At 44.2% G+C, this 72,089-nt stretch overlaps 1 protein-coding gene across 1 annotated transcript; it reads right to left on the reverse strand.

The window, feature by feature from the left end:
- Nucleotides 1–28,536: 28,536 nt before the first annotated feature.
- LOC137420933 (uncharacterized) lies at nt 28,537–54,238 on the reverse strand. Its single transcript, XM_068106462.2, has 2 exons — nt 53,893–54,238; nt 28,537–30,670 (listed from the first exon to the last, which is right to left on the reverse strand). The coding sequence occupies exon 2, from the start codon at nt 30,638–30,640 to the stop codon at nt 29,123–29,125; it is 1,518 nt and encodes a 505-aa protein (XP_067962563.2). The 5' UTR covers nt 30,641–30,670; nt 53,893–54,238; the 3' UTR covers nt 28,537–29,122.
- Between the last annotated feature and the right edge of the window lie 17,851 nt (nt 54,239–72,089).

Below are 72,089 nucleotides of genomic sequence, written 5' to 3' on the forward strand. Positions count from 1 at the left end.
CCTCAATTTTCAACCGATTGACTTGAACTTTCAAGAGGATTTTCATGTCAGCAAACTGAATTCAACCACCAACTATTTTTGAGATTAGCATAGGCCAAAAGGTCAAGATAGGCCAAAGGTGAACAACAATTTCAATTTTATAAAATCCTCAAATTTCATCCGATTGACTTGAAATTTGAATAGGATTTTCATATAAGCGAACTGAAACCAACCACCAACTATTTTTGAGATAAACATAAGTCACAAGATCAACAAAGGCCAAAGGTCAACAACTGTTTTTTCAAATTACTAAAATCCTCAATTTTCATCCGATTGATTTGAAATCTGAATAGGATTTGCATATCAGCTTACTGAAACCAACCACCAACTACTTTTGAGGTCAACATAGGCTAAAAGGTCAACATAGGCAAAATTTCTAAAATTGTCAATTTTTATCCGATTAACTTAATTTGAAGACGATTTGCATATCAGGTCACTGATTTCAACCACAAATTATTTGTGAGGTCAAAAGGATGCTCTACTGAGTGCCATTCTACTTTGTTCTGTTTTGACAAGTGTCGTTCTATGAGTGATTTTTCATTTGTCTGTTTGTTTGTGTGTTTGTCCGCACAGAATAAATGTGATTTTCTCTGCAACCGTTGGTCCGATTGACAGGAAATTTTCACGAAAGGTGCAGCTCCACCTGTAGAATTTTAAAATAATACTGATGACGTCATAGGTCACGTAGTTTGGCCGCCATCTTTGAAAAACTGAAAAACTTTGCACCACTATATCTCCGAAAGCGCTGAATAGAAAAAATTGAGACATGGCTCATTGTAAATAACTCTCCATGGGGAATAAAATATGTTAATGATGATGTTATAGGTGCCTCCATTATGACGTCATAATTTGGCAAGTACAAAACGTCATCCAATCAAGATGAAATTTCTTGAGCATAATCGAGGAATAAATTAGTGGAGAAAAAAATAATAATGATGACGTCATCGGTCTCGTGGTTCGGCCGCCATATTTGTTTTAACACAAAAGCCTTAAAAACCACTGAAAATACATCCTGGCTAGGGTTTGCAATCTCTGATTGCTCTTTTTCTTGTTTGTTTTAAAATGTGTAAACTTCCTTATTCCGTGTTGTATTCTCTCTTCTATTACAACTCACTCTTTCATTTTCCAAATTCTATTTCAATCACTCCGATTCAAAAAATTCAATCTCTTACAAGTCGTCCTTTCTCCAAACTCGAAACACCTTTATATCACCATCCTCTAACGTTTCAAGGTATCTGACGTGAAAATCTCAAGAACCCCAGTTTGCATTTGATGTTCGTATTTCATTAATCGTTCCTTTTGTACATCTTCATTGTCAAACCCTTCCCTGTCTGTACCCTTCTTTACTTGTACTTGCCCCTATCCTACCAAACCTTCCCTTATCAACGTCCCACTCCATGTACCCTCCCACTACTACCTCCTACCCCCATTCCATCAGTACCTTCCCCCTACCCATCCCCTTCAAAACTCTATATTTGAAACTCTTAAAACTCAATAATACCAATCTCTCTATATTTCCATTCCAAACAACATCATTCCAATCACAAATTAATACTGTTACGTTTGTAGGGGGTAGACAATGATTACCTTAGAACCAGGTAGAATGCATAAGTAGTGTGCTCCGACTGCCGTGAAGAAGAAGAAACCTTAATGTATCATAAGTAGGAAATTTGTGTAGACCAGATGTCGTGTAAGTGTATCTTCAGCCCCATGAACGGGGTGGGGTTTGTTAATTAGCGAGGGATTATGGGTAATTGATCCCCTGTATGTAATTGCCTCTGTAATCTTTTCCTGTGTTCCTTATGACAACTCACCACAGACACCGAGTAAGAAATCGGCCATTAACCACGCTAATTAAAAACCAATCGGAAACCAGGCATCAAGCACTATCGCTGATAACACCGACTTGGTGAGCGCACAGGCACAGGCAGGTTCATGATGCCATGCCTCGAAGAGCAGTGATTGGTCCAGGATTTGATTGACACAAGGACTGGTACGATGAGGCTCGCTGACAGGAACGGACACAGAGACGTCATGGGATGACGTCAGAGCCTCACCGACAAAACAATTGGAGCGACGGACATTTTGTCTCTTGGGTCCGGACTTTGTTGGTGAACGGTTGCTGAAAAGCTCTCTCTCAGCATCGACATTTTATCTCTCTCAGCATCGACGTCCTCTTGGTTCTTCTCATTCTGGACCCCATAGCGAAGTCGCACTTTGCTCTCTTGCGCAAAGAGAGTTCATCGCGGGCGGTCGTGTTCCGAGATCTTGATAGTGGTCGTGAGGAGGCGGAACTGCGGACCGAGAACTGCGGTTTCCCAGGCCGAGAACGATGAGTGGACAGGCGCTGCCTGCTCGCTCGCTTTGCGCGTGAAGCCAGGAGAGAGTGGGTCGCGTGGGAAGCCTACTTCGTGCCAACGAGCGCGTTTTCACGTGCAAATACGCCAAAGATTCAGACGATCTTGACGATTCCTGACAAGATATACCAGCCGCTTTGAGCTAAGTGCCACAAACAACGCATATTTATTTTCCAGTTATTTTATCCTTTGTCCGTATTCGGGTCTGTATGGGAGCGCTCCAATTAGAAATATAGTCTTATCGTGTTTTCTTTGTTACCGGCATTTTCTTTAATAAATCCGGTATTTTTGTATATTTTAATTCTGTGTCAGTTCGAGTTGATTTATTGCAGGGTCGAGGACGTCGGGCGAACTCGTGAAGGTAAGCTCTTCGGGCTCCCCCCTCCCTACTCCCCCGCCCTCCCCACGCGTATTCTCCACTATATTTTGACTGAACGCCTCGGAGTGTTAAGCTCGTTTGGTCCTCCGTGTCATCCTGCGGTGTTCACCAGAGGGTGGTCACACGACAATACTATACCATTAATATAACAAAATGCAATGTTACTAACACTCGTGAAGTAAATGAATATAGACGCCATTCTCCTCTGACAAGGTCGGAGACAGGGTACATTAAAATGAGCTCCGTTCGCCGACTAACCATCCATCCGTGTACTTTGGTGTGCACGATATTTCAAAAACCGTTGAACATTTAGCTTTCATATTGCAGATATATATTCCTCATGCCATTATCCCAACTTTATTAGAGCACGGCTGTGATTGGCCAAATTATGTTGCCACGGACACCATCTCGGTAACTTGCCCATTTTACACCGATCTATTCCTCAAACCAACCAACACGGGGTACCAAGAATATCAGCTCCTTGTTCACCTTTATTAGTTTTTGAATTCGTTTTCTCCGCAACCGCTTCAGTAATTGACACAAAAAAACTTTCAGAATACATGAGCACCTGCCCACGGAGAATTATTTTTTGACAAAGTTAATGATGATTGGATGGAAATGCAGGCAGTGTTCCAAAAAAAATCCATTTTCTGTAGGTATGGGTTGCAGGGTGTTTGTTTCACGTACCAGGAACAAACGAATACTTCGAGAACTAGAACGCCACTCAGTAGAGCGCATACTCCCGCCGTGGGTTTAGTTGGAATAATACGTTTTGTTTAACATCCCCTCTCCCCAAAACAATAAATGAAAAAGAAAGTAAGCCCTAACTGTCAGAGAATTTATTTTGATATATCTCGGAATTAGAGTAGAAAAACATCATTTAAGAATAAGAATAAAAGCTTTAATGCAGTAAAACAGAAAAAATCTTTCCAAAAAAATTCCTGGATCCAGAATAATATCCTGAGCTTCACCAAAAACTAATCAATTCTTCCTTATCCCAAGGGCAATCATCCCACCAACTTTCATCCAAATCCATTCAGAACTTTTCCAGATATCTTGTTCACAAACACACGAACACACACACACACACACACACACACACACACACACACACGGACGGACACGATCGAATGCGTTACTCCCTGGCGGGAGTAATAAACCTGAAAATCGCAGAGCCAGAACCAGAATTATTTATTTGGTCTGGGAGGCCCATGCGAGGTTTCTTCTTCTTCAGCCTCTCACAACCCTGGGTGAATATGCGATCTTTCAAAAAAAAGTTGGAATTTTGCCAAATCTGTTTTATTAGTTTGTTAATATACCTCAGCCATTGAAAAATCTGGAACTAAGTCTTTATAGGTTCATCAAATACTGACACCGCGAATGACATTCGCTGAGCTAAATGTTGATATCTCTTCTGAGGTAAAAAATAAATAAATAAATAAAACAATTTTAAAGCATTATAGGTATCAAACGATACATTTTATGAAACGGGGGAACCTAATACACACTTTGGTGGTTTTAAAATGACAGAATATGTCTTTATTAGAAGGAAAAAAATGAACATTGAAGACGACGCTGCTAAAAAAAATACACCGCTCTAACGCATAACCACGAGTTTAAACTACATTTACAACAAATATGAAAACTATTTTCATATCACAATGTTAAATATAGAATTTATAGAAGATAATGTTAAAAAAAAAAATGAGCCCTATCTTCCAATGGTAAAACAATCCTTCAAAAAATTCCTGGATCCGGAATAATATCCTGAGCTTCACCAAAAACTAATCAATTCTTCCTTATCCCAAGGGCAATCATCCCACCAACTTTCATCCAAATCCATTCAGAACTTTTCCAGATATCTTGTTCACAAACACACGAACACGAGTGAACGCATTACTCCCTGGCGGGAGTAATAAATGGTACAACACCACGTCGCTTCATGCAGCCTCGTCTGAATTAAATTCTGCTCAGACTATCACCAACTTGCACATGGCTGGCGGGGCAAGTATGCCAACACCACCAACATGAGTTAAGGGGGGTAAATCCTGCAAACAGGCTGATGATGACATATAAACAAGTAAGTCGACACTCTTTAACGATGACCCTCTTCGACATCGACCGATAGGCCTCCACCCACATTATTACATCATTATAATACTTTACCAAGTTTGATTTAAATCCCGTCAGCTGGTCTTAAGTATCACATTTGTACCTGACATGATCTCTGACACCGAAATCGAATCAGTTCATCTTTACATCATAATACATACTTGTACTTTGGTCAAAATCCCATCACTTGTTCACAAGTTAGCGCAGTAACAGGATTTTTACCAAACATGACCTCTGACCTCTTGACCCCAAAATCGAATCTATTCTTCTTTACATCATAGAATTACATTACATCAACTTTACATCTTGATCTACCAACGAAAACCTATCACGGACGCACAGACAACTGAACGGACAACCCAAAAACATAATTCCTCCGGTGACTTCGTCTGCAGAGGCATAAAAATGCACAGGTTCGGACACACCCTGGTGGGCAGGTTGGGTGAGAACAAGGACGAATTGATTAGATTTTGCTGAAGATCCCGATAATAGAATTTTATTAGTCCCCTACCCTTGTACACCGGAGGGGACTATAGGTTTGCACGCCCTCCCTCCGTCCGTCAGTCCATCAGCCCGTCACGCAAAGAACAGTTTTCCGGACTTTCTTTTCGAAACGCTTAATGCTAATGATTTAAAACTTGGCACATGGTTTCCTCATGATAAGTTACAGATGGAGTTCGAACTTCACGACGTTTCGATCATTTTTGACAAAGTTACGGCACTTTGAACTTTGGGAATTCTGATAATTCTGATGCTCCTTAACTCAGTGCCATTTTAAGTTTTTATTTCCTTTAAAAACCAATTTCTCTGCAATAATTTGACCGATTGAGATCAAATTTTCACCATAGGAGGGACTCGGTCTATAGAATATTTTAATGGTAATTATGACGTCACAGGTCACGTGGTTCGGCCGCCATATTGTTTTTCGTGAAAACATGAAAACCCCTTTTTCTCTACAACAGCTGAACAGATCTAGGCCAAACTTTGCAGGCAGAATCGCATACCCATGCCGAACAAAAAAGTCAGCGAGCATGACGTCATATGTCACATGGTTTCAGAGTTATGACGTTTTGAAGCATGAACCTTTAAAACCGAGCTCCTCCCTCATTTTTGATCCAATCGAGGGAAAACTTCACAGATCTGTTCAGCATGTCAGTCTACTAAAATGTCCTTTTGGAATTTGCGATGGGGCACGTGGTTTGGCAGATATCGTTAATTAAACGAAAATATTTTTTAAAAATGGATATCTCTTGAATCGCTAGTACCTCAGACCGTGAGTTGGTAATAATTTATATAATTCACACAGTGCAATACGTGCAGGCCGCTCCACGGAGCGACCTTGCGGGCTTATCAACGAGGCGAGGTGTGACACACGTGTCTCAGCATACCTCAGATCAAGTTTGAAAACCAGCATCGATCGTGCATAAATTTGCATATTCGATCATTTTTGACAAAGTTATGGCACTTTGAACTTTGGTAGGGGACATGTATTGCAGCGCAATACTCAGAATGATTGTTTTTCAAGTGATTCTTCCACATTGAGAGATGGTGCCAAAATTATATGGAGCACAATATTTCTGAAAGAATGGATTATGAGAAAACTAGGTGGATAACTTGGGTAGGGGACAAGAACAAGCCGGTTCGATTTTGGTTCAGGTCCGAATCCAGGTCCAGCCTATCAGTGTGATACAAAAGATAAACTCTTCAGCCTGGCAGAGGTATGCGCGCTACCGAGTGATGTTCTAGATTTACTCTAATTTAGTTTTCTCCCAACCGCTTGAACGATTTACACGAAACTTTCAACATTGAAGTGCCTACCATGGATATGCAAGTGTGTATATATATATACTACATGGCAAAAAGTATGTGGACACCCAAACATCGAACATCTCATTTCAAAATCATGGGCATTAATATGGAGTTGGTCCCCCCCTTTGTTGCTATAACAGCCTCCACTCTTCTGGGAAGGCTTTCCACTAGATGTTGAAACATTGCTGTGGGGATTTGCTTCCATTCGGCCACAACAGCATTGGTGAGGTCGGGCACTGATGTTGGGCAATTAGGCCTGGCTCGCAGTCGGCGTTCCAATTCATCCCAAAGGTGTTCGATGGGGTTGAGGTCAGGGCTCTGTGCAGGCCAGTCAAGTTCTTCCACACCGATCTCGCCAAACCATTTCTGTATGTATTCATTTTGTGCACGAGGGAATTGTCATGCTGAAACAGGAAAGGGCCTTCCCCAAACTGATGCCACCAAGTTGGAAGCACACAATCATCTAGAATGTCATTGGATGCTGTAGCATTAAGATTTCCCTTCACTGGAACTAAGTGACCTGGCCCGAACCGTGAAAAACAGCCCCAGACAATTATTCCTCCTCCACCAAACTTTACTTTTGGCACTATGCATTCGGGCAGATAGCGTTCTCCTGGCATCCACCAAACCCAGATTCGTCCATCTGACTGCCAGATGTTGGAGCGTGATTCATCACTTCAGAGAACGCATTTCCACTGTTCCAGAGTCCAATGGCGGCGAGCTTTACACCACTCCGGCCGACGCTTGGCATTGCGCATGGTGATCTTAGGCTTGTGTGCGGCTGCTCGGCCATGGAAACTCATTTCATTAAGCTCCCGACGAACAGTTGTTGTGCTGACGTTGACTCCAGAGGCAGTTTGGAACTCGGTAGTGAGTGTTGCAACTGAGGACAGACGATTTTTAAGCACTGCATGCTTCAGCACTCGGCGATCACGTTCTATGAGCTTGTGTAGCCAACCACTTCGCAGCTGAGCTGTTGTTGCTCCTAGACGTTTCCACTTCACAATAACAGCACTTGCAGTTGACCGGGCAGCTCTAGCAGGGCAGAAATTTGATGAACTGACTTGTTGAAAAGGTGGCATCCCATGATGGTGCCATGTTGAAAGTCACTGAGCTCTTCAGGGCGGCCCATTCTACTTCCAATGTTTGTGTATGGAGATTGCATGGCGGTGTGCTTGATTATATATATATATATATGTCAGCAATGGGTGTGGCTGAAACAGCTAAATCCACTAATTAGAAGGGGGTGTGCGCATAATTTTGGTCATGTAGTGCACATATATATATATATATATATAAATATATATATATATATATATATATAATTTTTATTATTATTATTATGAAACAAAGTTACATGCTGATTGGATGGAAATTTCAGCCGGCATTCTAAAAAGTGTTTTCTGTGGGCATGGGTTGTAGGGTATTTCACGTATCAGGAATAAATCGGCCTCAACCTCACATTGCCCGGCCTCCTTAAGTAGCCATGCTTACCCGCGTGATGGTTTGAATCATAGACAGCATGTTGTTCTTCACAAATGTATTGCATGTCTATCTGTAAAGTTTGGTGGAGGAGGAATAATGGTCTGGGGCTGTTTTTCATGGTTCGGGTCAGGTCACTTAGTTCCAGTGAACGGAAATCTTAATGCTACAGCATCCAATGACAGGCTAACCCCCGCTCTTGCAGGGAAAATGGCCTTAAAATGCATGTTGTTGTTGTTGTGTTGTCTTTCTGTTAATCTTAATTAGAATGTAAAAAAAGTAGAGGCAATACCCCTGGCGCTCACCTGGTAGAACAAACAGTATGCTGCTCTGACTAAAGGTATTTTAAACCAATTTCAAGGATTTCTGACAGAAGCATGGAGAATCATACGAGCATAAAACTTTAAACAAACAATAAAAATACCTATTTTGGGGGCAACCCCCCTTCCCCAACCCAGTATACCTCCTTAGACCACAATTTTTCTAATGCCGTGAACAATCTTCGGTACATCACGGGTGGTGAAGGTTGTGGTGAAGTTTCATCAAAATCGTGTGTGTAGTTTCAGAGGAAAAAGCAAAATCCTATTTTGGGGGTCAAACCTGGATCCACTTAGACCCCGTTGTTTTTAATACCATGAACAAACTTTAGTCACAACACAACAAATATAATTTGTGCCAAGTTTGGTCACACTCCCTTCAGCGGTTTCGGAGAAGAAGTTGCAAGTATTTACGGACTGACGGATGACGCGACATCGCATAAGCTTCCCTGAACTTCGTCAGGTGAGCTAACTAGCAATGTTTAATCACTTTATTCCATTCAATCCAAACTTCTTTCTGAAGAACCTTTATACATTCTGCAGACATCTTAAATCCTTTTTTTATGTCCTCATTCAGAGTTCAAGTGGGTCTTGGAAATGCTGGAGTCTTGAAATTTGATGAATCGATTTTCCAGGCCTGGAAAGTCATGGAATTTTATATTCACTCATGGAAATTTACAGAATATTTGAAAATATAATCCTGTAATTTTAAGAACCGTTACAATGAACTGATTTTTTTTTTTCATTTTCACAGGTACACATGATTGAGTACGAAATATAGTGTTGCACATGTTTTAATTTAGCTTTTTTAATGTTAATCGTATGCATGCTGAAAAATAACTTGCCCTTTTATTTTTGGAATAAGATGTACTCTCTTAGCCATATTTTGCAGAGGTCGTGAAAAATCAGGCAAAAGTCAAGGAAAAAGTAATGGGACATCATCTAATTTCAGATGGTCAAAAGGGTAATGACGTCTCCTCAGCTTCAAGTACAAATCCACTTATAAAAGTTGCAGGTAGCATTACCTACAAACCCGCTCATCTAGTAGGGTAACATGATGATCATGCACAGCAACGATCAGCCAGGTAAACTGTAAGGAATGTAAATGTTTCATGCAATGGAAGAAGAACCGCAATAAACAGACATCAATAAGCTCTTGACTTTACAAAGGAAAATGCTCAAAGCAAAAAGAACAAGAGAAAGATAAGAAATAGTTGTTTGGAACGCTTAGGCTGAACACTTCCTCATTACGTACGACTCAACTTCCTGGTGTATTCAGGTGGACGTCTGGTGTGGCTTTATTCAAAGAAACTGAGGAGACGACTTAGACAATCTGGGTTTTGAACCTCTAAGCCTCACCGTTGGGAATGAGTCTCTGGGTCAACACAACCACATAGCAAAGCTGGTCTCCAAAGCCAGCCGCATACCGAGTCTCCTCCACAACCACATAGCAAAGCTGGTCTCCAAAGTCATCCGCAGACTGAGCATCCTCCACAACCACATAGCAAAGCTGGTCTCCAAAGCCAGCCGCAGACTGAGCATCCCCCACAACCACATAGCATAGCTGGTCTCCAAAGCCAGCCGCATACAGAGTATCGTCCACAACCACATAGCAAAGCTGGTCTCCAAAACCAGCCGCAGAATGAGTATCCTCCACATCCACATAGCAAAGCTGGTCTCCAAAGTCAGCCGCAGACTGAGCATCCTCCACAACCACATAGCATAGCTGGTCTCCAAAGCCAGCCGCATACCGAGCATCCTCCACAACCACATAGCAAAGCTGGTCTCCAAAGTCATCCGCATACCGAGTATCCTCCACAACCACATAGCATAGCTGGTCTCCAAAGCCAGCCGCATACAAAGTATCGTCCACAACCACACAGCAAACCTGGTCTCCAAAGCCAGCCGCAGACTGAGCATCCTCCACAACCACACAGCAAACCTGGTCTCCAAAGCCAGCCGCAGACTGAGCATCCTCCACAACCACATAGCAAAGCTGGTCTCCAAAGCCAGCCACAGACTGAGCATCCTCCACAATCACATAGCAAAGCTGGTCTCCAAAGCCAGCCGCATACCGAGTATCCTCCACAACCACATAGCAAAGCTGGTCTCCAAAGCCAGCCGCAGACCGAGCATCCTCCATCAATCAGAGTCCTTCCTTAGATATCTGAGCTATTCACAGCTGAAAAGGGCCTTCGACTATCTCAATCGAGTTTTCCTTCCCCCCTAAGGGCTAGCAACCCAGTATCGCATCTATCTCTCTTGGAATATATGGCACCTGAAGCTCTCAACAGGATTGGAATCTCCTGCAATGAGGCCGAAGCACAAGGTCTGTTTCTTTCACATCGCAGGCATGTCTGTGGTGTTTTTAACCGTCTCTTCTCCGATATTTCTCCCTCTGCTCTCAATCCTCCCAACGCTCCCCATCTACTCCAGGATTCAAGCATTCTTTTAATACTCCACTTTGGTTAAACGCCCAAATTCCAGGTTGACCGCACACTTCAACTCCTTTGTTCCTCGCTTCTCCCATCTATGAAACCACCTTCCAGAGGCTGCTCTGTCTCACTCTTCTCTCCAGGGCGTCAAACATGCAGTACACCACCATCTCGTCATCCCCCATTCTGACTCCTGATCTTTATTATCATCATTAACCCTTCTTAGCCCAACCCTCTTACTTGCTAGTTTCAGGGTTGTTTTTCTTTTAAATACAGGGGCTCATAATGGAGCTGCCACTCACACAAACATGGGCATAATGACGAGACAAACACTTAACACAGTCACTGAGCTTGGGGGATGTTCCGTCACTTCCAGAGATACTCTGGGAACCAGCGACATCACAACAATGGTGCCACTTTTCTCACCGCACTTAGTGGGGCATTTCCTCTTCCCCATGAGGATTGTCGATACACTATCCTTTTAAAATGCTGAACACCAAACAAGGAAGTAGCACGTACTATTTTTTTGAAGTCTTTGGTACGAATCTGCTAGGGTTTGAACAGCAGACCTCCCAGACTTGGAGCAGATGTTATAACCATTACACCAGTGAGTATGGTTGTTTTTTTTCCTGCTCTTTTTTTTTTTTTTTTTTTTGCATACAAGATCGAGGCTCGTGTAAGAGCTAATATTAATCACAAAAAAAAAATGGACACACAAAACATACAATAAAGGGAGCGGGAGACAAGATGGGGAGAGGGAGGGAAGCACACAAGTACAACAGCAGAGAACAGGGACATCGGAAGATCTGTGGGAGGGAGAGGGCTTGGGGGTAGGAGGCATGGGAAAGGGGGGAGATGGGGGGGGGGGGGGGTGGGAGAGGTATAAAACACATGGACACTGCTAGGACTTCCAGGAAAGAAGTTGGTATTTTAAAAAAGTGGATCTGGGGTGACTTAACAGGGGTAGAAAAGATCAAGCTTTTGGATGGGGAAAGATCAAGATAAGACATGGTGGTGAACAGCTGTTTTAAAGACCTGGAGGGAGGAGTGGGATTGAAGAGAGTGAGGGAGTTTGTTGCAGAGGCGGGACAAAAGAGGAATGAAAGAGTGAAGGTGAGCAGAGAGTCTTGATTTTGGCAGTTTCACAAGAAGAGGGTTGCTGGCAGATCTTGTGCGTCCTGCAGGAATATTTGGGGGACAGAGCATAGATAGAGCTGGGGGAGCTAGGCCGGATAGGAGTCGGTAGAAGAGAGAAAAACCACCAACCTGCTTGCGGTGAGTGAGTGAAAGGCCCTCGGAGTTAGCTTCATCGCAGGAGATTCCAATGATTCTGAAAGCTTTGGCTTCAACAGCATGAAGCTGAGCTAGGTGTGAGGCAGGAGCACCAGCCCAGAGGGGAGAGCAGTATTCCATTGAGCTGCGAATGAAAGCCTTGTATGTGGTGAGGAGCTCAGGTGTGCCAAGGAAGGACTTTGCACAACGGATGATGCCCAGTCGGCGACTGGTTTTCGATGCCAGCTTGGAAATGTGGTTTTCCCAAGAAAGATCATGGCAGATAGTGAGACCCAAACGCTTGAGTGACAGAACTTCTTGGAGAGGATTATTGGAAAGTTGATGGAAGGGTTGTCCAGTCGGTCTTTTCAGAGAGACATAGTAAGAGTGAGATTTGTCAGGATTGAAAGACATGTTCCACTTGTTTGACGAGTCTGTGATTTTGTCCAGGTCTGCAGAGAGTGAGGAGGCTGCAGACTGCCAATCTGAGGGATGAGGAATGGAGCGGCAGAGAGTGGAGTCATCAGCAAAGAGATAGAGAGGATTTTCAAGAGAGTCAGAGAGATCATTGAAGAAGACCAGAAAAAGCACAGGGTCCAGAACACTGCAATGGGGAACTCCAGCCTGAACAAGAAGGCGAGATGAGAGAAATCCATTCAGGGCCACACGTTGACTACGACCAGAGAGGAAATCGTTGACAACAACCAGCAAACCATGCGTGGAGATTTCCATGCATATCATAGGAGGAGAGTTTGGTGAGCAGAGCGGGGTGCCAGACCGTATCGAAGGCATGTGATATGTCAAGGGAGACAGCTCTGAATTCCTGTTTGGCATTGAGGAGCTCCATCCATTGTTGAGACAGTGGAAGCATCATGTCCAGAGTAGAGCGACCTGGTCTGAAACCAAATTGATGATCAGAGATCAAGCCATTGGAGAAGAGGAAGGATTTGATATCCGAAGCAATGATGGATTCCATGACTTTGCTGATAATTGGGAGCAGGCTGATTGGTCTGTAGTTGCAAGGATCTGTTGTTGCACCTTTTTTGTGTAAAGCGGTAATGTTGGCTGATTTCCAAGCAGATGGCAGATGACCTTGAGCAAAAGAGAAGGTGAGGAGAATAGAGAGAGGGTGTGAAAGAGCGGCAGAGCAGGATTTTAGGACCCATGGGCTGATGCCGTCTGGTACAGTTGCAGAATCAGTCGAGGTTTGACAGAAACTTCTCCACCTTGTCAGGAGAGAAGGACACAGAGTCCAGGAGTAGTTGGGTTCTACTGGGTAAGGTGGGAACAGAGAGAGATGGGTTTGGGACACAATATTTTGAGGCAAACACAGAGCTGAGGCATTCGGCTTTGTCACGTGCGGTGTCAACTGTGTAGCCATTTGAGGTAAGGGAGGGGATGGAGGAGGAACAAACACCAGAAACAGATTTGACCAGATGCCACCAGGATTTGGAGGAAGGAGACAGGTTTGAGAGTTCAGTCTTGAGAGTAGAGAGATAGTGCTTCCTGGCCCTCCTGAGGGTCGACACACACTTGTTCCGAGCTTTGTGAAAGGAACTGAGATCGCCTTCAGTTGGATTTGCCTTCCATGAGGTGAAGGCAAGTTGTTTCAGGGTAACTTCCTCACCACAAGATTCAGTGTACCATGGACAGGAGGAAGGGTATGACAACTAAAGACGAGATGGGATAAATCTGTGCATGAGATAGAGCATTTTACTTTGGAAGAATTCCCAGGAAGAGTTGATGTCAGAGGCAGTAGAGATGGGAGACCAGTCCAGATGATTGATGGCTGCTTGATCTCTTAATGGCCAGATGATCTTAATCTCTTTCTCTTTTGCTCTCTCTCTCTTTCCACTGCTGATTGTGCCCAATTGTTGCCACAATATCCAACTGTCAATTTAAACTTGCTCTTCCATGATCTTCGCTCTTGAAGAATAAAAAAGGGGGGTCACAGCTGGAAGTAAGACAAAGAGTAAGACAAACAGTCATGGGACTCAAAACCATCATCAAAATGGCAAGTCAGAAACACCTACAATGGACACCAATACATGAAGAATGGCCAAAATACAAATGGAGAATGAAGGAAGAAACTGTTTGAACTTTGCAGCTCCAAGAGGAAACGATATGAAAGAAGCATAACAGATTGGGAGAATGTTAGTGGCCTGCACACCTCCGCCACTGCAGTTGCCTCCGAGCTTACCTGCTCCTTACCCTAACCTACCTGGGGAAGGCCCTCTGGCGCTCTCACCCCACTACCGCCCTCTCTGGCGTCGGGCTACCCGGGTCCGTCCTCCGGATCCTCGGGCCCCATTGAACAACTCTACTGGCTCCCAGAGCCTACCTGCGGCCTCACCTGGCCGACATCCTAACAGTGGCAGAGTGCTCAACCAATCACACTCACTAACAGGCCACACGCCCAGCCAATTGACTCCACTAACGCACCCATCCAAACACCATTCTACCACACGCACCACAGATGCCAATATCCACCACAATTTACCTATACCCTCTACCTACTCTTTAACTACCCTCCCCGGGTATTCGTGAAAGGGGTCCATCTTCCCCATCCACTCCTTTCACACCAACCACTCCACTCCACGTATTCCACACTACTCACTCCACACCATCCATTCCATACTCCATTCACTCCATGCTCCATTCACTCCATGCTCCATTCACTCCAGACCATCTATTCCATACTAGCTATTCCACTCAACCATTCTCCATACACCTGTGCTTCACCTGCACACCTGTGCCCACACACCTGGTGTCACCTGTACACCTGGTGGCACTTGCACCCGTCTCTCCTCGAGGACCATTCATTCAATACAACTCACAATCACACCTTTCACCATACTCTGCTCAATGCACAATCATGCCAATCATCATACTCACCACAAAGAACTTCCTGCACACACACTGCATCATCTAAGCTGACTACTCCCTTCTGAAACTCGCGCTCCCCAGTCTTCCCTTATACTAAGCGCTCCCACGTCATTATAATCCACTAATCTGCTACGTCCCCTCTACAGGTACATGTCGCTACTTAACTCTACAGTTACCTATGGTCATTTTCTAAATTCTATCATTTTATCCTAACCCTCCCAGGCTAGTTTACACAGCCAAAACCCCATAAACTATTGCTCATGTGCCCTGGAGGATGGGAGGGATGGCAGAGTTGCCATGTCTCCACATGGGGCATCTCCCATTATCAATTTTGCCCATCCAAATGTTTTGCCAATCAAATTTGCCCATCAAATTTGCCAATCATCTTCGCCAATCAAATTTACCAATCCAATTTGCCCATCCAATTTTTTTGCCCATCAAATTTGCCAATCATCTTCGCCAATCAAATTTACCAATCCAATTTGCCCATCAAATTCACTATCCCTACCATCGTCCATCAAACTTCGAGCCTCGGTGTGGGAAATTACATTCTCAAAGCGCGGCTTCGCAAAGCCGAGCAATGAATGCGGGTGGTTCGTCTACTGCGGTTGGGTCCGTCCGGCACTCGATGCAGGGGAGGAGGTTTAATCGGGCCGAGATTCCGAGGTCCACCGCGGCGCGGAGCCTTTCGGTCTCCTGCCCGATGGCCCAATCTTGCCCGGCCGGAACCACAAGGGGGCGCCGTTCCGACCCCTCCTACCTTCCCGCGAACTGGGCCGGTCGCCTTGCCCGGCAAAGCGCAGACGCGACCGTGCAGGGCGGGGCCCGGCACGGATCGCGCACGGCGGTTCTTTTGAAACCGCCGTGATTACGACCCTCGCCAGTTCCCGCAGTACACAAAGCCCGGCACGGACCGAGGACTCGCGTCGACTATCCGTCAGCCTAAACGCTGCTCCGGTCAACGTCGATGCTCCCCGTACATGCTCACTCCCACACGTGACTCTTCCCATACTCACACATCCAGGTGTCTCCATACACTTTGTTATTGCACCTTCTCTTACACACCACCCAGGTACACTCATTTCGATCACAGACTTCGTTACACACCTGACCACCGCACACCTCCTCGCACACTTCATCAACACACCTCCTCGCGCCCACTCGTCGGTCACATCCTCTGTGACAATGGGTGTGCACTCTTTTGCACACCGAATCACACGCTTCACCGCCAACTCAGGTGTGCATTCCCGCACACGCTCAACCATTCCATGTGTGCATTCTTTCTCACTTGCCACAACCAACTCGCACTCCGTGTCACCCTCACCACCACACACTGCCGTGCATTCATTCTCACTCTCGACAGCACACTCTGTTATCATGCACTCCTCTGTTACACACCTTTCTCGCACACCTTCTTGCGCACCCTCTCCCGGTACATACTCTGCACCACTCATGGGGGTGCATTCTTGCACACACCCAATCACCACTGCACACCCTGGCTCACCAATACCTTTTGCACTCCCCATAGTCGGACCTCCTCGCACACATCCTCTTTCCACGCACTCTGCACCAGTCGCACACCTCACCAGCGGCCTCTCACGAATGCCCGGGTCTAGACCAACACCCAAGCTCGCTGAATCTCCCATCTCCCCTCACACCATATACATTTCCGAGCATATCGCCACTCACCTCGGCGCCTCTTCTCCTTCGCTCCTCCTCAGCCACCTGCAAACTCTTTATTTGGTCAGTAAGCACATCATCACACTGAGAGCACAGACCTTGCACCAATTCCATCACCTCCTCCTTTATCTCTTTCTTAGTCTCCTTCCATCTCTTCTTAATTTCACTTACCCCCCTCTCCCACTTCCTCTAACTTCAGTTTCACCTCCTTTATTTCCCGGTGCGCCCCTTCAATTTCTTCCTCTAAGGCCACCTTGGTCGTTTCTATGTGCGTCCTGACTTCCCATTCTTTCGTCTCCATTGCCTCTACCACCTCCTCTAACCTCTTCGTCAGTCCCTCATGTACCGTCTGACATTCCTTCTTTGTCACTATTAGTTCTTTCTTTATCTCTTTTTGCGTCACTTTCAACCCCCCTATTACCGCCGTGTTCTTTTCCACCTGCTCCCCTAACTCCTTTTGTTCCACTGTCAGCTGCTCTACTCCCCGCGTCAGGTCTTCTATGCCCCCCGTAACCTAGCCGTGCTGTTCCTCACCTCTTTCGCCATGCGCTCCTCACCCCGCTTTACCTCCTCGCGTACCCCCGTGACCTCTTCGCTCACTCCGCGCCTTATATCCTCCCCCATCTCTCCTATTTCCTTGGTAGATGCCGCCCTCATCTGCTCCAAATCCCCCTTGTGGGTGTCCAATTTGGTTTCTAGCCCGATTTTTACCTCTTCTATCTGCTCCCCCATTTGTTTGATTTCCCGGGCGGATTGCTCCCCTATTTCCCTTAATTTGCCTTCCATATTGTGTTCTAACCCCGTTACCCCATTCTTCACCCCTTCCATTTGGTTCTCCTGGGCAGCCATTCTATTGTCCAACCCCGTTAACCCTTCGTTCATTTGGCTACTCACGTCCTCCAATTGGGCCCCTAATTGTCCCAATTTACCTTCTAGCCCCCAAAATTTACTGTCTAATGACTCTAATCCCTCAAATTTACTATCTAGCCCTTCAAACTTACTGTCTAACCCCTCAAATTTACTGTCTGACTCCTTAAATTTACTGTCTAACCCCTCAAATTTACCGTCTAGCCCCCCAAATTTGCTGTCGGCACCGCCATCTTGTGCGCCTGCAACCCCCGCTACCGCACCTTCTTCAACCTCCTCCTCTATCTCCCCCATCTCCTCCCTGGGGTCCTGGGTCGACTCTAACTCCTCATCCTCCCCTACCGGCACCCGATCGCCTTGATCATCCATGGCACGACTTTAATTTGGAATATTAAATAAAATTTCGGCCACTCAAAATTTTGACCAAATTTTTCAGATGGTTTAAAAATTTGGTTCGGGTCCAATCCCACTCCTGACACCAATTGTTACGGATCCGGGGGACGGCACTCCCGTTAGCAAGGGGGGGGTAATCCCCTTGTCCTGTTAAGCTGGCCGTCCGACCGGTCCTGGGGGTATGACGTCACTTCCGGTCGATGGTAAAGTAGGGTTGTAAGCCCAATTTGACTTAATACCTAATTACTACCACCGGCCGTAAGCGAGGAAATACTCCCACCCGGGCCGCAGCGTGATTGGATTGCGCCGAGCGAAGCGAGCTGCGACTCGGGCCGTTAACAAGGGACTAAACCCGACTATAAAGCAGTTGGCCAAATCGCGCCACAGGTATTCAATGGGAAGAAGGGACTAAAGCGATCGGGGGAAAGAGGAAGCCAAAGTAAGGAATAACAGATATTTATTAATTGTGTACACGAAAACCCAAAGAAGAGGAAACGAAAGTAATATACAGAAGAAGAAGAAGCAGGTACACAGGGCAGCCTTAAACAGTCTTATATTATACCCCGGACAAACAAACACACTCACACGGGGATTGTAGAACAGGTAGAGGGTCCGGCGATGGGGTCCAGGCTCCGGTCCCGCGGGCGAAACCCGGCAGGCAGCCCCGCGTATGGTTGAACGCGACCGGACAGTTCATATAGTGGGGGGGGGGGGGGGGGGGGGGGTGGTGGGTGGAGCTGGTGTCCTGTGGCATACATAATAAATGCACGCTCGTGCCAAACGCACCCTCTCCAATGTTCTCTGATACAAGCGCGCCCTTCTTCAACAAGTCTCTTACAACCAGCGCTCTCTCATCAAAGAGTTTACAACGTGTGCGCCTGCAACCAGTTCCGTACAATCAGCGCTCTCCCATCCAAGTCCGTGAAAAGGCTTTGCGTTCGCGCTTATATAACGCGACCAGCGATCACTCCGCGAGGCAAAAAGCCACGCCTGCCAGGGATGTTCCTTCAGCCCTGGTTGGCTGGTGAGGGCTTACCGGCCACGCCTTTGACTGGATGACGTGGCCACACCTTCTTCTTGGCGCTCCGCCTCCTTTCTCGGGCCTAACCGCATGGCTTATGGTGGCGTGGTGCCAGCAAACAGCCCAATGCAAACGGCAGCGAACGCTGCTGGCAAGCAAAGTACCACAATTTGGAGAGAGAGAGAGCGAGAGCGAGAGCGAGAGAGAGAGAGCGCGCAAAATGGACAGCATGGGGCCTATCTTATTTGATTAATGCAACGCAGATTCAACTATTGGGAACAGATCCTTAACTGAAACACATAATAATGAAATAACTACAGAGAGGTCCTATGGTTCTCTACGTGTTGTACATGGACTAACTAGGGTGCGATCTTTAATAAAGCCAATTGATGGGGATATTTACAGGGGATCATTTATAAGGGAAACATTTACTAAAATTTACTAGTGAAGGTTCTAAAAACCGTAACAATATATTTGAGGTCAAAAGGTCAACTTAGGCCAAATGTCAACCACTTTTTTCGAATTCCTAAAATCAATTTTCATCCGATTGACTTCAAATTTGAATAGGATTTTCATATCAGCGAACTTAATTCAACCACCAACTATTTTTGAGATCAACATAGGTCACAAAGTCACCATAGGCCAAAGATCGACCACTTTTTTTTTCAAAATTTCTAAATTCCTAAATTTTCATCTAATTGACTAGAAATTTGAATATGATTTTACCAGCAAACTGAATTCAACCACCAACATTTTTTTAGATCAACATCGGCCAAAGGTCAACTACTTTTTTTTTTACAAATCTCTGAAATCCTAAATTTTCATCCAATCGACTTGAAATTTGAATAGGATTTTCTTATCAGCAAACTGAATTCAACCACCAACTATTTTTGAGATCAACATAGGTCACAAAGTCAACATAGGCCAAAAGTCAACCACTTTCTTATAAAATCCTAAATTTTCATCCAATTGACTTGAAATTTGAATAGGATTTTCTGATCAGTGAACTGAATTCAACCACCAACTATTTTTGAGATCAACATAGGTCACAAGGTCAACATCGGCCAAAGGGCAACAACCATTTCAAGTTTCTAAAATCCTCAATTTTCATCCGATTGGCTTGAAATTTGAATGGGATTTTCATATCGGTGAACTGAATCTAACCACCAATTATTTTCAAGACAGACAAAGACATAGGCCAAAAGATCAACATAGGCCAAAATTCAACCACTCGTTTCAAAATTCAAAAATCCTCAATTTTTATTTGATCGACTTGAAATCTGAATAGGATTTGCATATCAGCTTACTGAAACCAACCACCAACTATTTTTGAGTTCAACATAGGCCAAAAGGTGAACAAAGGCCAAAATTCTAAAATTGCCAATTTTCATCCGATTAACTTAAAATTTGAAGATGATTTGCATATCAGGTCACCGAATTCAACCACAAATTACTTTTGAGGTCAAAAGGATGTTATACTGAGTGCCATTCTACTTTGTTCTGTTTTGCCAAGTGTCGCTCTGTGAGGGATTTTTCATTTGTCTGTCTGTTTAGTCTGTCTGTGAACAAGATATCTCAAAAAGTTGTGGATGGATTCGGCCAAAATTTGGCAGAGGGGGGGGGGGGGGGGTACAAGAACAGTAGATTTTGATCTAACCCTAACAACTCGGCACTTCCCCCAAGCTCAGTGGCTGTGCCTTGTCAGTCTCCTCAGAAAACAAAATAGTCTCGTCCGTGTGTGTGTGTGTGTGTGTGTGTGTGTGTGTGTGTGTGTGTGTGTGTGTGTGTGTGTGTGTGTGTCAGCTCTATTACGAGCCTCAGCCCAAGTATTGAGAAAGAGAGAAAAAAATCTGACGATTCTCATTTACACAGGTATTCAACTCCTTTGCCTAATTAACCCTAAATCACTTGAGGAGCAAATTATTTGTTTGAAAGGTTACAAAATAAGTGTAGTAGGTTTCACCTGTATGTAATCAGTGATTTAACTTAAAAAATAAGCTCCCCCACTTATCTAATGAGTTTTAAGGTGCAACTCACTTGGTCAACCAACAAGACAAACATGAAGACCACAGAGCTTTCCAAAGATGTCACACAAAAAGTGGTGGAGAAGCACCATTCAGGAGAGGGTTATAAGAAGATTTCAAAATCACTAATTATCCCTTTGAGTACAGTGGCTCTACCCAGATCAGGTCACCCATTCAAACTCAGGAGGCGGACAAACAGGAAACTGGTTTAGGATGTCACTGTAAATGAAACAATGACTGAAATATCTACAAAGCTCTATGTCCGAAATGGAGGGTCAGTGTTTATCAACAATATCCCGATCCCTTCACAAAGCTGTCATCAATTAACATGTGGCAAGAAAGCAGCGATTACTGAAAAAGATATATCTTAAAGCTTGCATGGAGTTTGTGAAAAAAGCATCTTAATGATACTGCAGGCATGTCAAGACGTTTTGTGGTCAGACAAAACCAAAATTGAACTTTTTGGTCTAAATTCAAAGCGTTACGTCTAGCACAAGCCAAACACTGCACACCACCCAATCGACACTAGCCCTACTGTCAAGCATGGTGGTGGCAGCATAATGTTATGAAGCTGCTTTTCCTCAGCAAGGACTGACAACCTTGTCAGGTTAGAAGGGACAATGGATGGTGAAAAGTATAGGAGAATCCTTGATGAAAACCTGCTCGAGTCAGCCATGAATCTGAAACTGGGTAGGAGATTCACATTTCAGCAGGTCAATATTCTGAAGCACAAAGCTAAAGCTACACTTGAGTGGCTGAATAAGAAAATAAATGTTTTTTAGTGGCCCAGTCAAAGTCCTGGCTTGAATGCAAGTGAACATTTATTGCGAGACTTAAAGATGGCAGTCCATCGACCATGCCCATCAAACATGGCAGAAGTAGAGCAATTTTCACATGAAGAATTGGCAAATATGTCACCATCTCACTGTGCAAAGCTCATATAGACTACTGGTACCCACAAAGACTCATAACAGTCATTGCAGTAAAAGAGGCTTCTTTTGCTTTTGCCACCAGTGAATTTTGATTTGTACATGCTTTTTGCAGGTATTTCTGACATGCAACCTCCTTCAACTATAATAGTGTTTAATTTGATGTCTTCAGTTATGAATTTTAAAATGTTCATTTGGAAAAAATTGTTTCTACATAATCCGTATTTTCATCTAAACGTGGCATTATTGGTAGAGGGTGAATACTTTTGCAGGCCACTGTGTCGTCACCTTAATGTTTCAATGAAAGCACAACGTGAAGGTGTTGAGTTGCTTTGGGGGTGCAGAGACTGCAAATTTGGTGGGGACAGAAGAACAGTTGTGAAGGAACAATATTCCATTACTTAAGGCCTTGAGATACCCTGAAGAGAGAAGCTTGTGGGTGAGGGATTTTTTTTTCTCAACAATTCCAAACACAAAGTTAGTCCAAACCTAAGATACCTGGCACAGAAATAACAAGTGGTAAAATGGATGTATTGGCTTCCTTGTTGAAGAGACCATAACCCAAATGAAATGTTATGGGATGAGCTGAACAGAAGAGTTAAGATGAAGGGAACAACAAAAATATGCCTTGGAAGGTAGTTCTGACTGAAATGACATAAAATAGCGAAACATTGCTAAAGGTACGACACAGAATACCAAGGATATATGCAGTTGTGATTGCAAACAAGAGGAGACACTTTAATGAGAAAAGTGAAAATCTGAAGCAAAAATACTTTTAAAAAACAAAAACAAAACATATCCTCTGTTACAAATCCATTTTTAATGGCCAATAAACCTTCATATACACCAATCAATCACGTTGAAGTATCCTTTCTTTCAAAGGTTTCAGCAAGATTTGTCTATGTCCCCAGAATTTTGGCCGCCATTGTATGCATTTCACCAAGCATGGATTCACGCTTGCTTTTGCATCCAATCCCAGCACGTTTAAAACCACAGTTGTACAAATCATCCAAATTGATTCCACTTAAACCAAAAACCACTCGTTCCTTGCACGATGCACAAGTTCTCAAACTTCAAAGTACCCTCTCGAAAGTCCGATGACAACGTCCCTGAAAACAAAATCGAGTTAGAGTTGTCAAAAGTTGAGGCTTAAACCATTTACCTTTTAAGCAGCTGGACCGATCCAAACCTAACCCAGAACAGCAAATGTAGATTTCAAATGTACAAAATTCACAATGCCTCTGCACAATACAAATAATGGGTTGGAGCAAAATTTATAAAAGTTGCAAGTAGCATTATCTACAAACGTTAGACATGAAGGATAATGTACATTGCTACTACAGTATCATGTAATTTGAATTCAGACTCTACAAATACTGTAAGAGTACAACATGCAACTGTTATAACCAAATGAGTGCCTGGTTATTTCTGTTACACCAATAGATAACTTTGGTACAATGCAATCACGAATGGCGTCCAAAATTATTGAAACTAAAACTGTTTCAGGGACAACACATTTTCACAGTCCCTTCACTCGCCAAGGAAGGATTCACAATGGATACAGCTAGTCACAAGGTGGAATGCTTAAATTGTGTTTGCTGAAAAGGCTCAGGTTCCGACTCCCTCTGTCTGTCAAATCTCACTTCCCTTACAGACGACTTCCTGGAGCAAGTGAGCTTTTCTCCTGCGAAGTTCAACCATCATCGGCAACTGATCCCAATGGCATTGTTGCACTCTTCTTCAAAACCTGTGCACATCTGAACCGGATGTTCTTCTTGCCTCACTGCTTTTTTGCCTCTCACATTTGGTGGCTTAGGGTCAATCCTGTCTATAAGAAGTGTGCCAAGACAGACCTGCTGAAAGACAGACCACCAAGCCTTCTTTCCATAATCGACAAGATAATTGGATAATCTCAGCAGACTTCAAGGCCTACCTCTTCTTCAACTCTTTCATAAGTTCATCAATTTTGGTTGCATCCTGGCTGATCCAGCTTTGACATGTGCCTTCTGCCAAATCGGCAATGGATGGTCTTTCTGAACTTGAGCAAGAGATCAGAGCAGTCTTGCTGGATATCTCCTGAGCATTCGGCCATCTGCCACTCATTCCTGATAAGTCAAAATTTCTGCCTCGCACATCGAGGTTCATTTTCTTGAATGACTGGTGGGATTTCTCCAGGCTCTTAACCAATACATAACACTGCATTACATTCTACCTTCTGTCTTTTTCTTGGAGGCTGGTCTCCCTCATGGCAATATATTGGAAACTTTCCTGTTCCTGGTTTAAATGCTCTCAGCCTATAGGGAGGAACCTGCATCTCATTGCAGATGACTCAACTCTTTGCCAGAACGTCTCTCACATTAATGACAAGCTATCTGAAGCTAAACAGTGCCTTCAGAAAGTATTCACACCCCTTGACTTTTTCACATTTTGTTGTGCTACACCCTGAATTTAAATGGGTTAAATTGAATTTTTTTGTCATCTATCCACACAAAATATCCCATAATGACAAAGTTTTGTCATTATGGGATGTCACCAAACATAATGACATGTCTTTAGAAATTTTTACAAATTTATTCAAAATTAAATACAGAAATATCTAATTTACACAAGTATTCAGCCCCCCCCCCCCCCCCCCCCCCCCCGAGTCAATACTTCGAAAAAGTGCCTTTGGCAGCAATTACAGCTTCGGAGTCTTCTTGGGTATGTCTATCAGCTTTGCACATCTGGATTTGGGGAGTTTCTCCCATTCTTTCTTCCAGCTTTGCCAAGTTGGATGGGGAGTGTTTGTGAACAGCAATTTTCAAGTCTTTCCAAAGATTCTCGGTGGGATTCAAGTCTGGCCTTCTCACAGACTTTCACGTTCTTCTTCTGAAGCCATTCGTGTTGCTTTGGCTGTATGCTTGGGGTCATTCTCCTATTGTGTTGGTGCTGGCCTAATGGTTAAGGCGGCGAGCTTGGGATCCTAAGGTCCTGAGATCAAATCCCGTTCAGCTGTTGAATTAATACCAGGTGGGGTTGACTCAGCCCGTCATCCTTCCGAGGTTGGCAAATGAGTACCAGGGTACTGAGTTCTCTCTCAAGGAGGTTGGTGGCAGGATTTGGACTCTGGCCACCGTAAAAAACAAAAAAACACCTCATGTGGTGTGTCGGGATGGTGCTGAGGAGTCGTCCAAGGACACAGTGACATGCTGATCCAGCGTATGCTTTTATATATATATATATATATATATATATATAGTTTCTCCTATTGGAACATAAATCTTCCCAGCAGTCCAAGATATTTTGCACTCTAAAGCAGATTCTCCTCATGGATTTGCCTGTATTTAGTTTCATTCATTGTTCCCTCTATCCTTGCAAGTTTCCCAGTCCCTGCCGCTGAAAAGCATCCTCACATCATGATGCTGCCACCACCATTCTTCACGATAGGGATGGTGTTAGATGGGTGAGGAGCTGTGCTTGGTTTCCACCAGACATAGCGCTTTACATTCAGGCCAAAGAGTTCAATTTTCGTATTATCAGACCACAGTATCTTTTGCCTCATGCACTCAGAATCTTTTACATGCCTTTTTGCAGACACTGGGCGTGCTGTCATGTGCCTTTTCTCAACAGTGGCATCTGTCTGGCCACTCTCCCATAAACTTTAGATTTGTGAACTGCTGCAGAGACTGTTGTCCTTCTGGCAAGTTCTCCCATCTCAGCCAAGGAACTCTGTAGTTCTGTCAGAGTGGTCATTGTGTTCTTGGTCACCTCCCTGACCAGTGACCAAGGTCCTTCTTGCCCAGATTGGTTGGATGGCCAGCTCTAGGAAGACTGGCAGTTCCTTATATTCTTTCATTTCCTGATGATGGAGATCACTGAAGACTTGGGAACTTTCAACACTCCAGAAATTGTTTTATAACCTTCCTCAGATCTATGCCTCTGCTCACAATTCTATCTCTAAGTTCTATGGACAGTTCCTTGGACTTCATGGTAGAGTTTCTGCTCTGACATGTACTGTCAACTGTGGGAACTCATATATAAAGGCGTGTTTCTTTCTTAATCATGTCCAATCAATTGAATTGGCCACAGGTATACTCCGATCAAGTTGTGAAGACATCTCAAGGATGATCAAAGGAAATTGGAAGTACCTGAGCTCAATTTGGAATGTCATAGCAAAGAGGGTGAGTACTTATTGAGTCAAGATATTTCCACTTTTCATTTTAAATTAATTTGCAAAAGATTCCTAAAAAAAAATTCAACTTTGACATTATGGGGTATTCAGTGAAGATCAGTGACAAAAACCTCAATTTAATCCATTTTAAATTCAGGCTGTAGCACAACAAAATGTGAAAACATCAAGGGGTGTTAATACTTTCTGAAGGCACTGTACATCCGTATTCACAGATTGAAGGATAAAATATAAAATTGGTCAATCACCTGAAATATGCCATTCACTGCTCTCGTTATCTCTCAATAAAGGCCATGTGGCAAACACTCGTTTATTTATGCAATCAACATCTGGCAAAGCTGCAGTCTTTGGAGTTCTATGAACAAACAGCCTGCCTCAACATTTCCTAGTCTAGCCCCTGGCACAGGGAGATGCTTTTCCAGTCTGCTGGCTTGTTTCACTTGATTCCCTTGTCCTTCCTGCATGTCCCAACCTGTGATGCTGCTTTTACTTCCCCATTTCTACATTGATGTAGAAATTTTCATTCTACATTGATGTTCCTTCCCCATTTCTCAATCCTCTTTTGCAAGTCAGTCAGCTTCCCCTGCTCCATCACTGTGTCAAACATCAATAAAGTTATTCAGCTCTTCCAATAAGGTGAAAATAAAATAAAACCATTAAGAAACCACTTATCAGTTGTGGACCAAACGAAGTACGAGGGTCTGTACGTAAGGAATGTCTCTTATTTTATTTCTCACCAAATAAATACCATTCCAATTACAATGAAAATTACAGGGAATATGCATACTTTTGAAGCAGATATCAAATTATTTTTCCCACATAGTCTCAGTCAACTGCAATGCACTTGAATGAGCGACTCTTGCTTTGTGGTGTCACTGCAGTTGCAGGCTGATCACTGAGGCACGTTGTCAAGATCGGTTTGCCTGCTCTTGAAAATGCAACGCCCGACGTCCAAGTGCTTACATGAATGGGAGAGTCGCCCTGCACATTCTTTAAACGTGTATGAATATCCATTGGAGGAACCTTTTCTGCAGTAGGAAATTCAATAACTTATCTGCTTTGTACTCACAACTAGTGGGGCAGCCATTTTTGAAATAGTGGTGTGATGTGGTCATGTTATCAATCACAGTGCCACTCAACTAAAAATGGGCGGGATATACAAACCTTTCATTGTTATCTCGCGTAGCTTTCCTACGACGCTTTGGTTACAAACCGAGAAATAAGAGGCATTACTTTCGTACCGACCGTCATAATTTGTCTCAACTGCCAGTTTACCCAGAACTACTCTTTACAGCAATTTCAAAAAACGACTCAGATAAAGGTCGTCAAAGCATCAAACCGCTTCCATACTTGTTGGACAGGTTGGGTGTGGACGATCCCCATCTTTAAAATTGCATAATCTGCAAGAGAACATTGGCTCCTGCTTAACCGTCCAGCAATGTACCAAATGTGGCTCTGCCATTCCCATCCAAAGTACAGTTATAAAGACATTCTCGTCGAATGACACTTTTTGTCTCAGGCTAGGTAGGTTCTGGTTCTGTTTGTCTCTCTTCACTCACCTGGACCCACTCTGAATTGAGCACGATTACTTGCTCCATCTTGCCATGCGTTTGTTTCCCTTCATGCCCTTGCTTTGTCCACAATCGTCAAAACTTATGCTTTCCTCTTGCTACACTCTACAGTCCTTTTGGCAGGTGGTTCAACTACATAATACAGTGAAAAAAAGGAAAAAGAAAACTGTTCTATTGTCCACAGCCAAAAGTATAACATAAAACTCTTCCAGCAAACGAAAAAGGTGAAATCATCCATTTCATTAAATACCAATTTCAATAAGCCATTGATGTTTGATACTTCACATAATCAACTGCAAAGTCAGGAAAAGAATAGAGGTGCCAACTGGCCAAAAAGGCCTCATTTGTTTATAATGTCACACAACGCCAGCCTTTTAGCAAAGAGTTTGTTTTCAGATTTGACTGCAAAGTGCCATTAAGGGATTGTTTGATGCTTGATCTTGTTTGGTGCATCAAATATGTTGCAACAAATGGATAATATTGATTGATTCGATGCTCTAAAATTGATGCAACTACGACACATGTCGTGTAGTAAAGGTAGCATTTAACCATACTTGGAGAAAGAAGATGGAGAGGAAGTTCAATCCTGAGGAAGAAAGATTTAGCGCTGATCTCACAGTATTCCAGAAAATTTAAAACTCTTCTTTACTTCTGTTTTCCCACCCAACATCATCATTAATGTTAAACAATCTGCATTTTACCCCCACCCCACACACACACTCCCCCCCGCCGACCCTAATAAACTATTCTGACAATGGCAAACAAATGGCAGAAAAGCTGACAAAACAAAAAAAGAACATATACCATGTGACCTTTATGAGCAGTCTGTGTTCCACATATCCTGAAGGAACACAATCATGACAACACATCACCGATCCTCAGTGCCGTTCAGTTTGTTGTGAGGTGCACATCACTGTGACATGGTCTTCCATATGTCCCAAAGCCCCTCAGGATTGTCAGTTTGATTTGTTGTTGGATATTACAGGGCTACATGCATACTGGACTCAAAAGGAAGTCTACTTTCAGAGCCAATCCAACTTGCAATGCCACAGGCCATGGTTCTCGGTGACTGTGAAAGCTAGCGAAAACAGTTTTAAACTGCCTTCACGTGTCTACAAACAGAGCGCATGTCAAAGGGACAATTGTTCATGCAGAACGGCAAAATAAACCAGACCTATATAATGGCAAAGCAGCTGGGCATTCAGAACAACAGGGAAAAAGCAAAGACAGCAAACACTCAAAACAAATAATTAAAATAAAATTAAAACTACGAGTTAAGAGCAATCCCAATTTAAATGTGCTGTAAAATACGAATGAAAATAATGTACTGTGGTGTTCTCAACAATATGTTAAGGCCTGTCAAAGGAAAAATAAAAATATTCTACATTGGAGACAATGGCAATTCTACAGTGGTAATGCTTGGGGAGCTATGCGTAAGATCTAGAATTGGTGATGATGATAGAGAGGGCTGCATTAGACCACGCGTCCTGCAGCCCTGTCTCTGATGTTGCACCACGTGGTTGCGAGTGGTGAAACGGCGGTGGCACAGCTCACAAGCAAAGATGGGTGCACCGATATGCAGCAGAGCATGGCGCACAACATTGCTACGGTCATTGAAACGCTTCCCGCACACAAGGCAAGAGCGCAGGCTCCTGTCTACGTGCACACGGGCGTGCCGCCGCACGGCGGCTGTACTGCTTGGGATCGTCAAGCCACAAGTCTTGCAGACAACAGAAGACCAACCCATCTCGTCATCACCACTCACTCCCTCCAAAACAGGTTCGCTTGTGCCCTTTCTGGAAGTCCAGACTCCCGACGGCGGGCCTCCGTCATCCCAGAGTGCTCCACAGCTCCTGCAAAATCCCTCCACCACAGCAGCCTCATCCAAAGCGAGGCCACAGGCTCGGCAGCTCAATCCGGGGACCTCTGCACGCGGTGAACGAGGAGCCATTCTACCACTTGCCAATGAGCGAACACATTGAACATATATTGTGGAGAATTGAGACGTGGGTAAACTTTCCAAATTTTCTTCATCAGTTCTGGAATTTTGCAAGCTGCCATCACCAGCAACCCGCTGCCTTTCATCTGACACACTGCTTCCTTCATCATTTTCTTCCATTGGCTCCTGCTTCACAGTCCATATTTGAGGTTTTTCTTCATGTTTTTCAATAAGCTTTCCAGAATCACCCTGCTCTGTGCCATTGTCTGTACCATTGTGAGTGGCTGAAGGTTTAAGCAAGCGAGACTGCAGAGATGATTCTCCAACAAGCATCCCACTGAGCCACCCCTTGCCCTTGCCATAAGATGCACTGCTGTTGTGTATGTTTGACAATGAATGCACAATGCTCCCATCTTCCAAAATATGGCTGCTGGCTGTGACAGAAGGGCCCTCTGAGTCACTCGGTCCTGACATGCGTTCGCTTGGCCCTTCTGTCAAATTTGATGGTCCATTTGTAGCTCGATCATCATCATCATCCTCATCATCATCGTCATCGTCATCGTCTGGACTCTCAGATGCCGGTGAGCTTGGAGGTGGCAAGGCTTCCTGCAGACAGTGTATGCCGAGGGCGGTGGCGGCAACCCTCAGCCGGGACAGATCCGTGCGTGGCACGCTCAGCTGCCCACGGTATATAAATTCAAGCACCTGTTCAAACGTCTCCACAGAGATAAAGTCGAGAACAAATGGACCCAGGGTGCTGCAAGGTTCGGCGAGGAAGAGCGAGCGGAAGTAGCGACATGTGCTACTCAGCACAGCCTTATGAGCCAGGTACCGACGGCTCTGCACTTCGACGACAACGTCACAGAAGGAACCTGTGAGCCGCAGCTCACACAGCTCTTGGAGCAAGTCTGAGAGGCGACCACCATTTTCCAAAGATACATTCTCCACGGTTTCCTCCATCTTGATTTTTTCACCCCGCTCCTGCCAATGCTTGAAAGGGGAATGAGGTAAACAAAAAAAGAAAATACAAAAACAGATCACTGCAAACATTTTTGCCAAGGAAGTTTAATGTCCTCTGCTCCCCTCCATCCATAGCACCTTTAATTTTTAAAAAAACAAAAACACCTCGTTTTGTTATTTCTGTTCCTCACAATTCTCTTTCTCTCTCACTTTTACACACACCACACACACACACCACACACATCACACACCTTGTTTTTCTATTTTTGTTTCTCACAATTCTATCTCTTATGATTTTCAATACTTATTTCTCTTTTTCAATTCTTATTTTTTTTAAATGCATTTAATTAATTGTACAGTATTGGTTGTTCCTAAACTTAAATATAAATAATTTAAAGGATTGCTGTAAATGATGTTAATTTCACAACATCCATTATTCAACTTTATTTAAATTGTAAACCTCAAAATATAGTTTCTCCACCTAAAGCAAGAACCTTAACCTGGAAGCAATTGACTAGTTGCCCGACTGCATGGATCATCAGCTGGGCACCGTTCTTCCTCGAGGTTTCGATCCTTTCAGCCCATGACCTCTCGAAACGGCGGATCCACAGCCTCGATCATGGATCCACATCAATAGATGGTACATCAGTAGATCCACAACCTCAGTTGCATCCAGGCAGGCAGTCAACCCATCAATGCAACATAACTCATTCCAACTTTACTCGCAATAGGATTTAATGTATTATCATATATTTTTAACTTTCCTTCCACACTCGATAATACGATATCATTAAATCATGCACATCTTACCTTAAATACATCAATCTACCAACCAGCACGACCACACCACCTACCTTTGGATCAAACTGTATTTCGAATGTTCAAACTGTCACCGAAAACGGTTTTTGGCATGCTGCCATATCCTAGCAACCACTGATTCCTAGCAACATTGATTTGTAGTACATTTAATTCTTATATTGTACTGTATTTACATAAATATCTCATGAATAATATTTTTACTATTCGTGTTGTATTTTACTAATTCGAATTGGTGTCTTTTTGTGATATTAAAGAAAACTTGTTTTAATCGACCGACTGTCGCTCCCTGCGCTAACATACATCTGACTAGTTGTTTTATCCTATTGACAAGTTCAGAGCTGTGTGTGGTTGCTCTCACAGTCCTAATTATTTATTTCACCTGCAACCGTACCATAAAATAGCTTTTTAGGCATGTTGCTGTCTAAGAAAGGCATTCGGACAATGTGGAATGGAAATGCATCTCGTTTATCAAATAATTTGGTGTGAAATTTATTATTATGGATGTCAATTTGTAATTCTAAAAAGGAAAATGAAGTGGAAGTTTGGCTTTCCTTTTTAAATTCAAGTTCTTTTGGATATATATCATCATGAAGCTGCTCAAGAGAGGAAGGCTGGCGGACTTCCTCTCTAGTCGTCGTCAACGTATGGCCCTGAATGGGTTTCTCTCATCTCCTCTTCCTGTTCAGGCTGGAGTTCCCCAAGGCAGTGTTCTGGGCCCTGTGCTTTTTCTGGTCTTCATCAATGATCTCTCTGACTCTCTTGAAAATCCTCTATATCTCTTTGCTGATGACTCCACTCTCTGCCGCTCCATTCCTCATCCGTCAGATCGGCAGTCTGCAGCCTCCTCACTCTCTGCAGACCTGGACAAAATCACAGACTGGGCAAACAAGTGGAACATGTCTTTCAATCCTGGCAAATCTCACACTCTTACGATGTCTCTCCGAAAAGACCGACTGGACAACCCTCCCATCTACTTTCTGAATAATCCTCTCCAAGAAGTTCTGTCACTCAAGCTTCTGGGTCTCACTATCTGCCATGATCTTTCCTGGGAAAACCACATTTCGAAGCTGGCCTCCAAGGCCAGTCGCCGACTGGGCATCCTCCGTCGTGCGAAGTCCTTCCTTGTGGCACACCTGAGCTCCTCACCACATACAAGGCTTTCATCCGCAGCTCAATGGAGTACTGCTCTCCCCTCTGGGCTGGTGCTCCTGCCTCACACCTAGCTCGTTTTCACGCTGTTGAAACCAAAGCGTTCAGAATCATTGGAATCTCCCGCGATGACGCTATCTCCGAGGGCCTTTCACTTAATCACCGCAGGCAGGTTGGTGGTCTTTCCGTCTTCTACCGACTCCTCTCCGGCCTTGCTCCCCCAGCTCTCTCTGGGCTCTGTCCCCCAAATATTCCTGCAGGTCGCACAAGATCTGCCTGCAACCCTCTTATGGTTAAACTGCCAAAATCAAGACTCTCTGCTCACCTTCACTCCTTCATTCCTCTTTTCTCCCACCTCTGGAACAAACTCCCTCACTCTCTTGAATCCCACTCCTCCCTCCAGGTCTTTAAAACGGCTGTTCACCACCATCTCTTATCTCCCCCAATCCAAAACCTTGATCTTTTCTACCCCCGCTAATTTCACCCCAAACCCACTTTTTTTGAGGTGACTTTTGACTTCTTTCCTGGAAGTCCTTGGTGTCCTTGCGTTTTATACCTATCCTGCCTCCCCCCAGGCCCTCTCCCTCCAAAAACATCTCCCGATGTCCCTGCTCTCAAATGTTGTGTTTGTGTGCTTCCTCCCCTTCTCTCCCCATCTTGTCGACCACTCCCCTTTTTATATACTTCGTTTGCTTTTTTGTTTGATTTGTTTGTTTGATAAATGTTAGCTCTTTCACGAGCCTCGACTCTGTATACAAAAATATATATATATATATATATATAAATCCATCGTTAATTGCCAACAAATCATCAATGAACCTGAAGATGTTTCGTCATCTTCGTGCAGTTGTTAATTTATTCCTGCACATGTTCTGGACCAAATCAAACTCGTACATGTGCAGAAAAATTTGCAAAGAAAGGGGCCGGATCTGAACCCATGGGTATGCCCACTGTCTGCTGGAGTATCTTGTTGCCAAATGTAAATAAACTGTTGTTCAGCAGAAATCGAATACTTTCTTTGAGTTTACTTTTTGAAAAGCTGCATGAATATTGATTATCCTTTACAGACCAGTGTGCTCTGTTTTGATATACATTAATGTATGCTTTATTACCTCCTGCAAATGCTTTATCTATTGCTCTGTCCAATGTGGTTACTAGCTTGTCATGTGGAATGTTTGTGTACAATGTGGAAAAATCAAAAGTTGAAAGACATTTTGCTTTACCCTTGTTGTCAATGTTATGGATACTATAGATTACCGGTTTGGAATTGTCAATGATCCAGAATTTCTTAATACCAGAATAAAACTTCACTATTTCATGGTAGTTTTTTAAGCATTTATAGATTAGTTTCATTGCCGCTGTTATACTGCCCGACAAAGGTTTCAAACTACATTCTCTACTTGCGATGATGAACCTCATCTTACAAGGGTGTTTGTGCATTTTTGGGATCCAGTAAATGAATGGTAATTTATGGTGTTTATCCGGAACTAGCAGTCTTCTCACCGTTGAGTGATTTGTATGGTGTTGTATCAAGTCTTTTGTTATCGTAACTTATTTTGTAAGTCTTTGAAATTCCCGTGTCTGAGCCCAATTCTTCCAAAAGTGTTTGAATGTAGAATGTTTTACATACAAATGCAACATTATTATTTGCTTTAGCAATTGGAACAATAACATATTGTGTTTGAAGCTGCCTTAAGCAATCACGTGTCTCTGGATTGTTTAAAATTGCCTTCGGATTATTGATTCTAACTTTTCTTTTCAAATCACCAACTCTCCTTTTCACATCTAACCATTCTAACATTTCAGCTAACCCCCGCTCTAGCAGGGAAAAATGGCCTCAAAACGATCATTCATTCCTTTTCACATGTTTCTCTACCTCCTCCAACCATAAAGCTATTTGTGTGCTTGATACTTTATGTTTATCAATTTGTTCTTTCATCCATTCGCCCAGTCCCATCATTGTAAGTTCCATTGCTTTATTCCAGTTTAGTCTTTTATTTTCTCTATAATTTGGTCCTTTTGTAAGTAATGCACGTAATCTTTTATCTTTCACTATTCTGAGATCACCTGTGATGAAGTGTTTATGATGTCCTTTTGGTCCTTTTGTAAGTAATGCACGTAATCTTTTATCTTTCACTATTCTGAGATCACCTGTGATGAAGTGTTTATGATGTCCTTTTGGTCCTTTTGTAAGTAATGCACGTAATCTTTTATCTTTCACTATTCTGAGATCACCTGTGATGAAGTGTTTATGATGTCCTTTTGGTCCTTTTGTAAGTAATGCACGTAATCTTTTATCTTTCACTATTCTGAGATCACCTGTGATGACGTGTTTATGATGTGGATCTTTGAATGCGGAATGCTCACAATTACAATGATGTGTGTTATTTAACCATTCCTCTACATCTATACATTGTACAGTGTCCTTGAAGTTGAAGATCGTTCCCCGAATTGAATTTCCCAAAGTGTACACAACTCTTGGTCGCTCTCTCTGTTGTATTGTTTCTGGAAGTTTACTCCACACTTCCTTATGTTGAAGTATTTTCTCGATATTTATCATTTCCACCCCTTTGTTATCAAACAAGATTTTGATGATATCATTGTCTTTTCTACGATTCACTTTTTTAGGTTTCTCTTTGTACATTTTATGATCAATCATGTCCAGAATTGCTTCCATGTGTTGGATTGGGAGTTCCTCTTGATCGTCCTCTTCCATTAATCTGTTCACGATTTGCCAAACTTCTTTCAGTTTTTTTTTTTTTAAGGTGTTGATCTTAATTCTGCTGCTGTTAAGTAATGTGCAGATATTGGATTTGTTAAGAACTAACCATTCATTTACAATTTGTTGTGGTGTGTCTATAATTGGACATTTACGTCCATAGTTATGTACTTTGTGTCTCTGAGAGTCTCGTGGTAAGGTGTTATAAACAGAGGCAATGATGTTTTGTCCATTTTGCTGTGTATATGTCATTAATTCTTTCATTTAATCCATAAGGGAAAGCAGTTCTTAATTCTTTAATCCAGAAAAGTTATCTACGCTTACGCAATTGTGAGATTGTTTTATCTTCCATCCCATTCTTTTTTCAGCCAAAAACAACACACACACACACACACACACACACACACACACACACACACACACACACACACACACACACACACACACACACACACACACACACACACACACACACACACACACACACACACACACACACACACACACACACACACACACACACACACACACACACACACACACACACACACACACACACCTCCAGTGTTTTCTTTACAGTTAAAAAGAAAAACATTTTTGATCCTTACACTTTTTATCTCATCTTGCATGAGACCAAATCATTAGACAAAGGTAGTTTATCAGAATCAGATATATGGTCACAATGGATCATTGTTGGGAAAATTGCAAGTATATGCACGAAACAGAGAGCAATCACGATGAATTGTTTAAATCTAAGAAAATGGAAAAATTGTCATAGCACGCATTTGCTGCCATTTCATACTTCAAAAACTATTTCATACAAACTAAACTGCAGTGATCATTTCCAACCAACACCACCAGCAGCAGCACTACCACCACCACCACCACCACCACTACCACCACACAACACACCCGACAGGATGGTGCAGAGGTGGCTCACTTGCCTTTGAGCCGAGAAATCTGGGTTCCAGTCTAGGCCTGGCCAAAAAAAAAAACAAGTACAAAAAGTTTTAATTTAAACAAAAGCCGCGTCGATGTTACACAATGCCTAGATGCAGCTGTGCCTATAACGTCGATGTTATAGGCACAGGACATTCCAATTGATTCGATTACTTGATGTTATTTTTGTGCAAAGTGAAAATATATCTCGGCAATTTCCCGTGTGTGGCGACGAATTTTAAATATATCTCGGCATTTTCCCGTCTGTTATTTCAGGCGGTGTATGACTGACCATGCCGCGATTTAAAAAATATATATCTCGGCAATTTCCTGTGTGTGGTGACATGTGAACAAAGCTATGCTCCTCTCTCCACATTATTGTGACGACGTATAAATTAAATATTTCATCGTGACGATTGTCATCAAATGGACGAATTTTTAATATATCTCGGCATTTTCCCGTCTGTTATTTCGGGAACGTCCCGTGGGAACGTTAACCAAGGCGGTGTATGACTGACCATGCCGCGATTTAAACAAAATATATATATCTCGGCATTTTCCCGTCTCTTATTTCGGGCGGTGTATGACTGACCATGCCGCGATTTAAAAAAAAAATATCTCAATGGACTTGAAGTTACAGGCCTTTGAGAATTCATTTCGTTCTATAAAGGGCAACTTTGATCGGATTTTCTTCCCGTTTTTTTTCAACCGAGTCTAAAACTATGTTAGCGACTGTGAAAAATGGAATTATATATCGAATTTGATTTGAAATAAAACTGTGTGAGAGAGGAAGACACCACGGGCCTACAAAACAGGCCTCAAAGCTATGCGAGTTAATAAAACTAGGGCATGCCCGTACTATATATATATCTAAAATTATATCCCCCCCCTCTATTTACATGAAATGGTTTGGTCCAGCGAACGGCTTGCGTGAACGGAAAGCGAACGGCTTGCAAGTCCGGAAGTGACGTCCTCATTTGACTGTCCGGAAGGTCGCATATCGCAGTTACGATGAATCGCAAATTAGTTTTAATTAGTTTTAAAACATAGTTTAACGGCAACATAGTTTGCCAACGTGAAATAAATGAATACGCTCTCAAATGTGCCGTCCGAGGCAGAGTCTGTTCGCCACGTTCGGCACACGTGATAGCTCGCTGCTCTCTGATTGGTTGAATCGTTTTTTGGACATAGCTCGGTAACTACTTCTCCGATTAATATGAAACCTTGAAAAGGCACATCCTCGGGTCCCCAGCAATATACCTGGCAAGTTTAAAGTATATCGGACCCGTGGTTGTCGAGAAACAGCGGTCACAGACATACAGACATACAGAGATTACTGGAATTATAGATAGATGGTGGATATTTGTTTATATGAAGCCTCTCCCAAAATGGGTGGAGCTATGGTTCCCAGAATGGGTGGAGCTTTGAGGTTTTGTCTTCTCTGCAAGAACAAAGAACAAGAAGAACAACAACAATAGCAGAGGGCACTCTATTAGCAGCGTCTGCGACGCGGCTAAAAAAAAGTTTGATCTGTGCTTCACAGACTAAGTCTTTAAATCACAAGGCGTGCCATTCTTCAGAAGAACGTTAACCAAGGTGTCCTGTGAAGTAGAGTGGTTCTTTCAACGATTTTGCGATCTTCCGAATTGGCACCGTATTTTCCTGTGTATTAACCACACTTTTTTAAAATCGACAAACAGTTAAAAGCTAGGGGTGAGGTTAATACACAAATATAGGGGAAAAAAAAAATTGGTATACGAAGTAGAAGCTCGTATAAAAGCCAACACAAAGAACATATAACAAAGGGGGTAGGAGACAAGAGGGGAGAAAGAGGGAAGCACAACAACAGCAGCAGGGAACAGGGACGTCAGGAGATCTGTGGAAGGGAGAGGGCTGGGGCAGGTTATGCAGTATAAAACAAGATGCACACAACAGGGTAGTTCAGTAAAGAAAACAGAATTTGAAAAAGGTGAGTTTGGGTTGTATTAACGGGGGTAGAAAAGATGAAGGTTTTGGATGGGGGAGGATAAGAGATGGTGGTGAACAGCTGTTTTAAAGACCTGGAGGAGGGAGTGGGATTGAAGAGAGTGAGGGAGTTTGTTCCAGAGGTGGGAAAAAAGAGGAATGAAGGAGTGAAGGTCTTAAAACCGATCAATGCCAAATTTAAATTATATTCGAATTGTCACATACATTCCAGTAGATCTATATTGTACATATCGGGGAGCGTTTAGAGCTTTCATAATTATGTAAAACTATCTCGGTTGCGTGTTTTTACCCGTTGTCATGCACGATAACCCCCACATGTCATTCCGTTCCTGTCAATTCTGATTGATTGACAAACAGGTGTGAGGAATGCATGACGGGAATACCCACCTGGTCTCCAGGACCGGGGTTACAATGGCTCCAACGGCACCGCGGAGCCAGGCCCACAATCATAAGAAGCCCATAATGACAATGTTAGTTTTTTTTTTTTAAGTGTACATATTGCCATGCATTTAAATAAAGACGATGTATTGAATTTAATGCTACTTAAAAAAAAGAAAAAACATACAACTTACATAGATAAAATATATGACCATTTCCTTGCATGTGACGTCACCACTGTTAATAGTGTACATTCCAGTTCCAGTTCGGTAAGCTTGCGTTTTATACGTGATGTGTTTGCGCATTTTTACCTCCACCACCGAAGGTAGATGGAGGTTATCTTTTCACCACTGTCTGTCTATGAACAAGATATCTCAAAAGGCTGTTGACAAATTCAGACGAGATTTGGCAGAGAGGTAGTATATGTGACACGAACGAAATGATTAGATTTTGGTGAAGATCCGCATTCGGATCGGGCTACTAGAATTTTTTAAGTGATTCTTCACCATTGGGAGATAGGGCCAAAAACGATATGTCGCAGGATATCTCAAAAAGTTGTGCACAGAGTTGGACAAACCTTGGTGGCCAAGTTGCGTGTGTGACAAGGACAAATCAATTCAATTTTGGTGAAGACCTGAATATGGATTCAGATACGAGGATTATTTAATTTTTAAGTGATTCTTCACCATTGAGGGATCGGGCAGAGAGCGATAAATAACATGATATTTTAAAAAGTTATGGATGAGTTATGAATAAACGAGGTGGACGAGTTGGTTAGGTGACAAGAAGAAGCCGATTAGATTATGGTTCAGGTCCGAATCCAGTTCCGACCTATCAGTGGGATACAAAACAAACTGTTCAGCCTGGCGGAGGTATGAGCTCTATCGAGTGCTGTTCTAGTTGGAGTTGTGTGCACCTGTCACTTATACCATTTTTTGGAATTACGTGAATTGAGTGCGTGAGTAACACTGCGATTACATTTTCACACTTTTTAAAATTTTCGAGCAACATGAAAATGTATTCAAGATAACACCCGGCTTCTGGCTAGATTGCCTTCCCTCTCCCTCAGTTTCGGGAAACCCTCCATGTTAGTGTCGTGTGTTTCATGACGTTTCCCATTTTGCGCATGGATTGTGCGCTGTAATAAGCGTACCCACTGCAATCATGACTGGAAAGCGTCCGTGGAGTAGCAAGGTTGGTAGTGTGAGCAAAATACAGAGGAAGGCCCTCACTATTGAAGTGAAAATGGATGTTTTAGGACGGTATGAAAGAGGTGATCGTACAGGTGATATGAGGATCAGGGAGTCATTGCTACATTCAAGTTGTATTATATCCGAATAATATTTGCAAACCTGATAATCATTTGCAGGTGAAATCAACTGATAATGATCACAGGACTGTAAAGGAATTCTGGAATGCCTTTACAATAAGGGATGTTCTATGTAATGTTGAGGAGTGTTTGAGGGAAGTCATTCGTTCCTGTATGAATTGTGTACGGGGGAAACCTTGTCCTCAATTTGGTCACGGCTTAAAAAAAAAACCATGAATAATGGGTTTCGGCGTGAATGATGTGTTGAAAACACGACGGAACATCGTCAAAATGGCCAAAACAGACTGTCGGCTTTGGTGAGGTGGAGGAGGGTGATAGAGAGGAGTTGCTGTACTCGTACCGGGAGGAGATCTCAAATGAGGACCTTCTACTGCTGGAGAAGGTACGCCAGATGGATCTTAAACATTATAATTTAAATAAAATAAACACTGTAATAGTAAATATAGACAATAAGATAAAGATTTTGGCAGCACTCACCCAAACCTCTGCCTCTTATATTGGGAAATTTGTTTGAATTTAAACGTTTTTCATTCACAACACTTGCTCTCAGGCTCAAGGTGAAGAGCTTAGCCAAGGAGGATGACAGTGGGGACTTCAGGACCAGGCCATCATAGGCCTACAGGTTCATGGCACGCCATCATCTGTCAATTCGATGGCACATAAACATCTCCCAACATCTACCCGATGACATGGCTGATAAGACCAAGCACTACCAGTCATATTTCATCAAGTTTCGCTGGGAGCATGAATTTTATTTATTTATTTATTTATTTGAGGGTGAAAAACGGGTGCAGTTAATACATGATCACGATTAATACACCAGAAAATATGGGTACTTTAGTGATGTATTCTGGCCTCTATCGGTTTTTTATGTTCTGAAAATGCTTGAGAATAAAAGGTATGGCTTCGAAAACGACAAGTGTGAGCCGAGACGACGAATATTGAGAATTGGTATTAATAGGATGAGGTTAGCACTTCCATGAGTCCAGACCAAGTATACAAAAAAAATACCAATGATGTATTTGTGAAACGACATAAAAAGGGGTGACGTAAATCAGGGAATTACTGTACTTCAATTTTAATGAAATAGTAATACAACCCTAACAGCTCGGTTTAAACTATTTAAACACAAGATGTCGAATCACCGGTTTAAAAAATCCTGGAAGTTTAGCGCTATTGGAGCAGTCTTATATACCACCCTATTTAATATGTCCACATACTGCTAAACTGATATCCCGGTGTGTACCCCGGTTTAGAATAGGTACACCGTATCCCTGCACATCGTAGGAGGCGACTAAGGGTTGGCACCAGGAAGGGCATCCGGCCATAAAAAAAACATTGCCTCAAAAAGGGAACCATGATTTTCATGGGGCCCGCAAGGCTAACCCCTGCTCTAGCGGGGGAAATTGCCTTAAAACGATCATTCATTCACATACTGCTAAACTGGAGATTCTTGGAAATGCAAAGAAGGCGATTTGTGTTCTACATTGTTCAAGTATATAATTCCATTTAAATAAAATAAAGATTGTTAAAATCATATAAATAAATTAATTCTGGAATTTACTGCAATTGATAAAGTGTCTATTACATCACTATATCTAACAGTTACATTAGTTATTTGTGCCTGTTGTTTGTGTCCTTTATAACATCCTTAAAAACGAAGTTTCCTGTTTGGAATGATTTTCAATTTTGTTTGATTGCCAAGCAGGCAGACAGTGTAAGAAAAATTATCTCACTCCTTGCTGCATACAGTCACGTGAAAAAGTAAGTACACCCCATGTAAAGTTTTGACTTTTTCAACATATTTCAACATGCAGCTATTTGATCTTCATTTCAACAATATTGATAGATAAAGGTGATATAATATAACAAAAATCATGAAACATTTACATTTTGTAGTCCATTGTATAATTTAAATAAACAAATGCAAATTTCACATGTGGAAAAAGTAAGTACACCCCTACATTTATCACTATTCAAATACCTAAAATTAGAATCAGTTGCACCAGCTCAGGTGCAAATGATTAGAACATCATTAGAGAGGATCTTGGAGGAACCTGTCTTATTTAAACCTCAGACATTTAGTTTGGTTTGCTCTTTGTTGTTGAAGTGTGCGGCGTTACCATGCCCAGATCAAAAGAGCTCTCCGAGGCCTTCAGAAAGAAGGTTATAGATGCCTACGAGTCTGGGAAGGGATTTAAAAAGATCTCCAAACAATTTGAAATCAATCATTCGACTGTCCGGAAGATCATCGACAAGTGGAGAAGATTCCAAACAACTGCCAAGTTGTTCAGGCCAGGCCACCCCAGCAAGTTCAGCCCGAGAGCAGATGGCAAGATGCTGAAAAAAGTCTCCAAGGACCCCAGAATGTCATCACGCGACCTACAGGTAGCTCTTGCCACTGTTGATGTCAAAGTGCACGAGTCTACCATTAGAAAGAGGCTGCACAAATTTGATCTACATGGGAGGTGTGCCAGGAGGAATCCTTTGCTGTCCAGAAAGAACATCAGGGCAAGACTAAAGTTTGCCAATGAACACCTAGGCAACGACCAGCACTTCTGGAACAATGTGGTCTGGACAGATGAGTCAAAGGTAGAGCTATTTGGCCACAGTACCAGAAGACATGTTTGGCGAAAACCAAAGACAGCATTTGAGGACAAGAACCTGATACCAACTGTAAAGCATGGTGGTGGAAATATTATGGTTTGGGGCAGCTTTGCTGCATCAGGGCCTGGGCAGCTCACCATCATAGAATCCATTACGAATTCTTCATTGTACCAGAGGGTGCTTGAGGATAATGTGAGGCCATCTGTCGGAGAGTTGAAGCTCAACCAAAGGTGGACCTTGCAACATGACAATGACCCTAAACATACCAGTAAATCCACCAAGGAATGGCTGAAAAGAAAGAAATGGAGAGTTCTGGAATGGCCAAGTCAAAGCCCGAATCTAAATCCCATCGAGATGTTGTGGGGGGATTTGAAACGAGCTGTGCATGCAAGAAACCCCTCAAACATTGCACAGCTGAATTAATTCTGCATGGAGGAGTGGGCAAAAAATTCTCCCAGTCGATGTCAGAGACTGGTAGACAGTTATAAGAAACGCCTACTTGAGGTTGTTTCTGCCAAAGGGGGCAATGCCACCGATTAGAGCCAAGGGTGTACTTACTTTTTCCACATGCGAAATTTGCATTTATGTTTATTTAAATTATACAATGGACTATAAAATGTAAATGTTTCATGATATGTTATATTATATCACCTTTATCTTTCAATATTGTTGAAATGAAGACCAAATCTATTCATTCCAAAAAAAAATTCCATCTCTTACAGCTACAGTGACTCTTTCATTCATTCCCTAAACTCTCCAGAACTCCACCCATCCTTCAGCGTCCTCAAACGTATTTTTGACTCGAAGGTTGCAAGAAACTCATTTTGCAAGAAATGTTCGTTTCCCATTAATCGTACATTTTTCAAAATCCAATCTCACCCCTCCCCTCCAAATCTTCCCCATCACCCATCCCTTTCAAATCTTCCCCCTTGCCCCTCCCCTCCAAATCTTCCCCATCACCCATCCCTTCCAAATCTTCCCCCTTGCCCCTCCCCTCCAAATCTTCCCCATCACCCATCCCTTTCAGATCTCCCCCCTTGCCCCTTCCCTCCTAAACTCCCCCCACTACCCTCCCCTCTGAGACCCTCCCTCACTCCTCCCCTCCTAGACTCCCCTCTCACCCCTCCTCCTCAAAGCGTCCTCCCCGCTTCTTCCCCCTTCCAACTCTCACCTTCATCTCCCTCAACCTTCTGCCTCACTCTTCCTCCTCCTCAAACACCTCACTGCGCCTCACCCAATTACCATCAAACCTTTTGGCCGCCCCATTCTTCCCTTTCTCCAAGCTGCTCTGAAATCTCTGACACACCTGCAACAGCTCTCCCTACCTCTTCCTCCTCTTCCACATCATACCCTACCGCTCCCCCCCCCTGTTTCTGTATCCGATGCTCCCCCTTCCTCTTCTTTAACAGTATGGACCTCAAACATCCGGGGCCTTCGCTCAAACCTGACTGATCTCTCCATACAGGTTGCTTCTGACAAACCAGACGTGATCTGCTTAACAGAAACTTTCCTCCTTCATGATGTCTCCGATTCCTTGGTATCTCTCCCAGGTTACTCCCTCCTCCGGTATGATAGACCTGAGCCTCGTCCTGGAGGGGGGGCTGCTATCTTTATAAAAAACTCTCTTCCTCACTCGCCCTGCACTGCCCTCTCTCCACCTCACCCCCAGGAATACCTTTGGCTACGGCTTCCCCTTCGCTCCCACCTTCTGTTCATATGTGTGTTGTACCGTCCACCAAACAGTGATGACTCCATCTACATCTCGCTGTCTGATAACATGGACCAACTTCTATCTACCCATCCCAACTCTCTCTTCCTCATATGTGGTGATTTCAATTGTGACCATGCCAGTTGGCTGGGTGTGGGTACCTCTCTCACCAGCCATGGCTCTTCAGCAAAGGACTTCTGTGACTCACTGGGACTGACACAATTTGTCAATTTCCCGACCCGGATCTCAATCAACGGAGCATCTTCTCTTCTGGACTTGGTTATGACTAACTTCCCTGAAAATGTCTGCTGCTCTTCTTCTGCTCCAATCGGCTCATCTGATCATGTGCTTGTTAAAGTGGACATCTCTCTGACCATTCTCAGAGAGCCTCCTCAGCGTCGACGAGTCTGGCATTTCACTCAGGCCAACTGGCATGGTCTTCAAGCAGCCATCAATCATCTGGACTGGTCTCCCATCTCTACCGCCTCTGACATCAACTCATCCTGGGAATTCTTCCAAAGTAAACTGCTCTCTCTCATGCACAGAGTTATCCCATCTCGTCTTCAGTTGTCATACCCTTCCTCCCGTCCATGGTACACGGAATCTTGTGGTGAGGCTATTGCCCAGAAACAACTTGCTTTCGTCTCCTGGAAAGCAAATCCAACGGAAGGAAATCTCATTTCCTTTCACAAAGCTCGAAACAAGTGTGTGTCCACCCTCAGGAGAGCCAGAAAACAATATCTCTCCGTTCTCAGGACAGAACTCTCTTATCTGTCTCCCTCTTCCAAATCCTGGTGGCGTCTGGTCAAATCTGTTTCTGGTGTTTGTTCCCCCTCCATCCCCTCCCTCACCTCAAACGGCCACACGGCTAAATCCGCGCGTGAAAAAGCTGAATGCCTCAACTCTGTGTTTGCCTCTAAATCTTGTGTCCCAAACCCATCCCTCTCTGTACCCACCATACCCAGTCGTAACCAGCTGCTCCTGGACTCTGTGTCCTTTCCTCCTGACAAGGTGGAAAAGTTTCTGTCAACCCTCGACTCTGATTCTGCAACTGGACCTGACGGCATCAGCCCACGGGTCCTAAAATCTTGTTCTTCCGCTCTTTCACTCCCTCTCTCTGTTCTCTTCACACTCTCTTTTGCTCAAGGTCATCTGCCATCTGCTTGGAAATCTGCCAATATCACCGCTTTGCACAAAAAAGGTGCAAAAACAGATCCCAGCAACTACAGACCGATCAGCCTTCTCTCAATTATCAGTAAAGTCATGGAATCCATCATTGCTTCAGATATGAAATCTTTCGTCTTCTCCAATGGCTTGATCTCTGATCATCAATTTGGTTTCAGACCTGCTCACTCTACTCTGGACATGCTGCTACTGCTTTCTCAACAATGGATGGAGGTCCTCAATGCCAAACAGGAAATTAGAGCTGTCTCCCTTGACATATCACGTGCCTTCGATACGGTCTGGCACCCCGCTCTGCTCACCAAACTCTCCTCTGTTGGTATCCATGGAAATCTCCACGCATGGCTGGCAGACTTCGTCTCTAGTCGTAGTCAACGTGTGGCCCTGAATGGGTTTCTCTCATCTCCTCGTCCTGTTCAGGCTGGAGTTCCCCATTGCAGTGTTCTGGACCCTGTGCTTTTTCTGGTCTTCTTCAATGATCTCTCTGACTCCCTTGAAAATCCTCTCTATCTCTTTGCTGATGACTCCACTCTCTGCCGCTCCATTCCTCATCCCTCAGATTGGCAGTCTGCAGCCTCCTCACCCTCTGCAGACCTGGACAAAATAACAGACTGGGCAAACAAGTGGAACATGTCTTTCAATCCTGACAAATCTCACACTCTTACGATGTCTCTCCGAAAAGACCGACTGGACAACCCTCCCATCTACTTTCTGAATAATCCTCTCCAAGATGTTCTGTCACTCAAACTTTTGGGTCTCACTATCTGCCATGATCTTTCCTGGGAAAACCAAATTTCAAATCTGGCCTCCAAAGCCAGTCGCCGACTGGGCATCCTCCGTCGTGCGAAGTCCTTCCTTGGCACACCTAAGCTCCTCACCACGTACAAGGCTTTCATCCGCAGCTCAATGGAATACTGCTCTCCCCTCTGGGCTGGTGCTCCTGCCTCACACCTAGCTCGTCTTCACGCTGTTGAAAGCAAAGCATTCAGAATCATTGGAATCTCCCGCGATGAAGCTAACTCCAAAGGCCTCTCACTCACTCACCGCAGGCAGGTTGGTGGTCTTTCCGTCTTCTACCGACTCCTCTCTGGCCTTGCCCCCCCCCCCCCCCCCCAGATCTCTCTGGGCTCTGTCCCGCATATATTCCTACAGGTCGCACAAGATCTGCCTGCAACCCTCTTATGGTTAAACTGCCAAAATCAAGACTCTCTGCTCACCTTCACTCCTTCATTCCTCTTTTCTCCCACCTCTGGAACAAACTCCCTCACTCTCTTCAATCCCACTCCACCCTCCAGGTCTTTAAAACAGCTGTTCACCACCATCTCTTATCTTCCCCCATCCAAAACCTTGATCTTTTCTATCCCCGATAATTTCACTCAAATTCCACTTTTTGAAATACCAACTTCTGTCCTGGAAGTAGGGCTGTCAACCGAGCCGAGACCGGGACGAAATCCCGGTGGTTTCGGCTTTCGAGACGGTCTCGGGACGGTCCCGAGATAAATTGATTGACGCAATTTCTCGGTAAAAAAATCCCGGTTAAAATTCCAACTTCTTGCAGATATTTTCCATAATAGAGGCATTTATTGAGCCTTGCTTTCATTACTCTGCTTCTGCACAAGCATCATTTTTCGCAAGTGCAGCTGAACTGACACAAACGATGATAGATAAAGTAAACTCACTGTTCCATTCCAGGATTTTCCCCTTGTCAACAAACAATGCACTGTAAACGAATCCGAATTCCGAATCCGGATCTTCACCAACATCTAATCATTCCGTCCTTGTCACACACGCTGCATCTCCACAAAATTTCGTCCGAATCCGTCCACAACTTTTTGAGATATTGTGTTCACAAACAAACGGACAAACGGACAAACAGACAGGAGTGAAAACATAACCTCCATCTACCTTTGGTGGCGGAGGTAACGAAATCAGGATGAAGGTCACAATGAAAATCCGCCGCGTCGCGGCTTTATTTAAACTGTTGAATCCTTCCGCTGTATCACTCCGCCTCGCCCCGCCCCGCTGCGGTCACGTGTCCGTCCATGGAGACGAGTTACGGAATGTGGTTGCTATGGTCTTTTGCACATTAATATCGAGGGACTCGCTCGAGGCCTCGTGATTGGAGGGACGATGTTTATTTAGATTAAAAACACGTTTATAACGGATTATTCTACACACAATGTATTAATACAAGTACAATACATTATGTAGTTTTATGAAATGAGTTTTTGATGAACGTTTATGTTTAATTGCAACGCAAAATCTATAAATTGTAAGAATCCCTCGGGGTTTGGTTTGACGATTTGAATGTGAAAGTATTTTGGTTATCTTATCTCCACTTTAGGCCTGATAAGTTGATTACGTTTACTTTAGTCACAGAGTCAAAATAAGGAGGGGGGGGGGGGGTGATCACTACACCGCGTGCTTTATAATTTACGAGCAGAAGTACCCGGCATTGCCGGGCGGGGGAGGCAAGGGGAACGGGGGGGGGGGGGGGGGCAAGCCCCTTGGCGATCACAACTCACAAAATGATAATGAAACTCCAACCGGGACTCGAATATGCCAGGGCAGAAACATTTTCTCCCTCTCTCTGACATTCCGAGCAAGAAATTACACGACAATACAAACTGTAATGAGATAACCCGGTCCCGTCGGTGGCCGATCATCTGCATGTAGGCGGTGTATTTTATTTCATCCCGGTAAATGGAAGCTAAGTCGGAATTTAAGTAATCAACATCAGAAATGAATTTTTTTCATTGTTGTTTATATATTGTAATGAAATTCCATTATTTTTGAAGCCTTATTATTATTTAATTTTTTTTTTTTTTTTTAACTTTGCCGGGAACCGAGCCGATCCGAGATCCCGTTATGAAAATTGAAAATTTATCGAGACGGTTCCGAGACGGGATTTTGAATCTAGCTAACAGCACTACCTGGAAGTCCTTGGTGTCCTTGTGTTTTATACTTCTCCCACCCCCCCCCCCCTTCCCATGCCTCCTCCCCCCAAGCCCTCTCCCTCCCACACATCTCCCTGCTCTTAAATGTTGTGTGCTCTCAAGTGTTTGCGTGCTTGCCATTCTCTTGTCTTCCACTCCCTCTTTTTATATATTTTGTTTGTCTGGTTGATTTGTTTGTGAAGTAAATGTCAGCTCTTTCACGAGCCTCGATTCAGTATACAAAAAAAAAAAGAAAAAAAAAAGATATCGCTGTATGTTGAAATATGTTGAAAAAATCAAAACGTTACATTGGGTGTACTTACTTTTTCACGTGACTGTATATGGGATCGCGACAAATCCAGAGCCAAGGTTCAGTTAAACGGCAGGTTTGTTTTCTGATTCATATTCAAAATATAACATGCAATTTAAATAAGTTTCTCCTCGACCATGACCTAACATTTGTAGACATCCAGACGGACAGGAAACAATTGCTTACCCCACGCTTCACGTTGCTTACTCACTTCACGTGAGTGGGGTAATAAATACAATTCTACACGTGGAAATAAACAAAAACAAACTAGAACAATGCGACTGTCGCCAATATGCCTCCACGTAGTCACTGCTTGTGACTGTCCTAAAAATAAACTAAATTAAACTAAATTTAAATGAAACTAAACTAAATAAAAAATAAAGTTTGATTTAAATCCCTCCATCTGTTTTGAAGTATCACATTTTTACCACAGGACAGGTTTCACATTGATCGGTGAAGCGTTTTCAGAGAAGGGACTTTTTAAAAAATATCGGCTTTCAAGCTAATATGGCTGCCAAACCAGGTGACAAATTACATCAAACATGTACACTCTGCATATGTAAGGGTATGAGATCCCGTGTGTGAAGTTTCGTGTTGATCGGATAGGTTCGTTTTTCTATTCAAGATGGCTGGCAAACCATGTGACCTACAATGTCATTATTTTAAAACTATATGCAACAATAGTGTTGGTTGACATTTGTAAAATTTCGCATTGATAGGGTTAGCGGTTTCAGAGATATAATTCTTTAATATTTTCCTTCAAATTGGCTGCCAAACCATGTGACCAAAGATGTCATAGATTCAATATTTCAATACAAATGGGTCAGAGATGATGTGCATGCAATTTCAGATTTTTAGGATAAGGCATTCAATTAAAACATTCATGGCTGGTATACCACATCACCGATGATGTAATCATTATCATGCTTTTGTTTCCCATTGGGAGTACTTGACAATGTACCAAGTTTCAAATTTTTCCATTCAGCGGTTTCCGAGAAATATATATTTAATTATTTGCGGTTAATAGACGGACGTACACACGGACAACCCTAAAACATAATGCCTCTGGCCACCTTTGGAGGCGGAGGCATAAAAATGCCAATTCATAAAAAGTCCCACTCCCCCAATAAAAACACAAAGGGTCTATTATAAAAGTGGTTCCCATTTTAAAGCAAAGCTTCAGATGTTGGACGTTTTGCGAAACAATGACAAGTAAAGTCGGGCATGAATCCCGGCCGAAAGGAAGTGAGCTCGGCATCCTGAACTCTCGTTAAGGTTTAAATTTTCATGCATCTCTTACTGTATGTTACATGTGACGCGCATATGGCACATGTCAGCAAATAACTTCGCTCAGCCTATCTCATCTTAATACAGTCCAGATAACCACAATTGGCTAGCCAACAGTTTTCCATTTCCTATAAATGTGCGATTAAACCATCAACCAATTGTCATACTTTTCATGTCAAAAAAAAGTTTTGTCAGTATACAAAGTTGAGGCTTGTGGAGGAACTAGGACAAGAAGGGATCAGAACACAACAGAACAAAAGGATTAAAAGAAAAAGGGGGGACACCAACAGCAGGGACGTGGGACAAAATAGAGGGAGACTTTGATAAATTTAGTGATATGGGGAAGAATGAGGGTTAGGGCAGAATATGGGGTGTAGGGTGGAATATGGGGGTTAGGGCAGAATATGGGGTGGAGGGAGGGTGGAAAATGAGGGTTAGGGCAGAATATGGGGTGGAGGGTGGAATATGAGGGTTAGGGCAGAATATGGGGTGTGGGGTGGAATATGGGGGTTAGGGCAGAATATGGGGTGTAGGGTGGAATATGAGGGTTAGGGCAGAATATGGGGTGTGGGGTGGAATATGGGGGTTAGGGCAGAATATGGGGTGTAGGGTGGAATATGAGGGTTAGGGCAGAATATGGGGTGTAGGGTGGAATATGAGGGTTAGGGCAGAATATGGGGTGTAGGGTGGAATATGAGGGTTAGGGCAGAATATGGGGTGGTGTGGGGTGGAATATGAGGGTTAGGGCAGAATATGGGGTGTGGGGTGGAATATGAGGGTTAGGGCAGAATATGGGGTGTGGGGTGGAATATGAGGGTTAGGGCAGAATATGGGGTGTAGGGTGGAATATGAGGGTTAGGGCAGAATATGGGGTGTAGGGTGGAATATGAGGGTTAGGGCAGAATATGGGGTGTGGGGTGGAATATGATGGTTAGGGCAGAATATGGGGTGGAGGGTGGAATACGAGGGTTAGGGCAGAATATGGGGTGTGGGGTGGAATATGAGGGTTAGGGCAGAATATGGGGTGTAGGGTGGAATATAAGGGTTAGGGCAGAATATGGGGTGTAGGGTGGAATATGAGGGTTAGGGCAGAATATGGGGTGTGGGGTGGAATATGAGGGTTAGGGCAGAATATGGGGTGTAGGGTGGAATATGAGGGTTAGGGCAGAATATGGGGTGTAGGGTGGAATACGAGGGTTAGGGCAGAATATGGGGTGTGGGGTGGAATATGAGGGTTAGGGCAGAATATGGGGTGTGGGGTGGAATATGAGGGTTAGGGCAGAATATGGGGTGTGGGGTGGAATATGAGGGTTAGGGCAGAATATGGGGTGTCGGGTGGAATATGAGGGTTAGGGCAGAATATGGGGTGTAGGGTGGAATATGAGGGTTAGGGCAGAATATGGGGTGTCGGGTGGAATATGAGGGTTAGGGCAGAATATGGGGTGTCGGGTGGAATATGAGGGTTAGGGCAGAATATGGGGTGTCGGGTGGAATATGAGGGTTAGGGCAGAATATGGGGTGTGGGGTGGAATCTGAGGGTTAGGGCAGAATATGGGGTGTAGGGTGGAATACGAGGGTTAGGGCAGAATATGGGGTGTAGGGTGGAATATGAGGGTTAGGGCAGAATATGGGGTGTGGGGTGGAATATGAGGGTTAGGGCAGAATATGGGGTGTCGGGTGGAATATGAGGGTTAGGGCAGAATATGGGGTGTGGGGTGGAATATGAGGGTTAGGGCAGAATATGGGGTGTGGGGTGGAATCTGAGGGTTAGGGCAGAATATGGGGTGTAGGGTGGAATATGAGGGTTAGGGCAGAATATGGGGTGTGGGGTGGAATATGAGGGTTAGGGCAGAATATGGGGTGTGGGGTGGAATATGAGGGTTAGGGCAGAATATGGGGTGTGGGGTGGAATATGAGGGTTAGGGCAGAATATGGGGTGGAAGGTGGAATATGAGGGTTAGGGCAGAATATGGGGTGGAGGATGGAATATGAGGGTTAGGGCAGAATATGGGGTGGAGGGTGGAATATGAGGGTTAGGGCAGAATATGGGGTGTGGGGTGGAATATGAGGGTTAGGGCAGAATATGGGGTGTGGGGTGGAATATGAGGGTTAGGGCAGAATATGGGGTGGAGGGTGGAATATGAGGGTTAGGGCAGAATATGGGGTGTGGGGTGGAATATGAGGTTTAGGGCAGAATATGGGGTGTGGGGTGGAATATGAGGTTTAGGGCAGAATATGGGGTGTGGGGTGGAATATGAGGGGAAGGGGAAGATGCCTGATGTGGATAACATGGATACAGAACATTCTTAGGCAGGAAAAACTGGAAAATTGGAAAGAAGTGGGCTTGAGGAGGATTAACAGAGGTAGAAAAGATCATGCACTCGAAGGGGAGATGATCTGAGATGGAGGCAAACAGGTTTCTTGGAGACCGAAAGGGAAGAACGAGGTTGAAGGAAATGTGGAAGTTGGTTCCACAGGCGGGAAAAAGAGGAACGATTTAATGGAGGTGAGCAGTGATCCTGGGAGTTTCACCGGAGATGATGGTTTCTGGCTGGCACCCTGCAAAAACATTGGGGGGGGGGGGGCGGACACAGCACAGAAAGGGCAAAGAGCACAAGACCAGGAGGAGGCGGTAGAAGACAGAGAGCGAAGAGACCACCAAGCTATCTGCGATGTAAAAGCGATGGACCCAGAGACTCAGCTTCATCATGGGGGTTTTAATGATTTGAAGGTCTTCATTTCCAAACCTCCATGCTCGTGCAATCTGCGCAACCACCGCGCTGCACCACAAAGGTCATGCAGGCCAAGAATCTTCATGTCGATTTTACCGCATGTGAGGTCACAATTCAGGAAAGCATCCAAACAATTTGGGGGTTGGGGGTTGGGCGGGTGGGCGGGTGGGGGGGTTGGGGCGATTTTTAGGATGCCACGATGATGTAATAAAAGGTTTTTTTTAGCAGACTACACAGACATTTATTTATTTATTTATTTATTACGTCAGCAGTGGAGGGATTGGAGGGATTGGAGGGATTGGAGGGATTGGGGGATTGGGGGGTGGGAGGATTGGGGGGGGTGGGAGGATTGGGTGGGGGTGGGGGGATTGGGTGGGGGTGGGGGGATTGGGGGGTGGGGGTGGGGGGATTGGGGGGTGGGGGGTGGGGGATTGGGGGGTGGGGGTGGGGGGGGGGTCTGGGAGAAGGCGGGAAGACTAAAAAAAAACACTTGGATAAAATGAGGAAACGGCAGATAGGAGATTAGTCGAGTCGTGGGAGGACTGTGTAGAGAAGGTAGGTGGAAGAGGAAAGGCGTGAATGGTACTCGTGAGTTCCGTCCCATTGGGATACATTTTACGCAGACAAGCCTTTCTCCGTTCAGACAACACTGCACATGCAGGACACCCGGCAGGTCCCTAACAACGACGAGGGGAGAAAATCACAGCGTCGTCAACCACAGATGCTTCAACAGCTGCTGGCGCGGAAACGCGTTCGGAAAGAGTCCCACGTTTGCAAACCCGCGACCCGTCAAGCACAATGGCCGTCCTGACGCGGCTGCAGCGGTCAAACGGAAAAATGGACCAGTCAGGTCGCCGAGCAGACAATGGAGCCAGAGTGACAGGACGGACCGACAATCCGAACGGACGGAGACGAAGGCAAACGGGATCGGTCGTGGGGACGGAGACCGAGGACGACGGCGAATGGGTTCGAAAACGGGCGGAACGATCCGGCGATGCAAAAGGGAGACAGTGAGGGCTCCAACGGGCGGACAAACACTCGTGCAAGTGCGGCCTACTCGAGGCAACACCGACAGTCCTTTCCCCTCGCATCCCTCCTAGTCCTAGCCGCCATACCCGTAACCCGGCGCCTCGTAAACACCTCGATGAGGAAATGCTGAAGAAAACTCACCGATAGAGAGACCGCCCGAGCCAGAGCTGCAGCCGGTGACGGTAACGGTGCTGGTGACGAGATGTGCAGACAGGCCGCAGCAAGGGACACTGTACGCTACGTCGCGACCACCATATTACACTTCTTCTTCTTCTTACTCTTCATGCCCTGAAAAGATCATTATTTTTCTTCTCCACGTCCAGTTTGGAGCGAATAAAAGCGGTTCGCGGGGTCGAGGCTGTAAAGGTCGATTGGAAACGACGGCGAAGGGCGAACGAGGCACGAGTTTCGGATACCTTCGATCGCTGAGGCGAACGGAACGCTCGACCTGGATGTCCAATCACCGCGAACCGAGCCGCGGGTCCTCGACGCGTCGACGACTGACGAGTCACCGAGTGATCGCCATTGATTGATACAAACCGTACCCGCGTTAGTCTCTCTAAAAAAAAATACGCTCTTACTGCAAATACGTTCGATTTACTCGAAATAAGAACCACGAAGAATGTAACTTTCTGTGACCAAAACACAAGAGAACCGTGCGGGACAATAAAGTTTCGCGATCCACGACCCGCAGCAAGAAGTTGCACGCGTCTCATCTGATGAGAGCGCCGCGAAAATACGCGTCACTTTAAACCTTCCTATTCTCTGCCAACAACAATTTCCCCAAAAACTTTGCACACGTAAATGATCGTCGATTATCGCCGGATCTTAAGAACCAAGAATTGCCCCTGGAACGTTTCCCCATTTATGACTGTGATACTTTTAAAAGACACGATTCTATGCAAAATAAACTTGTTTAACATTCATCCTAATGCTACGTTTTATTTGATTAAAGCAGCTTTTTATGATGCACGACCACTTGCGATGTTAAAAACATTTAAAATATTTCACAATTCTGCTCGCTGGAATGAATCAGCTTGCGCAAACCGGTAATTATATATAGAGATGCTATGGAAATACACGCTAGCTACAGGGTGAACAGAAGCTAACTGTAACCTCTCGAAGGATGTATTTGATCTGAATGTTCATTGCAGTGTAAATTAATAAAGTGTTTTAATCCATTTGCTTTATTTCATGTGAAAAATCCAGTCTCGGTTAGAATAGTATGTGATTTGCGAATTTTGATTACAATGAGGATGCCCCACATATATCCCCATCTATTTAATATGTACGCAAATATGGCAGAAACTCCTTTTGACTTTATCATTAAAGCTGGGATCCGAAAAACCCGCTCTCATGCGTACATAATAAATATATCGCCGCGAACATTTCCAATTTCTTTTTCTCTCGAAGTTTATTGGAGGGTTCACGTAATTCCCAGCAGGAAAACTGGCCAAGTGCGATGTCATCTTGAAAAGGAAATTAAATCATGTTGGGAAAATATATGAAAAATAGCATGTCTGTATGTCGGAAAGAGGTAACGGAAAAAAAAAAACAATCCGCCATATTTGTGAACCTCAGTCGAGCCCAGTGCTATCGCACCGCTTGATGTGGCTGAGGATGAGTAAGATGGCGGCCAGTGAGCTTCAATTGCAATCATGAGAAACCCCCCCCCCCCCCCCCCGCCTCACTTGCGCTCTCCGTAAACAAACAAAAAAACAATCGGTTGAGGTGAACGATGCCGTCGCTTTTCCTGAGGGTGAAACTAACAAGTGGGTGATTCCATTACTGTCCAATTGCTTTTATGGATGGGACTTTCTAAAGTTTTTGCCAAGCGTTTAAAGTAATTTATTTCGGCTCAAGTACAAACTATTTGCACTTGCATGGGGTGTGTTCCGTTACCAAGCAGCTTGCTATCGTTTGCCAAGCTGCTTTCTTGATTCAAGGAGCTCAAACAATAGTGTGGAATGCGAGATGAGAACAACTGGTCTTGCTTCAACAGTTTATTGAGCATTGCAGGTGGAGAGGGATGAAAAAAAACCTTCAAGACAATGAAAACTCTGTCAGGATGCAATCGTTGACAACTTAGGAACTTACAAACTTCAGGGCAATACTTTCATGTATTCAATGATAAACTCTGTTACCATTACCGTCACAATTTACTGCAGTTGAAGAGTAAATATTGTTATGTCGGTGGGTAGAAGAATATCTAGATCCAGGTAGATTTGCATCGGTTGGTGATAGGGAATCTACCTGTGATAAGTTCTATGTTTAGCCGTATGTCGTAATAAGTTGTATCTGTGTCCTCTAGCCTAGTGTTGGGCTCGCGGCTTGGGTGCCGGCTTAGGATCCGAGGATCCTGGGTTCGAATCCCGGTCGATCGCTGAATTAACGCCAGGGGGGTTGACTCAGCCTGTCATCCTTCCGAGGTCGGCTAATTGAGTACCAGTTCACTGGTAATTCCCTGTTTGTCGTAAAAGGCGACAAACAGGGTTGGCGGCAGGAAGGGCATCCGGCCATAAAACATTGCTTCAAAAAGGGGACCAAAAAAAACCAAAAAAAAAACAACAACCACGGTCCGCCATACCCCCGCTTTGCGGGGAAAAATGGCCTCTAAAGGTGTTTTTTTTTTTGGTTTTTTTTTGTGTCCCCGCCATGAGGGGACGGGGCATGCTAATTAGTACAGGGATTATGGATAAAATTCCCTTGTGTGTCGTTCCCTCTGTGAGCAACCCAGTGTCCCTTATGGCAACGCACTCATATGCATTAGATAGGTCCATTAGTGCACACATTAATTAATTCCCCTCCGTCACAATAAGACTTGCAGGAAGAACAGGCAGCAAGCCAGATCGGTGAACCGCCAATGGGGCCGCAGCCAGCCACATCACCAGCTGGCATAGCAACAAACATCGTGCAAGGCAGGCTAGAGCCATGCCCTGTGAACGTGTGATTGGTTGGGGTAAGAGGCTGGCCACTGATTGGTGAAAGGGAGCGGCACACTGATTGGCCACCGATCATCGACACCTCGGCCAATCAGTGCGGAAGGCGCGAACACTCGGCCAATCAGTGCGGAAGGCACAAAACCACTACTTAAAAGCAGGCCGCTGATTAGAGGGCCAGGGTCAGTACACGTCAGAAAGCAGGAAAGACCACAAAGAAGTGAGGGACTGGTTGGTAGACGACGAGAGCTGACGTCACATAGCAAGTAACAAGACGACTCGCTCGCGGGCATTCTCTCTCTTCCCTGGGTTCTTTGCTGGCTCTTGGTTGTCTTGGTGCTTGGGCTTGGTATGGTCTTGGTGCTTGGAGCGAGGCTTGGTGCTTGGAGCGAGGCTTGCTGCTACGTGCAAACGGGACCTCGCGTGCAACCGACGAGCGGGTGAGCGGGGCGTACCGCTGATCGGACGGGACCGGGGCGAGCGGGTGGCTCGGGGCCTGGCGGAGCGTGAACGAGGTGGACGGAGGCCTGCTTCGCACCAACATCGGAGCTGGACGATTCCTGACGACGCTACACTGCCAGACAGATAAGCTGGCACCCACCAACGTGCACACAACGGTTTCTTTATTTCATTCATTCCCCTGTGCTGTTATTGAAGTGAGGTGTGCGGGATCCCAATTTAGAATTAGTTTTTGTCTCCTTGTATCAGGTTCCGCATAATAAATCGGATATTTTTGTACATTTTAACCTGGATTCCCGTGTGAGTTCATTTCCTGCAGGATCGGAGCTGCCCGTGAGATCGCACCAGGTAAGAGATTGCCACTTCTTCCTCTTCCTTCTTCCTCCCGTGCTTGTGTAGTCAAAGTCCGTGGTTGATCGTCGCCTCCATTAGAGTTCGTTTGGCCACCCCACCCGTGAGCCCACAGTATTAACCGAGGGCATTCGCACGACAATATTTTACAAATGCAATCTACGAGCAATTGAACAATTCTGATCAACCATCTTCTGTCATTAATTCAGGTGTTAACTAATAAAAATATTATCGTTACCCATTGAAGACATTATAGTTGATAACAATTCAACATTCCAATTTCACTAATGACAACAATTATTCTGTAATTGACCAGTAATGATATTACCATAAATCAACCCGCAATCAATAGTAAAATTGTTCTCCAATAAATGTACAAAACATATAGTACTTCTTGTTATTAATGAATATAACTGAATGTACCAGTTAATATAACAAGACCCAGAACAAGATAGATACAATACCCTATGAATGAATGAATGAATGAATGATCGTTTTAAGGCCATTTTCCCCGCTAGAGCGGGGGTTAGCCTTGCGGGCCCCATGACAATCATGGTTCCCTGTTTGAGGCAATGTTTTTATGGCCGGATGCCCTTCCTGACGCCAACCCTTGGTCATGCTCTTACGATGCGCAGGGATACGGTGTACCTATTCTAAACCGGGGTACACACCAGGATCATTCATCCAAGCAAGCTGGTACTCAATTTGCCGACCTCGGAAGGATGACAGGCTGAGTCAACCCCCCTGGCGTTAATTCAGCGATCGATCGGGATTCGAACCCAGGATCCGAGGATCCCAAGCCGGCACCCTAACCGCTAAGCCAACACCAGGCTATAGATACAATACCCTGAGCATTCGTATTTCCATAGCAATGCAAACATTACAGCCATAACAGACGAAACAGTCAATTAAAACAAACATACATTACGCCGTAGTGTGATCAATGCAACACTCACCCCCGTGACAGTTACATGGACATGGTAGAGACAACGGACTAGTCCTGATGTCCCCGCCTTATCGCCCATCGACCACATGGCTTGCATCAAGATGGCAGAACTAGTGACGAGGATCATGGGAGTTTATAAGTTTTGCTATGAATGCATTATAAGTATTTTACTTATCACGGTCATCTCAAAAAGATCATCCGAATATTCTCAGGTAACAACTTAAAAAAAAAAAACGGAAAACATTTGTTCAACCAATCAACTCCATGCACCGATAATTCACAGAAGTCATCGACTGGTACAATAACCAAGAATCATCAAGAATTCACAGAAGAATAGTAATGAACGGCTAAGGTCTGGTTACATCGATATCTACTTTACACTCCCCTACTCCATAGTTGACCCCGTCGAAAGATTAATGGGTCTGTTCAAGCCAGCAGTCATTTCACCGTCTGTTCGCTGCCAAATGCTTCCACTAAAAGTTGCACAAGCAGCAACTGAGTTTTGCTAATGCCTGCCAACACATCTGGATTGATGTATAATTTGCTTTCCTCATGTATGACTGATCTAGGCAGGTTAAGCGGGTTGCTATGCTGCCCTGCATTTACTCTAGAGGTTCGTCGTAGTGAAGTGCTGTCGATATTCGAGGTAGTGTCACTATAGTCCTTATGTCGTTGACCCAACATAGTCACTTCCAACGACTCCTGAATTAAAATCAGCAGTTTGCACTGGATTATCCTCAGAATTAGAAGACACATTAAGCACACAATCGCTATATGCATCAGCACTGGTTCTGGCATCAGAACACAAATGATCTGGCTCCCCTGCTGAGCACAAAGCACTCCTGGGACCATCAGTCAAATGATCAGGCTCCCCTGCTGAGCATGAAGCACTCCTGGGACCGTCAGTCAAATGATCTAGCTCCCCTGCTGAGCACGAAGCACTCCTGGGACCGTCAGTCAAATGATCAGGCTCCCCTGCTGAGCATGAAGCACTCCTGGGACCGTCAGTCAAATGATCTAGCTCCCCTGCTGAGCACGAAGCACTCCTGGGACCGTCAGTCAAATGATCTAGCTCCCCTGCTGAGCATGAAGCACTCCTGGGACCGTCAGTCACATCATCACAGCATTGTGAAACAATAGATTGGGGCAGTGTTTTGGCATTCTTCACCATACCGCTGCCAACATCATCCCGTAAATAGAAATCACAAGATTCAGGCAGTCGCATCTTTTATGACATGATCACCACTCACTACATCACCCACACTTCCATTGTTGGTAGTGTCCTCACCAGTGGAATTAGAAGCCTGTTCAACTTCTGCGACTGGAGTTCGAGAATCCAGAATTTCTCGACGGTGGACCACCCTTTCACTGGCACAATTCAGTGATTTTACAACATACACGTGAAACTCTCTCCGTTCGACTTTATATGGTTCGGGTTGCCAGATGTCTTGAATGTTATGTCTACCTAAGAGATGATTTCTTAGGAAGACTCTTGCACCTACAGGTAAAGCTGTCTGCTGGGCCAACCTGTTCAAGGCTGTTGTCCGTTTAAGTGCTGCTTCTTCACTTCGCTGACTCGCTTGTTTGAAAGCAGTTTGAAGCCGATGATGATGCTCGGTGACCCACTCAGTGGGGTTGTCATCTTCCAAACCTCCACCGAGTATCAAGTCAACTGGTAGTTTTGGATCTCTCCCAAAGAACAGATAGAATGGTGAATATCTAGTGGTGGCATGGGGTGTACAATTGTATGCATAAATGAGTTCTGGAAGATCAGGCTAATTCCTTTTCTGTGTTGGTGGTAGAGCTCTTAGCATATTATGGAGTGTCCGGTTGAAGCGTTCGCACTTTCCATTACCCTCAAGGTGATATGGAGTGGTTTTGCTTTTTTACGCCATATATTTTACACAGTTCGTGCACAACCTTGCTTTCAAAACTCCTACTCTGGTCACTATGAAGTCTTTGAGGTACTCCAAACTTGACAAACCGATCTTTTACTAAAACGTTTGCAACTGTCTTAGCTGTTTGGTCATGCCGTGTTGGAAAAGCCTGAGTATACTTAGTGTACACATCAGTAAGGACAAGCACATTTTCAAGACCATACTTGCCCATATCAAGTTGCGTAAAGTCCATAGTCAGAACCTCAAGTGGCCATTTTGCCAATGTAGACCCAAACATTGGCTGGACACTGGGACCATGTTTGCCTAACATACACCGTTCACACATAGTACAGTATTCACCTACAGTCACGTGAAAAAGTAAGTACACCCCATGTAAAGTTTTGACTAATTCAACATATTTCAACATACAGCTCTTTGATTTTCATTTCAACAATATTGATAGATAAAGGTGATATAATATAACAAATATCATGAAACATTTACATTTTGTAGTCCATTGTATAATTTAAATAAACATAAATGCAAATTTCACATGTGGAAAAAGTAAGTACACCCCTACATTTATCACTACTTCAAATACCTAAAATTAGAATCAGGTGCACCAGCTCAGGTGCAAATGATTAGAACATCGTCAGAGAGGATCTTGGAGGAGCCTGTCTTATTTAAACCTCAGACATTTAGTTTGGTTTGCTCTTTGTTGTTGAAGTGCAGTGTAGTGTAGTTTGTTATAGAGCCTGTGATTGATGCTGTGAAGAGGAACAGGTTGAGATGGTTTGGTCATGTGTTGAGGAAGGATGAAAGTGACTGGTTGAGAAGAGTGATGGAAATGAATGTAGAAGGAAGTAGAGGACGGGGAAGACCGAGAAAGACTTGGCTAAAGATGGTGGAAGAAGAAATGCGGGCAAGGGGGTTAACAAGGAGAGATGCAGAAAATAGGGCAAGATGGAGAAGATTGTCATGGGGACCGCAAGGTTAACCCCCGCTCTAGCAGGGAAAATGGCCTTAAAATGCATGTTGTTGTGTTGTTGTTGTTTGTTGTTGAAGTGTGCGGCGTCACCATGCCTAGATCAAAAGAGCTCTCTGAGGCCTTCAGAAAGAAGGTTATAGATGCCTATGAGTCTGGGAAGGGATTTAAAAAGATCTCCAAACAATTTGAAATCAATCACTCGACTGTCCGGAAGATCATCTACAAGTGGAGAAGATTCCAAACAACAGGCAACTTTGTTCAGGCCAGGCCGCCCCAACAAGTTCAGCCCAAGAGCAGACCGCAAAATGCTGAAAAAAGTCTCTAAGAACCCCAGAATGTCATCATGGGACCTACAGGTAGCTCTTGCCACTGCTGATGTCAAAGTGCACGAGTCTACCATTAGAAAGAGGCTGCACAAATTTGATCCACATGGGAGTTGTTCCAGGAGGAAACCTTTGCTGTTTTTTTTTTGTTTTTTTGGGGGTTTTTTTGTATACTGAATCGAGGCTCGTGAAAGAGCTAACATTTATTTCACAAACATATCAACCAGACAAACAAAATATACAAAAAGAGGGAGCGGAAGACAAGATGGGGAGAGAAGGGGAAGCACACAACCACAACATTTGAGAGCAGGGAGAAGTGTGGGAGGGAGAGGGCTTGGGGGCAGGAGGCGTGGGAAGGGGAGGGGGGGGGGTGGGGGGGGGGAGAGGTATAAAACACAAGGGGGACCGAAATTAGCGGGGGTAGAAAAGATCAAGGTTTTGGATGGGGGAGGATAAGAGATGGTGGTGAACAGCTGTTTTAAAGACCTGGAGGGTGGAGTGGGATTGAAGAGAGTGAGGGAGTTTGTTCCAGAGGCGGGAGAAAAGAGGGATGAAGGAGTGAAGGTGAGCAGAAAGTCTTGATTTTGGCAGTTTAACCATAAGAGGGTTGCAGGCAGATCTTGTGCGACCTGTAGGAATATTTGGGGGACAGAGCCCAGAGAGGGCTGGGGGGGGGGCAAGGCCAGAGGAGTCGGTAGAAGACGGAAAGACCACCAACCTGCCTGCGGTGAGTGAGTGAAAGGCCCTTGGAGTTAGCTTCATCGCGGGAGATTCCAATGATTCTGAACGCTTTGGTTTCAACAGCGTGAAGACGGGCTAGGTGTGAGGCAGGAGCACCAGACCAGAGGGGAGAGCAGTATTCCATAGAGCTGCGGATGAAAGCCTTGTATGTGGTGAGGAGCTCAGGTGTGCCAAGGAAGGACTTCGCACGACGGAGGATGCCCAGTCGGCGATTGGCTTTGGAGGCCAGATTTGAAATGTGGTTTTCCCAGGAAAGATCATCGACATCGAAAGATCGGAAAGATCGAAAGATCATCGATCATCGATGATGTTCAGAAAGAACATCAGGGAAAGACAAAAGTTTGCCAATGAACACCTCGGCAAAGACCAGCACTTCTGGAACAATGTGCTCTGGACAGATGAGTCAAAGGTAGAGCTATTTGGCCACAGTACCAGAAGACATGTTTGGCAAAAACCAAAGACAGCATTTGACCACAAGAACCTGATACCAACTGTAAAGCATGGTGGTGGAAATATTATGGTTTTGGGCAGCTTTGCTGCATCAGGGCCTGGGCAGCTCACCATCATAGAATCCACGATGAATTCTTCATTGTACCAGAGGGTGCTTGAGGATAATGTGAGGCCATCTGTTTGAAAGTTGAAGCTCAACCGAAGGTGGACCTTGCAACATGACAATGACCCTAAACATACCAGTAAATCCACCAAGGAATGGCTGAAAAGAAAGAAATGGAGGGTTCTGGAATGGCCAAGTCAAAGCCCGGATCTAAATCCCATCGAGATGTTGTGGGGGGGATTTGAAACGAGCTGTGCATGCAAGAAACCCCTCAAACATCGCACAGCTGAAAGAAGTCTGCATGGAGGAGTGGGCAAAAATTTCTCCCAGTCGATGTCAGAGACTGGTAGACAGTTATAAGAAACGCCTACTTGAGGTTGTTTCTGCCAAAGGGGGCAATGCCATCTATTAGAGCTAAGGGTGTACTTACTTTTTCCACATGCGAAATTTGCATTTATGTTTATTTAAATTATACAATGGACTGCAAAATGTAAATGTTTCATGATATTTGTTATATTATATCACCTTTATCTATCAATATTGTTGAAATGAAGATCAAATAGCTGTATGTTGAAATATGTTGAAAAAGTCAAAACTTTACATGGGGTGTACTTACTTTTTCACGTGGCTGTATGTCCTTGGCCATACCTGGCCAAAAACATCTAGTTCATAGGATTTGATAAGTCCTCTCAGAACATTGGTGTCCGCTTTCATCGTGGCCAGACTTTAAAACTCTCGACAGCAGTTTCTGTGGCAACACCACTTGATTTACTGTTTTTCCTTTCTCCCTTAACCTCCGATAAGGTACTGTTATGGATTCGTCACTTCCGTTGTTGTGGTTTTCATCCACTGTAAACAGTTTTGATTCCATGTACTATTATTGTTGTCGTTTAAGGGAAATAGATATTGCTATTTTCAAAAGGTAAAAAGTTAATGTTTTAAATGAAACCGGACCCGGACGACGAAGAAGAGGAAGAGGAGAAAAAGAAGGGAGCGAGTGAGTTCGACAAGAAAGCCGAGCTGCTTTGAGGTCTGAGCGAACGTTGACGAACGAGAGTCACGAGTGAACTTTGGGTTTCCCGGGAAAGGGATTCCTGCGACAGAGTTGTTATCGCTGTGACAGATCAACCTGCGTGTCAGGTTTTGCGGTGGATTCTGAAGAGAATCATCGTCATCATCGTTGTGCCGTTACGCAATGAGAACGGGCCGTCGGCCATTTTGCCTCACGCGCTTTGCGCTTTGCTCAAGGTTTCATCTCGCTTCGACCATTTTCACCGCATTCAGACGTTGATCTGGTGTGTGTGTGGGTAACTTGGATTTTGAAGGTAAATCTGCAGTTCGCCGATTTGGAGCCGTGAAACGACCATACTGGTGTGACTGTGAAACTGGTGTGATTTCCCAGTCGCCTGGAGGGCGCCTTTGGATTTCCCAGTCGCCTTGAGGGCACCTTTGCGCAGCTTTGGCAGCAGGACTGTAACTGCCAACCCAATGGGATTCTGGTCTCGATTGGACATTGTTCTGACGATCGCTGGAGCAGATCGACTTTGTCTTGAAGCCGGAATCAACTTTGGCTTGAAGCCAGGATTAGAGACATTGGGAATCTTCTTCTTTTCGCTCACTTGGAGCACAGTGAGTTATATTGTACGAACCTGATGGTACCATCATAGGAAATATATATTGGTTGTACAATTGATTACTATTGTTGTTGTACTGTTATTATTGTGTGATCTTAATGCAATACTTGTTTGTTTGTAACAATTGGTGTGGCTTCACCATTGATCTTTGACATACAGAATAACACATTTTTCTGCCGTGACTCCTCTCGGGGCTCGGAGGTACACCGTGACCAGGGGGTTTGGGAAGGAGCACGTAATAGTACACCATTTTCCACTGCCATATACTTCCAGTTCTTAAGTAACTTCCGTGTTTTAGGACTTTCCTGTTTGACAGTTCTGAGAGATGGACATTTTCTCCGATTCCAAACATTCAAAAACCTCCCAATGTCGGCGTCATCGGCTTGTAACTTGGCAATGTCCACAGCTGTGACTGATGACATTAGTGTCGTTGGTAGTGGGTTTTGCCATATCGGCATGACTGTTACAGGTTCAAGGCGGACGGTAGCAACATCTTTCTGCACTTGGATCTTTAACTCTGCAGGTAAAAAGGTGGACTCGGTCAGAATGTTTCAAGGCTGCTATTGTTAAACTTTCCAGTCTTAGAACTTCTTCCTCATGGCCAACTTTCCTACTGAGTGAGTCAGCATTTCGGTTTTTCTTGCCCGAATAATGTTGGATGGTCAGGTTGAATTGAGACAATTCACCAACCCAACAAGTCTCCGTAGCCCCAAGTTTTGCCGAAGTCTGAACGTAGCTCAGTAGGTCGTTATCTGTATAAACAATGCATTCAGCACCAATCAAAAGATCTCAAAACTTTTCCATGACAGCCCACTTCAAAGCAACTAGTTCCAACTTGAAACTGCTGTAATTTTCCATATTCCTCTCACTGGGCCTCAAAGACCGGCTCACGTAATTAAGTACTACCCTGCCAGTTTCCTGTTCCTGCGACAACACCGCTCCTAGGCCATTGTGACGAGCATCAACTTCAAGAATGTATGGCCTGGTAAAGTCAGGATGTCCAACGACTGGTGCCGTGGTAAGTTTCCGCTTCAGTTCCTGAAAAGCATCATCGCACGAACTATCCCAAGCCTTCATACCACATCCAGAACTGGCTTTTTGCTTACCTTTCTTCCCAGGTTGAATACCCTGTAGCAGAGAATGAAGAGGGGCAGCTATTTTCGCAAAGCAAGGTACAAACTTGCAATAATAACCAGCCATACCCAGAAAACCACGTAGCTCAGTCTCCGTTTTTGGTAGAGGCCACATTGTCACAGCACTTATTTTCTTCGTGTCAGGGGCAATACCTTTTTCTGAAATTTGATGGCTGAGGTGTCTCAACTGTTCTTTAAAAAGTTGACACTTTTCAGGCTTTACTTTCAGATTAAATTTTGAAAGCCTCGTGAGAACCATATCAAGTCTTTCCAGGGTTTCATCAAAAGTTGTCCCAAATACCATTATATCATCGAGATAAATGAGCAGTGTCTGGAAATTCTCATCCCCAAACTCTAAGTTTGTCCCCCTTTCTCACCAAAACAATCGGAGAACCATACGGACTTGACGACTCCCCAATGACGCCACTGTCTAGAGATTTTCTCAGATAGTCTCTAACCTCTTGCCACTGGCTTGGCATAACATGTCGGTGTGGTATTCTAACAGGTATGTCATCAGTCGTCAGAATCTCTATGTTTTATGGTGTCACAGTACCCAATGTCATTGTTACGTGCTCCTCCCCAAACCCCGGTCACGGTGTACCTCCGAGCCCCGAGAGGAGTCACGGCAGAAAGATGTGTTATTCTGTATGTCAAAGATCAATGGGGAAACCACACCAATTGTTACCAACAAACAAGTATTGTATTAAGATCACACAGGAATAACAGTACAAAAAACAATAGTAATCAATTGTACAACAAATATATCATTCCTATGATGGAACCATCAGTTTCGTACAATATAACTCACTGTGCTCCAAGTGAGCGAAAAGAACATCCCCAATGTCTCTATCCCGGCTTCAAGCCAAAGTTGATCCACGCTCCAGTGATCGTCAGAACGATGTCGAATCGAGACCAGAATCCCGTTCGGTTGACAGTGACAGTCACGCTGCCATAGATGCGTAAAGGTGCTCTCAAGGCGACTGGGAAATCGCCCCTTTGGATATGGACGTTCAACGGCTCCCTTTACGACGAACCGCAAATTTCCACTCAAAATCCACGTTACACACACACACCAGCTTAACTTCTGGATGCGGTGAAATGGTTGAAGCGAGGCAAAGAGCCCAGAGTGATGCGAAATCAGGCGCGAGACAAAAACGGCCAACGGGCCTCTTCTCGAGGCGCAACTGCCCTCAAACAACGATTCTCTTCGGAATCAACCGCAAAACCTGACACGCAAGTTTATCTGTCACAGCGATAACAACTCTGTCGCAGGAATCCCTTTCCCGGGAAACCCGAAGTTCACTCGTGACCCTCGTTCGCCAACGTTTGCTCAAGACCTCGAAGCAGCTCGGCTTCTTGTCCGACTCACTTGCTCCCTCTCCTTTTTCTCTTCTTCCTCTTCGTCCAGTTCCGGTTTCTTTTAAAACATTAACTTTTTTTACCTTTTGAAAATAGCAATCTCTATTTCACTTAAACGACAACAATAGTAGTACATGCAACCAAAAATGTTTACAGTGGATGAGAACCACAACAACGGAAGTGACGAATCCGTAACAGTCATCATCATGTTTACTGAAGGTGTTAGAATGGTTGATGAGGACTATACTTAGTTTCAGTTGGTCAGATGGTGTTAAATTGTCACTGATGTTCATATGAGCCAATAAGTCATTTAGTGAACAGTTCTCAGATGGTTGAGTTTCAGTCACCCTTACTTCATGACTGCTGACATTTACGACATCAATAGTTGGTGCAACTTCAGCATGGCCAAGGAGTCCAATAAGTGTTTTTTGATTAATGTAAATGTCATTGTCACTGAAGTTAGCAATCTGTAGGGGAACCGTTCCAGTACTGTCAACCGTAACAATAGTACGTCCAACAACTAATCCTCTAGGTAAGGCAGATAAATCTCTTCGATGATAGCTGTATAGGGCAGTTTTGAGGATGGGATGCTGCCTTCTATAACCTGAAGAGAACGTGCTGGAATGAGAACTGGCTTTTGTCTGGCAACCCTAACTTTGACTCTGTCCCTAACATAAATGGCAGGAACTTCCTCATACAATGCAAGCAAGTTTTTAACATTTTTGCTCAAATGAGAATTTCTGTCAACAGTCACTTTAATGTCTCTCAAGGCATTTCACCCCAAGACACCTGGGAACAACCGTTTTGCACTGGTACATAGCCGGATCTACAACATCTTTTAAAACTAGAAAACCAAGATTGGCTACCTGTTGGCCAAAAACCTTAACACTTAATGTAATATAGCCTATATCGGGAATATCCAGTCCATTCGCAGCAGTAATAATAATAATAATAATAAAGGAGTCTTATATAGCCCCATCAAGCAGAGTAAACGACCCTCATGGCGCTTTACATTATCATGCGAATGCACACACACCGCACACACATACACAAACATATACACACACACAGACACACCTTCACTCTTGCCCTATTCCTCTCCCTCCCCATTCAAAACCCACAGATGTGTACTCCCCCTTCTCCTCCCCTCCCTCCCCCGCACATGTACACAGACATACTCTCGATCTCTGTCCCACCTCAAACCAAAGGGAAAACAGGACTTAGACTTTGAAAGACTTGTGAAACAGATAGGTTTTGAGGGAGGTTTTAAAGGCAGGAAGAGAGTCAACATGTCGAACAGAGGAAGGCAAGTCATTCCAGAGCAGAGGTGCAGCAAACGAAAAGGATTTCTCGCCAAACGACTTGGTGCTGGTGCGCGGCGGCTCTAAGGTCATAGAGTCGTCGCTTGAACGAAGCCGTCGCCGAGGTTCATAGAGAGTGAGCAAATCGGAGAGATAGTGAGGTCCCGCTCCACACAATGATTTATAACATAGTGTGCAAATTTTGTATTGCACACGAGCAGAGACAGGCAGCTAGTGTAAAGATTCAAGAAGCGGAGTAACATGGTCAGACTTCTTCGCCTTACAGACAAGACGAGCGGCAGAGTTTTGAACCTTTTGTAACTTATCCAAGAGAAGCTGAGGGCAGCCAGCATACAAAGAATTACAATAGTCTAGCCTTGAGAGGACAAGGGCACAGACCAGAGTTAGAGCAGCCTGAGGAGTAAGAAAGTGGCAAATGGATGCGATCTTTCGCAGCTGAAAGTATGCGGATTTGCAAGTTTGAAGTACTTGCTTGGAAAATGTCATGTTACAGTCGAAAACCACACCAAGGTGCTTGGCCGACGAAACAAAGTTTACATCGGTTTCACCAACATGAATAGTGGTAGGAAGTGAACATTGTAGAGTACTACGAATCAGCTCACTCACATTCATCAACTCATGCTTTATCCAAGTATTACCGATAGGTTTCTGTAATGGTTGAAACTTGGGCACCAGTATCGATTAAACAACGGAGCTTCACACCACCGACATCCAACATGGTTTCTGGACATGTCCCCACCATTCAGGGCCGGATTTAGACATGTGGAGGCCCCTGGGCAGCCTTCAGTAGTGGAGGCCCACCCCTACCTTAGAATACTAAAAATGTGACAAGACATAGTTACAGTCATCCATAAAGTATATTTTTCAAGTACAAATAATCTGAATAAAAATGTACATCTATAAACATCATGATCAATCTATATAAGAATCTAGTTCCTATGTTTCAAGCCGAAAGGATTTGAATAAGCAAGCAGGCACATCTTTAAACATCATGATCAATCTATAAGAATCTACGAAGTTCCTATGTTTCAAATATAAATAATCTGAATAGTGAATAAGCAAGCAGGTCAATCATGATCAATCCTAAGAATCTCGTAAAGTACCTAGTACCTATATTTACAGACCAGGCACTTTACGAGACTTGACCCTTGCAAAGTCTTGGATCAATTTGTCGAAGTCAATCTCTCTGAGAATGTCACATTCAATACTCATCAAGGCCAGGTGACTGAACCTATCATGACACATTGTAGTTCTTGATGAACTTCATTTTACTGAATGAACGTTCTCCAGAACAGTTTGTGACCATGAGCACCAAGTACATCCGTAGCATTATCTCGACATTTGGAAATGTATCCGCAACTTTCTTGTCCATCAACAGTTTGTTAAGGAAATGTTCTCTCCCAATCTTATCATCTTCATATTCCAGTAAATGAGTGAGGAAGGCTGCAAACTGCACGAGTTCAACACCAGGTGTTTGATCTAGATCATCCTTGTACTCAGCAACCAATTTTGCTGCAGCTGCTTCGATTTCATCGCAGTCCAGTGATTCCAGTTTATGCAAGAAACAGAAAAGAGAACAGGTGTTCTCATAGGCTTCCAATCGTTGCTCCAATGAACTCAGAAACTGATCAATTACTGGAAGAAAATTCTGAACTCGAAATGTTCAGACAGTGAGAGTGCAGCTTCTTCTCATCGTCCATATGTGGAGGCCCCCTGGTTGTGGAGGCCCCTGGGCAACTGCCCAGCTTGCCCATTCCTAAATCCGGTCCAGCCACCATTCTGTTAAGAATTGAACCGTTCACATTAGTCACCAGTGTCTGCAGTGTGGTTCACCACTACAGGCTCTAGTAGTTTAAACGCTTGGTCGGACAGTTACGCCAAAGGTGTCGGTTTCACCACAGGACCAACAAGAATGAGATTTCCTTTCCTTGGCCTCCTTCTATCTGTTGTTGTTGCTTGGCGATGTCTTCCTGTCACTTCAAGGTATCTGTCACAACCCCATTTTCTTGAACAGCAGTTTTTTTCGAGTCATTTGGGTTGTTATCTCCCAGCCAGTCAATCACAGCATCTTGGAGGTACAAAAATGACAGGTTTGGCTGCTCTTTGTTCAGACAACGTATCTCCCTTTGATGTACGTCGTTTGTTACGGTTTTCGACAGCTGACCCTTTAGAGATGACTCACGCAGGTGATGGACAGGCCTCAACAAATTTGTCATACAGTTCAATAAGATTGAGGGAAACAGTAACCAAATCCTGATGTGGTTACTGGCGGTACAAGTAGAAGCGATGTTGAGCTGATGATAAATCGCCCCCACCACCAAATACCTATCTCAGTGTTAATGATTTGGTCTGGTGACTTTCTAACAATCTCGCTTCTCCCCAAAATTGGTCGAGCTCGCCCGGCCAAATGTTCACACAGCAACGTGGCAAACTCCTCACACCGTCAATTGACGAATGTCAGCTGCACACTTCAAGTCGGTTATGCACTCAAGAGGAATATCACCATCATGAACTGGTTTGTCCTTGAATCTGGTGAGTTGGTGGCCGGTTGTCAACACAAGAGGGTGGTAATGTCGGGAATTCAAGGCCTTCCTTTGTTCACGTACCTTCAGCCGAAAAGTCTCCAACTACCTAGACTGGGCCTCAATTGCTTTGCCACCCTCCGCCATTACTATTCATGACAGCGATACGTAATAACAATCAGTCGGTTAATCAGCCCGGGGGTTCCTCAGGTTTTTATCTCCATCCAACATCCCACTTCTGACACCAAGATGTGGAAGGCGAGATGAGAACAAATGATCTTGCTTCAACAGTTTATTAAGCGTTGCAGGTGGAGATGGATGAAAAACCCCCGGTGACAGCTACACGGACATGGTGGAGATAACGGACTAGTCCCAATGTCCACGCCTCATCGGCCATCGACCGCATGGCTCACATCAAGATGGCGGAACCCAAGACGACGAGGATCATGGGAGTTTATAGCAGTTTTTGCTATCAATGCATTATTTATAAGTGTTTTACTTATCACGGTCATCTCAAAAAGATCATCCGAATATTCTCAAGTAACAACTTAAAAAAAAATAACGGAAAACATTTGTTCAACCAATCAACTCCATGCACCGATAATTCACGGAAGTCGCCAACCGACACAATAACCGAGAATCATCGAGAATTCACAGAAGAATCGTAATGAACAGCTAAGGTCTGGTTACATCGACATCTACGTTACACAATCACTCAAACAGAACATAGTGCTCGGTACAGCTTAACAACATGGCAGTCTCCATGGAAACAACGCTATCGTGGTACTCGAGCTAATGCTGTCCGAGCCATCGTTTTCATTTTACTCCATCATCCTGCCCTGCGACAACTTCCCCAAACGAATTATGTCATCAGCGGTTACAGAGTACGAGGTAGATGGAAAGACAAACAAAAGCGAGAATTGATTTGCAATACAGTACATGTTCCCTACCAGGGCCAATGATGTTTAACAAATTTTTTAACAAATTATAATTTTTTGGTACACGCCCTAAAAGCCGAATATCTTCTTAGTCAGGTTCACTATGTTTTTTCGTTCAAATTTTTGGAGATTAGCAAAACTATACATTTTTGGAATATTCAGAGCATGAGGAATCCAAAAATTAATGTTTACATTTGCGTAGACACCTTTGCGAAAATGACACTCAGGACAGTGATGAAGATCTGTAAAAGCA

The sequence above is a fragment of the Myxine glutinosa genome, chromosome 2 (genome assembly GCF_964187855.1).
Source record: "Myxine glutinosa chromosome 2, kmMyxGlut1.1, whole genome shotgun sequence".
Taxonomy (NCBI): Eukaryota; Metazoa; Chordata; class Myxini; order Myxiniformes; family Myxinidae; genus Myxine; species Myxine glutinosa.

Excerpts from the sequence above, each read along its gene's own strand:
- LOC137420933 (XM_068106462.2), bottom strand. The coding sequence starts at position 30,640 with ATGGAGGAAACCGTGGAGAATGTATCTTTGGAAAATGGTGGTCGCCTC.